Genomic DNA, 56,551 nt, shown 5'->3' on the forward strand with positions numbered 1-56,551 from the left:
TTTAAGTAGCGTGACTTAAAGCATCATGGAAGAAAGCAACCAAGATGAAAGATCTCCTAGTTCTTTTGCAATTCTGGAAGGCTCAAAAACCAAAATTCAAGTCACCGCTAGGCACAATACTGATCAATAACGGCCGTATGTGTTCCCAAAATCTTCATGTCTTTGGCACTGAAACTCACCATACCCTTCATGTGGGCTTGGAGCTGAATAATTGTCAGCAGGATACTGGTATCTGCTTGCAGAATCCATATGTAAACTAGGCCCGATGTACTGCAGATTCCTGGAAGATTGGTCATACTCAGCCAAAGATAGTTGGCTATACACGGTCTGTCGTGTTTGTGGCTGCCTTTGAAGAAATTCTTCCCACTGTTTCAAGTGCTCAGCCCTCATAGCCGCCAGCTTCTTCATGTAATCCTCTCTCAGCTGCCTTATGCACTGCATTTTCCAGACAGAAAAATACTGAGAAACTTCCATGAATACACACACACACACAGCTACCAGAAAACCAAGGATCTTTCATGTACATATGATAACTGCAAACACAAAAAGATTTCTTAATAGATGCACAGTTAATAAATAAGCTTAAATGATACCTCACGATGTTTGTAGTTCTCTTCATCCTCTTCTTGAGCTTGTATCCTTGACGACTCTATGACTTCTTCCTTAAATTCCTTCTCAAGCTCTTCCAAAGATAGAGGGTAATTGCGTAACTCATACTTGCACTCAGGAAGGGGATCTGTTCTCTGCCTCTCAAGATCCCAGTTATCTTCATGCAAACCAGTAAAATGATTGTGCCCATCATAAGATCTATATGCGTCCCGTGTAAAATCCGGACAAACAGGGGACTTTGAACGTGCTTGTTGGCGGTCTTTTCCTCCATCATTAGGATAAGCTTCAGGAAAAGAAGAACATGTAAGCAATTCCTGACTATAAATCCAGACTTGTAAGGTAGATTGATGCTTTATCTAGAGGGTAGAATATGATTGAAGAAGGATCAATGCCAGAAAGATACACAAATCTCAAAAGGGTAAACAAACCAGAATAGGTTCTGTGTCCTTTCAGTATACCTATTTTCACTCAATAAATCAGTCTGACCCAGAAGCATGGAGAAAATCACTTCATAATCGAACACATAAAGCTTGAACTTACCTCTTGCTGCAAAGGACAAGTACCAAATTACTTCATGATAAAACAGATAAGATAATCTCTTAAATGATCACTGGACCAAAAAGAAAACTATTACACCAAACAATATGTTTTCATGTACCAATAATTCTGACAGAAGATCAGTTTAAAGTCCTACCTCTTGGAGAACTCCTAGACATTTTATGTGGATCTTGACGTACATGTTCTTCAGCAGGCCTTTCCTGATTGAAGCTTCTGCTTGGGAAGCGTGATGTGCTTCTAGGGCTAGAATGAGACCTTTGAGATTCAGAACGTCTTAGACGTGTAGACTTGGGACTTCCATGAGGTGATCTGGACTCATTTCTGTTGGACCTACTTGGGCTTTTCTGTCTATCCCTGCCTTCTTGAATTATTTTATGAATAGCTTCTACACCTTTTGCTAAAATTAATCGGTCTTTCCCACTAACAAATAAAAACTTCTCGTCCATTTTAATCTTACAACCAACATCCATTTCAATTTGATTTATCACCTTCTCAGAGAAAAGGACTCTCACATTCTTGTCCCTAGCGGGAACTCTTTCAAAAAACTCTGCAGATTTACGGCTTGTTCCAAGTGTAGATGGGCATCCCTAAAGGGAAAAATGGTAATATAGAGGATTAGATCTTTTACAACATAAAAGGATATGAAAAATTAAGTGATATCTAGCTTCCTTAAATACAACAGCTCTTGTACATTGAATGGTTCCTCAACTAAATGTGATGCTTCTATGACAAAGTTAGATATGTTGGCAAAAATGTAGAAAAAATTACAAGGATAATGTCAAAAGAAAAGAAACTTAAAGGAAACCATAAAACCAAGTCTCCTCCACTCTCCTTCCACTATTGCTAATTCAGTGCTCTCCTCAAAAATTGATTTTTAGTGAGTTCACTTGCCAGCTACAAAGGGAAAGCATCACAGGGGGAAAATGAAGCCTATGACCATTGACACTAAGTGAGCGGACAATCAAATTAAGTTTGTGTTGTTTTTGAAGAACACATTTTCAAAATGCCATACCAGCTCTTTAGAAGTAAGCGAGTGTGTCAATGAATTATGTTTATGAAAAAAGATGAATGGACCATGTTCAGGTTATGAGCAAAAAGACAATCATAATTAAAATAAGGGCACATTTGTAACCAGCTTTGGTTCTGCACAAGGTGCTATAAAAGAGAGAGATATCATGGTAGCGACTCACTCATCTCCTACCCTGGCTTTTTTGCTTACCTCTTCAAAAAATATATAATTAAATATTATCAGTCAACATAAGCGCCCATTGAACTATTCCAGTTATCACAAAAACAGAAATATAATATAAACGTGTTTAATGTATACTAAAGAGATAGAACATTATCACAGGGTACTATGATAGGCAAGGTTCTTTGCAATTTTCTGTATAATAAGATAGGCAGTGATGCCCTATAAGAATTTGACAAACTCATGTGCAAGTTGGTTCCCTTGTAGCAATACCTTACATAAACCATACAACTTACCTGAGTAAAATGGCCTGACTCTCCACAAATCTTGCATATCATCTCTTCTTCTTTTCTTTTCTTCCAATTCCTTTCTGTTGCCTTGGCTTTAGCCTCCCAAACCTTAGCCTCTCTGCTTGTAAAATCAGTTGGCACAGCATTAGGATCACGAGGCTTATCTTCCTCATCAGAATGACTACCAGAAAGGACCCTCTTGTTTGCTTCTTCTTTCTGTGTGGTAATATCAGCTTTCGATTGTGCTGGACCAGTATATGCCTTCCCATAGATTTCATTAAAAAGCTCATCATCTATTTCAGGGCTTGGATGTCTGGCCATTTCAAGAAGCCAGCAAATAAAGTTTAAGTCTGCATCACAAATAAGTACAGTTATAATCTTCATTTGACATATTCTATTCATTCTTCAGAGAAAGAGAAATTGCTCATCTGACGACCATCTAATGACTATAATCGTCTATTAGATTATTTCCATCTCGTAACACCCAATGGAATTTTGCACAACAAAGCTACAATGATATGATAAAAGTGTTAACATGAAAACAATGACTAAAGAGGCATTCAATTTCTAATAGTTAATTGTAGCTATATTCATCATTTAACCAACTTTAGTAATACATAAACAGTACATTAAATTATTTGCTTAAAAGGTTGCAGGGAAAGGAAAACACAATGTTCAAAGCACAATGTTGAAGTACTCCACGTAGTGCAGATCTTTATCAAGATTGTAAGCAATGAACATCACTAGTTTTCCTTAGTCAAAGGCTAGAAAAAAGGATCGAATATTTACAATTTTTTTTTCAGTGTAGGGACATGAGGGCTTGTCAAAAAAGGATCTATTTTAGGGCACAAATACAGGAACACAACAAATATAAATACTAGTATCAAAACTAATTAATATTAATCTGTTATAGTTAAAATTAATCTATTAGAGATGTTAATAAGGGAAATTTAAAAGAAATTGGGATAATATGACTGAATTGGAGTGTTTAGGGGCTTTCAGGATTCTGACTTGGTTTATGTCCAATTTGAGAATTTTGTCCCAATATCTGGTTGGATCACATGTTTATCAAATTGAGTTTGCCTTAAACTCAAACGGGCATGAGTCAAATTCAAATTGAGCATTTTATAACTGAACTGATGGTGAACCAAAATTAACCAATCCAGTTCACATGGGAGAACGGATTTTAGGGGTTTCCCCCCTTTTTGCATGGCATTCCCCTGTGAACCCCATGAGTCTTGTGCAGTGCAACTCAATCACACTCCTCTCCTCATCACCTTTCAGTGTGAAAGCATCACATTGCCAGCCAGCAAGCCTCCTATGAGAACAACAAGCGACTTGTGATGCCCCTCGTCTTCCTCATCTAAGTCTGTCTCCTCTTCTTCAGTTCTTATTTTTCATTCTCTTGTTTCTTCTCTTCTTTTTTCCTTCCCCTCTAGCATGCTCAAGCTCTGCTTGAGGAAGAACAGTTTGGCTCACGCTCATATTTCATACCAGTAGATGAGTCGTGTCCTGTTGACACAAGTACCGGAAGGAGGAGAAATGAGTCCAAGCAATATAGGTCAAGGGAGCATTCAGCATCTTGAAATAGCCAATTAAAATATTTTCTATAGCAAAAGCTGCTGTCAATCACAAAACTAAGAGAACATTTTAGTAGATGGGCACCTTTTTATCTTTATTACCAAAAATCAAGATAGGAATTATATATTTATTTTTTTCCTTGGGCCTGGCATTTTCTTTGAATACAGTAAACAACCTCTAAAGGACAATACTAAAATTATTGAATTTTACAGACTGAACCTAGTGCTTCAACTGTGAGTACATAATTTGCCTGTTTGAAGCTTTATTAGGCTATTGAGACTGTGAAATGTGTATCTATTTGTAACAACTTTGTTCTCTTCAAACGATTCTTAAGCAAAGTTTTAAATAAACTTAATAACACTAGACCTACCAATAGAATACCGAGGGTAACATCTGATTAAACCTAAAAATAAGAATCTTCCAGGGTAAGTCTAAAATAAGATCACACAATAGTAAGAAAAACATAGGTTCTATACTCAAACTTCCTACGAGTGGATATTTAATGCGAGGTCAAGAATATACCTTTTTGTTGCATGTTTCAATAACCAAATTGTTTAATGTGCAGGATATTATTAAATACAATTAAAACAATCAAATAAAGACAAAATTTATTCTTCAGCATGAATCTAAATTATTGTTAATTTAGTATATTCAGAAAAGACAAATGATTAAGTTCGTTCATGATGAATAGTCATAGCTAGAAAATTGAGTCATTCTAAGAATAAACATTCCTGATACAGATCACAATTTCTACGATAAAGGATGTAGCAAAAAATAGGCTGTAAGCCAAGACCTCTGAAACAGCAGAAGCAAAAAACGCGAACTGAAAATTCATTTTAAAAAATGAAAGAGCAAAAGTGAAGGGGCACGATGGCAAATTCATACCTTCTAGTTAAAGCTCACAAATTTAAAACTTCTAGACTTAGAGCCTCAAATGCCACATGCTGCAATTATATGGCTGCTTGATATCCTTGATACAGAAGCGACGATGATACCATCGCAAGCGGACAACAGGTCAGCTGTGAAAGCAAGGAAGAGGCCAACTCGAAGCGCGATCGAGGAGTGGACTCTCACGTGGTAACCATGGAAGCGGGAGAGCCACGATTGAATGTGGCGGCTGCAACTTGGGTTGGGATCGAGTAGCCTACTGGAATTAGGGCAATAGCTGCTCACCGATTTGTGTGCGATTCTTCTAGATTACGGGTCGGGTTCCCATTTGATCCGATACGGCGAACCGAATCCAACATACACAGTTCGGAATTTCATAAAATTTCATTTTAACCCCTAAAATTTATTCACTTAAAATACCTCCCCCAATTTTATAATGATTGAAGATAAATTATTGATCGCTTTATCTTTAACCATAAAAACTCTTATTTGACGTGGCGCGCGTGCTAGCTATCCCGTTTTATTAGTTAATTTATTTTATCAATAACCAAAATTGAACCGACAAGAATTTCAAATTTTAAGCTATTTTAGGGATTTGAAACTTTGCTTGACATTTTAAAAAGTATAATAAAATAAATATAATATTTTATTTTATTTTCATCAAAGATCAAATCTATAGATAGAATCACAGAAACATAAACAAACTTAGACCCACTAAATATCTGAGGGATGCCCATAGATAAATAGCCCAAAATATTTAATTTTTAATGTTCAAAAGACAAAGGAGTTGATATTTCAACAGTCTTGTTCTCACAGGAAAAAAACAAAAAAGACACCTCTGCAACCTTTGAAATAGTCCAAGGAGTGTTGTAATATCCTTTACAATTTGTTGACCATCTATCCAAAAAAAAAATTGCTTTGATAACTTGCTTTGAAGGTGCTAAGACTTCTAGATGTTGAAATCATAGCATTGAACTCAAATCATCTGCTGTTAGAACCAGTTAATAGCAAAAGATTACAAGTGATAGATTGTTGAAAAACCAAAAAGTAATATAGCAAGCAATACCCTTTTTTTTTCTTTTGATTTGTCTAACAAGCAATACATGATTTAAAGCAAGCCTAATTACAACTGAAGTGAAAAGTAGCACACCATATCATGTTCAAGCAACCAAATCTAACACATGGTAGAAGACCTTATAACCAGTTCATTTAAAGCTGGAAGATGCCATCGTTTGCCATGATCAACTGAAAGGGATAGGGGAACTGCCATGGCATGAGGAGTGGGTCTGGAGCCGTTAGCACATCGATTGATATCCCGCTGATTTGCTCCATGCTTCGGATTGTCGAATTCAGAAGCTGCAACCTCTCTTTCAACCAGTTTAACTCGGTCCTCAAGATGACGTTGTTGGACTCCATGAACATGTTTTGCTGCGTCAGCAGATGGATCTGCAAGAGGAGCTGCTCGTTTTGGCTCTTGAGCTCTAATACTTGGTTTGTCTGATCATCCAGTTGCTGCTGCTTCTTCATCCTCGACCTCTTTGCGGACTCGCGGTTCGACAGCATTCGCTTCCGTTTCTTTTCATCACTGCAAGCTGCGGATCTCCTTCAGTGAACATGGTATTTTGGAGGATTTGTGAAATCATATATATGCAAACTGAATATAAATTTGGTTCTCCTTTGAAGACGCTGGAACAAGAATTTAGTTGTGCGACGTGTATGTCATTGGATGGAGTAGAACCAGTAGAGGAATGCAACTGAGTAGGATTGGAGGAAGCAGATATGGAACGTCATAAGGTCTATAAGATTGGTGTATCACTGAAGGACATTATGATGATGAACACAACCGTTAACTCAAGGAGAAGCCTCTTTTCCTGATGAATCAAAAGCTACAACTGCTAAGTAGTTAAGAACAGGAGTGTTTATACTAGAAAAAGAGAGAGAGAGAAAAAGGAGAAATTACTAAGCTTTATGTTGCTCTTCTGATTGAAGATCCTTGGAGCCCAACAAACACAGGGAGAGGATCTCAAGAACAGGTGTTAGGAACTTGGGATGAAGAATTCGCCTCAAGAAATTGAAGAGGGAAAAGAGGGAGGAATGGAATAGGATATACTTGGTCCGGGAAGGGAATGAGAGGTATATCAAGGAAAGAGTTTTGGCATTTTACAAATCAATATCTTAAGTGAAAGAAAAATTCATTGGTGAATGGGAAAGCCATGCAACAACATAGTGGATTTCTTCATCACCAACCTTTCGTCTCTGTTAAAAAATTGGAACATTAAAGCTATTGGACAAGAGGCAGATGGTGAATTGCAAAGATTGTTAGAATAGTTTAGGTTGGAGATGCGGTCAGCGATAAAACCAATACTCCTGCCTTCCTTCAAGTTGGAGGAAACGAGCTTGTTGCTGCCGGTGAAGTTTATGAATTCAAGAAACAAATGGAAGATTTTGACTGGATCAGGAAACTGATAAGAAAGTTGCTCCGGTTCAAGCAGTGGAATCTGATTTCAACAGTAAAAATTGGAGAGGAAGATTCCATCACTAGATGCCATCTGATTCATTGACAGTGACAAAAACTCCAAACTACAGATTTAGTTGGCAACTTGCAATAGGGCATGACCTACCAAGTGACGCAAGTTTTATCACTTGAAGTTTCTCGTTCCACCGGCAATCATAAAAAAAAACTCTCTCAACTCTAGTTTAAGTGATACACGATGTCTCACCACTCCACAGAGGATTTCATGCTTGTATACCTGTTTTTCTTTAAGGAAAAAAAAACCAATCTTGTATACCTTGATAAACCATTATAGAAAGGACAAGTCAAAGTCTACTTTGATTGTATTATTTTAAGAGGGCCAAAAATTAAACCTCTTGAACAAAAAGAATCATTCTTTTTTTGGGTTGATCTGTCAAATAGGTTGCTGGTCATTGTTTTATGTTATTCTTTTTTGCTTCTGCTTCGCTTTATCTCGACACAGGCTTAAAAGAAATTGATATCACATATGACTTTAGAAACATGATATTAGAAACTACATAAAAGAAACACTACGTTTTTTATCTTCCTTTATCCTTTCATAAGTTGGTCTTGGGAGGTAATCTCTGCACAGAGCCCAACATCCATACATGATACATGATTGATTTTGAAAGGATTCCATAATATTTGTAGCCTTTGCAAAGCCCTAAGGTGGAGTGATGCCGGTCTTGGTGTCGATTGTATTCTTCCAGGCAAAACTTGCCAAGATAAAACTTGGTACTTCTATAGATCAAACGAAGACCATATCAAATGGAGTTACTGGTCAAGCGCAACCCTCGATCTCTGACCTAAAAGAATAACGCAATAACAAATTAATCCTTGAAGTGTCATATTAACAACTTTCTTATGCAGCTTCTTTTGGGAAAAGATTGGATTGGCTTTTGAGCTGAACAGACTTGCTCTGCACCAGTATGCACGGAATCTGAATTCCATTGTAATGGAGGACAAATGATGGTTTCTAAATGGTGACAAGATTTTATTGTCTTGTTATTCAACACGCGTGCTTGGGGTTGATGAATGACAGTAACTCCTCAAGAGAGATCATGATTGCTATACGCCTTCTCAGACTGGGGCCTAATGGATGCTCTTTCAAGCTGCCAGCCAATTTCACATGCATATATACGTGGTTTATTTCCTTGCTCGCGATAGGAAATGGCAAGGACGAACTAATTAAGAGGATGGAAGGGAAGTCATTGATCGAGCAATAATTCATGTCCTCCTCCTCTGCAACTCTCACAGAGAAATAATGTCATTTCTTGCTGCAGCCAGAAAAGATAGTACACACTTAAAGACCAAAGTGACTCCGAAGGTAGAACACAAATAACAACACGATTGCAAGTGTAAATTTACCGATGCACAACAACAACTGCGAGGAGAATGGACGTGGAATAGGAAAACAGAGCCAAGGAAAAGGTTCTACACTACCTGGTCAAGAAGAAGAGTAGGGCAGGAAATGGAAGGACCAGTTCAATTCCAGACTACTCTCAAGTCAAGGATCTTGACATCGGTGGCTGCTCCTCTGACATGGATGCAGAAGTCACGTGCCACATCAACATCTTCGCAAAGTCTTCATTTGCCAGAGCAGTGTTTGGTGGCTACATTGTTGTGTGGAAATATGATCAACTAAGTTCAATTCCTCCAGCCCATATTCACTTTTAGATACGTCCTGGCCTCCGTTCCAACATGTTTAGAAATCGATCACTAGATTCGATGGACTGATCGACACTGTGAGCAAGCTGCATTGCCGTTGGGTATGACCTTCAGGAATATGTTTGTAGCCTTCCTTCTTATCCACGGTTGGATTGTAGTGAGAACAGTACACTTTTGCTTCTCTGCGCGTGTCAGCTTTTCCTTTTCATTGTTGCTGTTTATCTTTATCCTCTCTCTCACGAGGTCGTGAGAGTCTGAGAGGAGAGGGTGCTCATACTTTGCCAGCGAAGAGAGGGGAAAGAAATCGAAGCTTTCTGGGAAAGGAGAGGAAGAGATTGGCCACTGAACTGGGTTGCGTTAGTCTTTGTTGGAGGACACTGTGCTCATTTATGATTTTGCTGAGGAGAAAATTGGATGCTTGATTTGGCGACAATGGCGAGCTCCGAGAGCAAGAAGCATTGGTGGGTGAGCAACAGGAAGGTAATATATATCAGTCTGTGCTTCTCTTACGCTAGCTAAAAGACTGATCATCATGTTTTTACTCTGTTCTTTTCTTCTCACTGCGCAGCTCGTCGGCAAGTACCTCCGCGAAGCGCGAGTCCTGGTCGCGACGTGCGAGCACTCCAACGTCTCCACCGCCGTCGGCCTCCTCGACGCTGCCCTCGCGCTCTCGCAGCGCCACGAGGACGCGCTGGAGCTCAAGGCGCGCTCGCTTCTCTTCCTCCGCCGGTTCCGGGAGGTGGCAGACATGCTCCAAGATTGCATACCAAGTTGCGCCACGGTGGGGACTGGCGTGGGCGACTCCTCTACCTCCGTCGGCTCCGCCGCCTCTTTAAATGGAGCGCGATTCTCGCTGCTCCGCGAGGAATCCGTCGGCGCCTGCGCCTTCAGCTGCATCTCCATCGCCGACCTCAAGCGCAAGGTTTTAGCTGGACTCTCATGGAGACCCCGCGATGAAAGGCATTGGAGGTAATCCAACCGCGCGTCACACTGCACTCATTAATTGCATTTGGTTGCCATTTAATTTTAAAGCTCTGTTCTTTCAGTTTTCTGTTTGATTCTTTAGATTCTTCAGTCTTGAGCTCCTCCTCGAGCAGAGATTGTCGAAAATGGAGCAGGATAATTTTTTAACTTCAATTTTTTGAAATAGAATTCTTTTATGGTGCAATGAATGCTTCTACCTTCTCTATTTGGTACACCGGGTACCGTCATCTTCAGTTGAAACACCGCCGAATCAATTCGGTGTTCTCTGCTGCAGGTACCTAGTACTTGGCAATGCTTGCTGCCGCCTCGGCCTAATGGAGGACGCTCTGGTACTCCTCCAAACCGGTCGCCGTCTCGCGGCCGTCGCCTCTCGCCGCCGTTCTGTCTCTTTGTCCGGCGACAGATTCGAATCCTACTCCGCCTCTGTAGGTAGTAGCGGAGCGGCAACAGAGTCGGAGTCCGCTTCCCAACTCATTTCCCACATCAAGCTCCTCCTCTACCGTACCTCCGCCGCCACCGCGGCGCTGGAGGTTGGCGCCGCCTCCGAAGCCGTCCGCCACTTCTCCAAGGTACTCGACGGCCGACGAGTCATTCCGGCCTCGTTCGCCGCCGGTTGCTTCGTCGGCCGCGCCTCATCCTACCGTCTGGCGGGCCGCCTCGCCGAGGCCATCGCGGACTGCAACCGCGCCCTCGCGGTGGAACCATACTGCATAACCGCCCTCCGTGCCCGCGCCGACCTTTTCGAGTCCGTGGGCGCCCTCCCGGACTGCCTCCTCGACCTCGACCACTTGAAGCTCCTCTACGATTCCATACTCCGCGACGGCAAGCTTCCCGGCCCAGCATGGAGGCCTCGCCATGGCGTCCGGTACCGTGACGTCGCGGCGGAGCACCGGGCACTCGTGGCCCGAGTGCAACAGCTAAGGAGCCAAGTTGCTGCTGCTGCAGGGTTCGTCAACGTGGATTATTACGCCTTAATGGGAGTCCGCCGTGGGTGCACGAAGTCAGAGTTGGAGCGAGCGAACTTGCTGCTGATGCTGAGGCACAAGCCGGAGAAGGCGGCGGCGTTCGTGGAGAGGTTGGAGTTCTGCGACGACCACCGGGATCCCGACAGCGCCAGGGATCAGGCCAAGATGTCTGCGACAATATTGTATCGCATGCTGCAGAAAGGCTATTCGAGGATTATGGCGATGGTGGTGGAGGCAGCGGCGTCGGCGTCGGGCGGCGGAGAAGAAGCAAGTGATCAAGGGGAGAAGTTCTGCGCCGATACAAACTAATTTCCCATTGGAGGCGGCCTCGTCGCCGTCTGCGCCGGCGTTGTTCCAAGAGATGTTTTGCCGGAAGATAATGGCGGCGGGATGCGTACTTCCGCATGGTGCAATTCCGGTGAAATAGGAGGAATGCTTCGCCTTCTTAATGTATAGAATTTTGTTTAATTAAATTGTTGGTAGACTTTGAGATTGTGTGTGTGTATAAATTGTATATCAGATATGTTTTGTCTGCTTGTTCCTACTGCTCCTACTTCTACGTACAGTCTGAGCCTGAGTACGCAGGTTCATGAAGTTTTTTTTTAATCAAAATTTATTTGTGTATTTATAATTTTTTAGATTTTGGGTTTAAACTCAGGATCATGATTCACAGTTTACGCAAGCCCAGACTTGTTGATGGGATGCTTATTAGGGACTTCCACGTGTATTAAGAATGGAGGTTAAAGTCAAGGTCAACATGATCACTACCACTCGGCCTATCCGAGATAAGATGTTCCACCATTCATCTCGGTTAACTCAAGACGAGAAGCTCCTTCACTCAGGCTCGTGTAGGTCTCACCAACCTCTCTCACCAATCGGCTCAGCTCCACGCTACGCTTGATCGGCTTAGCTTCACCAACTCAACTGCCTTTGCCCGGTTGGCTAAGCTCTATCGACCTAACGTTCCTACTCAATCATCTCGGCCCTGCCTATCCGACTCATCTACTTAACATGTTGCACCCTTTAGCTCAATTATCTCAGTTGGTCAATGACACGTGAGATTACACATAGATTGTCAGGTTGCAGCTGGCGTTAATCGCAGCGTGGTCGGGTCCACTGCCACGTGTGTGGCAGTGGTGGTCGACCACTATATGGTGATCGACCATGTGGTCGACCACCACTCAGGTTTGGCGTTTGACGGATTAGCGTTAACATTAAAAAAAAAAAATTTTATGGCCCACCGATTAACGCGTTCAGAACTCTGAACGTGTTAAATACCTCACTCCTTCCTCGCTCTTCCCTCACTCCTCCACGTCTTTCCCTCGCTCTTCCACGTCCGCTGTTAACGCGCGAGTAACAGCGCGTTGTGGATGCTCTCATAGCACGTAGCATGATCTATATGACTCCACACGATCTTCTACCATACAAAAAGTGGACAATATGACCCGCTAATAAGGTAATGTGATACTTTCCTCACCAAGATATGACATCTCATTAATGAGGAGAGGGGAACTATTCCTTCTTTAGCGACGCTATAAAAGGAGCTCGCTTCGGCGAGCAAGGTACGTGCACACACACATAAAATTATTAACCACCGTATCTTCTCATTATTGTTCTTCTTCTACACCTCCTCTATCAGAGACTTGATTTGAGCATCAAAATAGCTGAGCTAGAGCACCCTTAGCCTTCACATTCTAACCTTCTCCTTCTCTATAGAGTTTTGCAGGCACTCCTATCAATTCGACTCTCTCGTGGTGTTCGATGACTTCGTCAACGTAGAAGATAGAAGCAAGCTATCAAGCAGCTTTGTCGACGATCTCAGAAAAGAATAAATTGACGTCGTCTATAGGAACATTGGGTTAAGACCTTGAACTTAGAGATTGAGATGGATGATACCAGAAAACTTGCTCTCCTCACCATGATGCAGGAGGATTTCAACAAGCTTGTTGCAACTACCATACAAGCGGTGTTGCAAAAGTAGTCGGTGACAAACCCTTCATTTCAAAAATACCCTCTATATAAGCTAAGGTGCCTCATGTTCCCAACCGGAGGCTGCCGCAATCGTCTGAAACACCTCTAGCTCCAATCTTGGCCTCCGTTGAAATGCCCATCTAGCATAAGCCCATCTACCAACGCTCCTACTTAGTCATCTCAACGTACCCCGCCGATCCGGCTTAATATGTCACACCCTCTGACTCAATTACCCCAATTGGTCAATGGCATGTGAGACAACGTATGAATTATTATAGTACATAGCATAGTATACATGACCTCACACGGTCTTCTACAGTACAGAAAGTGAGTGATATGACTCATTGTTGAGGCGATGTGAGACTCTTCTCATCGAGATATGGCATCCCATTAATGAGGAGAGGAGGATTATTCCTTCTTCATTAGCGGTATAAAAGGAGCCTGCTTCGACGAGCAAAGTTACGTGCATGCACACATAAACTTATTAATGATCGTATCTTCTCATTACTATTCTACTCCACATTATCTTCTGTTGGAAATTTGATTTAAACGTTGGAGTGGTTGAGCCATAGCATTTTGACCTCAATTCTAATTTTTTCCTTCTCTAAAAAGCTTTGTAGATGTTTCTGTCGGACCTGCTCTCCTGTGGTGTTCGGTGACTTTGTCAATATAGAAGATAGTTATCCAGTGGCTCATTCGTTGGCGATCTTAGGCAAGAACACTTGTGTTGGACAAGTTGGAGCTCTAATCCCTCTCCATCTATTGTACTCAGGATTCATCTAAGGCTCAATGTTATATTTTTCTTCATTGTGGATTTATTTAGCAGAAACCGCAATTTACTACTGAAGTTTAAATTACTGTTAGCATATCTTGAATCGAATCGAATTGCATCTTGTATTCCCACTGTCAAGTACCATCTACAATCTTGATAGGCCATTCATAGTAATGGAAGTCAACGGACCATTTGTTAATTATTGTATTACTCCAGCAAAAAAAATGAAATCTACCACACAATCAATCACGATTAATCTTACAAGCATACGTGAAAAAATAAATCGAAAAATTACAATTAACCACTCCGGAAGAATCAATTACTGTATTACAAGTCCCCCTAATGTGACTGCTAATGCGGAAGCAGTGGAGTACTCATTATTATATTGTGAATTATCATCGTGTTCACTGTATTCTTTTCTTCTTTTCTAAATTAGAGTGGAATTTTTAATATAATAAAAAAACCAATATTTCTAATATCAAACGAAAATGGTCATTTCAGTTAACTCCAATAAAAGCAAAGAAGAAAATTTAATTGAATCTTTAAATTATTGTTTATATAAAAAAAATATTACCTACGTGTGTTTACACCATTGACGTCCTGTCGCCGATGATGCAGAGGTATGCTCCACCAGCGCCACTCGGCTAGGTGCAGCTTGTCTCCTCTAAGCTGTACCACCGCCCCTTTTAAACATTTTCTTCAGCGTCTCTTCTTTAAGTAAAAAATAAAATTTATCACTACAATTTTACAATTATATGTGAAAAGATAAATTAAAAAATTATAATTGATCATTAAAATAAAAATATTACCTTGATTTCATCCAAATTTGATTCTATCCATTTCAACAAATCTATTTTATAATAACCAATTCAATCGTACTTCCAAAAGCTTCAATGTCTCTTCTATTTCATCCAACCATATCTTTCTCTCTACCTCCAACCTCCCAATCTATCGTACTACCATGGGGATCCGTCGGCGAGCCTCTTCCACTTCCTCTAGATCCAGCACCCCCAGCACAAAGTGGAGTCTTGAGGCCAGAGGTAGCAAAGCTGGAGAAAAGGAAAAGTTCCCCTTTTCTTCATCAATTTAAGGATGTTTCGTTTCAGTGGAGGATCTACTCCTTGTTCAAATCCAATTCAGTCTTCTTTGTAGGAATTTGCTAATGTAAAGTTTATGTGGAAGCACCTCTGCCAGAGCACCGCATGGTAGCCCTTCTCCTAGTCATGGCATTCCTTGACCCCCATGTCTTCTGTTTCATTGCGTTCGCCCTCGTTCTTCTCATAGCCACCCTGCCACAAGCTGCTACGCAGGCATATTTAACTTTGGAGACTCCCTCGCCGACACCAGAAATTTGGTGGTCGCCGACAGGTATTCAGTTAATGAAGCTGCTGCCCAGCATTCTCATATGGTTAGTGATCATCTCATCCTTCACCTTATTTTACGAAACAAAAAGGCATTAACTTCAAGGTAATTTGTTTAAGCACAAGCTATGTATTGCCATTTGTGCGGCCGTACCTTGCCGGAGGGAGAGAGGAGGAGCTCAGGCGGGGTGAACTTTGCAGCGGCAGAAGTCACTGCATTGAACAACTCCTTGGATGTTTCAGATTGAGTGGTCCAAGCAGCTGCTCCATTCCAAACCATCCATTTCATGTCAAGATCTATTAAGAATATATCTATTTTGTTCCTCTACGACGCATCGACTGCTCCATTCCAAACCATCCATTTCCCGTCAAGATCTATCAAGAATATATCTATTTTGTTCCTCTACGACGCATCGACATCAAACGCTAACCCGTGGATGAATGGTAGAGCCCGTCCGTCTGCAGCTGCTCCATTCCAAACCATCCATTTCATGTCAAGATCTATTAGGAATATATCTATTTTGTTTCTCTATGACGCATTGACATCAATCACGAGTTCTTCGAACTTTGATACTATTTGTTGGGATCGTTGATGTCGATAAATTAGGGATGAATAGCGATTCACTTCATTTGATAGTCTACAAAAAAATTAATATGCAACAGAAAACACAAATAACACACAAAAGAACAAGCACAAAAGACACCTCAATTTTACGTGGAGTAGGAACTGACAGTTTCGTAAAATCGAAATGTCTCTTATACTTGTTCTGTTTTGTATGTTATTTGTGTTTTCCTCTGTATTAACCTTTTGTAGCACACGATCGACGAATAAAAACAAAATGAATCGCTATTCTATCTCCTCTAGCAATGTCAACAGTCCGAACACAATTAAACTTGAGAGTTTTTCCAATGAATTTTTCTAAGTCATATTCATCCTAAAAGATTTGTCAAGTTTCTTCAAGAGTCACATTTGAGTCCATAAATATGAAAGGTCCGATGATGATTTATAATGCCATTAAATGGAACAAAAGGATTCTCATCGAATGTCTTCATACTCAGTACTCACCTTAGTCTCTTTCCTTCCTTTCCCAACAAGATTGGCAATCCTACATGACCTCAAGTTGCACCGTCCCTATTTCAGTTGGATCATACAGATGGAACTCCTTTTCCTCATCCATCCAAAGTACATGTCCTAATTTTAAACTTGCTACCGATCACCACCCACGTACATACGAACATGTAGATATGGATAAGGATGCTCACAGTTTCACGTACCTTTTACTGAAACTGGTGTGATTAACGTCGCGACATTTGTTGAAACAGAACAGCTCCAATGTGCCACGTTAGCCAAAACCACACATCTAACTGCTTAAGCACCATAAACGTCAGTGTTTATTAATGAATTAAGGTGGGTGATTGATCACGACAATTGAGATAGGAAACCTTGGTTGGTAGGGATTCATATCCATTCAGGTTCAAAACTAAAATAAGACAATCCGAACAAAAATTCTCACCCACAATATCAGCAGTTAGCATTGCGTTAGGTTAGACGGCTAAAAAGATCACTTCCTGGAAGTTTCTTGGAGAGTCGAAACCGCCGCGTGCCTGCCCACGAAGGTTCACAGAAATTAAACGACCCATGTCTCCGCGTTCATGACTTCTTGCATATTGTGGAACCCACTACTAGACGATCGCTCTTATCCAATAGCGCGGCGGTATAGAAAAGGCTATAAAATAAAATATAATAAAAAACAAGTAGTGGAGAGAGATTGCATTCACCTGGAGAGCGAAGAAGAAGCGCTATGGATGCCAACGTCGGTGACCAGATCCCGAGCCCCCGTGGCTACGCCCTCACCGGCAAGGTCATGCTCATCTCCACCGTCGTCCTCTTCGGGGCCGTCCTCCTCCTCCTCGGCCTCCACCTCTACCTTCGCTCGCGCTTCCTCCTCCTCCTCCGCCAGCGTCACCGCCGCATCAGGCGACGCCTCGTCCTCGCCCTCGACGGTGCCGGTGGAGCTGCGACCGGGCCCTCCTCCCGCGGACTCGATCCCTCCATCGTCAAGTCCCTCCCCTTGCTCATCTTCGCTGGCGGCGAGGAGGAAGAGGAGGACTGCGCGGTGTGCCTTAGCAACTTCGAGGAGGGCGAGAAGATGCGTGTTCTTCCGCGGTGCGCCCATCGCTTCCACATCGACTGCATCGACATGTGGTTCCATTCCCACTCCAGCTGCCCCCTATGCCGCTCCACCGTGGAGGCGTATCCCGTGATGCCGCCAGCGCCATCGCCTCCGGAGCCGGATAGGCCATCGTCGGCGGATCTGTGCCCCGGGAGCTGGAGAGGGGCGGGTATGGGGTCGCCTGGATCCGCTTCACGGGAGATCAGGATCGACGTGCCAGAGAGGGGATTGGAGGAGGACGAGCTAGGGTTAGGGTTGAAGTCGCCGGGTAGCCGGATGATGTTGCTGACGAAGCTTCTTAATAGGAATTCCAGGTTTTGCCGAAGCGGTGGCACGACGGAGGAATCGTCAGAACTAGAGAACGGAGAAGGGCCAGTGAGTCACCCACCGCCGCCGCCGCCTTCGTCGGCACAATAGCAGCCGGTTCCGGAGGAGGTGCGGCGGACTGGTTGCCGTATTATAAAAGGCTTTCCTTGACCTAAGAATTTTTTTTAGGAAGAAATATAAATCGGAAGGAGATATTCTATGCGGATAGTATAGATGATTTTTGTTTTTTTTTTATTATTCGTGTAAAGGTATAGTATTTTGTTAAACCCTTGTATGATTAAGGAAATACTCCATTGCGTCATATTTTGAATTGTGGATTTGTTATGGGTGGTGTAATTCAAGAATATTTATTTGATAATATATTTAATGAAGTTTGGTTATGTTTAATAGAGTGGTTTAAGTTGACTTAATCAAGTGAAAAGTTTAATCATATCAAAATTGATCATAAATTTAAGTCAAAATTGATTAGAAGATTAGTAAAAGAAACGTTTAAATCAAAATTAATCACATGACTACTAAGGAAAAAAATCTAATCAAGTCAAGTCAAAGTCAAGATTGATCAAATGACTAATAAGGAAAATTTTCAATTAAGTCAAAATTTATCGGATGATTAATAAAAAGAAATGTCTAAATATAACCTTATTGATTGAATGACTAATAAAGAAAATTTTCAATTAGGTCAAAATTTATCGGATGATTAATAAAAAGGAAAGTCTAAATATATCAAGGTTGATCGAATATTTAGTAAAAAAAATCTAGATATATTAAGGTTGATTAGATCGTTGACAAAAAGAGAAGTCCAAACAGATTAAGATTTATCGGATATTTGATAAAGGGGAAAGGATTGGATGTTTGATAAAGAAAAAAAATTCTAAAAGAATAAATCCTAAATAGTGAAAAGTCATACCATAAAATAGTATTTTGCATAAACTATTATGTTATTATGCTAATTCTATGTTGTAGGAAACATAATTTTCGATCGACCAAGTGGCTCTTTCAATCGATTGATTGTCCAGCCGATCAAATAAAAAAGTTTGATCGACTGGTTAAATTGGAGGATCAATCGGTATCTATCCTGACTAACATCGATCAAAAAAGTGGATCGAATCAAATCTGCAAGGAAAGCTTGGGTTCAATCGATCGATCTTGAGTATCAGTCGATCGATAAAGGCAGAAATCAAGCATTGATTAGGTAGGATCGGATTTGGATCAATCGATCGATAATGTTTATCGGTTGATCGATAAACTCTTATAAAAAAATCTCAAATGCAAAGACTCATATTATCGAAACTCAATACTACTCTCAATCTCTTTGTCATATGCTCGAAGAAAGTCTCAAATCTCGACGATTGAGAAAGTGTTAGGAGGAGCGCGTAACATTCAGAATTTTCAGACCGATCGATAAGTCTTGTTTGTATTTACTATAAACGTTCTTAATGTTATCTTATTTATTTATGATTGCTTTTACAACTCATAAGAAGTTTTTTCGTCTCATGAGTGCTTGTGCTCATAAGACATAGTCTTGAATACAGCAATTTTGAAGACCGTGAATCAAATAAATCCTCTTATTTCTCATCTCTCTTTTAGTTCCCCATCGAGCATACTAACTCTGATAGACAAGAAAAAATGACGAAAGCGCAGATAACATTCACCCCCCTTCTATCGTACCTTCTGATCTTATAGTTATTTCGTAATTTTTTAATCGTTTCATTTCAGAAAAAGATGAAATCTACTACAGCAGCAGTCTCACACAGTCAATCCCAAAAAAGATAAAGACTTGAATAGGTGCAACATCAGAACTTCCAGGGGGTCATCCATCCTAATACTGTTCTCGCCCAAGCACGCTTAACTTCAGAGTTTTAATGGGATCCAGAGTTCTAATGAGATCTGATCCATTAGTGCATCGAAGTACACAAAAGATACGAATGAAAATTTTTAAATTAAAATATTTTCTAGGAATGCAAATTAACAGAGTATTGTAAAATTTTATTAAATTGCTATTAAATGTATCATAAAACTAAAAGTAGATAAAATAAAAGTTTAGATCATAACTATTAACTCATTAAACATTTAAATCAGTTAAATCTAAAATTATGTGTAAAAATAAGGTCCTTGCCTAGTCTTATAAAAATTTATCATATAATTACTTTAAATATTTCCAATACTAACATTGGGGTGGTGGCGCAGTTGGCTAGCGCGTAGGTCTCATAGTTGGTCGAGAGTTTGAGTCTCTCTCACCCCATTCCTTCTCTTGGTGATGAAGATTAATGCGCTTTGGTGATGTTTAGGGTTCATCATAACCATCTGATTATCAAATGAGACTATAAGTGCTTCTGAGCCAAGATTTATTTTTGTCCATAATTTTTATTGACATTATACAAATCAGTCATTTTAATTAGATTCTCTCTCGGTAAGTTTCCATTTTGCCCCTATTTAAATAATATTCGTTAGTTTAATTTGCAAACAATCTGTAACTTTAAATTAAGTTACATGAAGTAAAAACATTTATTTTCTTTACTTTCAATAATAAACAATCATTTTAAAAATAATAGAGAACCTTTGAATATCTGTGCCAGTCTCGCCTTTAAAATGATCAGAAAATAGGAAAGAACAAGAAGCTGTGCCGATGCTGACAAGTGAAGGTAAAATTAAGCATGGTCTACATTTTCCTTTATACTTGCGGCATAAAATGATCTGCAACTCGAATCGCGCTCTCGCCGCTCTTTAACTTCTAAATCTAGACTTTAAAGCCAAAATAATTTTACCTTTTTTTTGCCAAGAAGATGCCATAAGGAGGGGAGATCATCCAAATTATATACTTATTGATTTATTTATTTATTTATTTATTTTACTTACAACTAAAAAGGGAGAAGGAAGGATCATTTGAATGCAAACTTAATTACGGCGATGGCTTCTACAATGACGTCAAAAGCATTATTCCTTGTTTCTTTCATTCTCACGTGCTTGTGGAAATCCAGCTTCGAGCAAGAAATCTTTAACCCTTTGGATTACGAGGCAGAAGGAGACGGCGTAACCGACGATAGTCAGGTATAATATAATTTAATTTGTCGATATATACGATCCATTTGTTTGATTCAGAAATATCCTTTAGATGTTTCGTTAATTAATTCATCATGTATATTTGATAATTCGATCATCTTTCTTCCGTTCAGGCGTTAGTAGACACATGGGACTCAGCGTGCGAGCACCATGCGCCGGCGATCTTCCTCATCCCGGAGAACACCACCTTCTTGTCCGGTCCGGCGAGCTTCCAAGGCCCCTGCCGCGTCACTCCCACGGTCCAAATCCGGGGCACGTTGAAGGCCGTCGATTCCATCAGCGCCTTCCACGACCCCGGCTGGATTGAGTTCAAGCACCTCGACGACCTCCACATCGACGGCGGCGGCACGTTGGACGGCCAGGGTGCCCGCTCTTGGCCCCACGCCTGCTCATACTGCAAGAAACTCCCCATGGTAGGTAATCAATGTATCAATTCGTTGAAAATTTTGGATTTTGTTTCATGTCTCATTTTCTCATCATATTTATATATATTTGCATGTAGTCACTGAGGCTTCTGAAGGTGAGCAATACGACGTTGAGCAACTTGACGTTCGTCGACAGCAAAGGGTTCCATATCAGCGTCCAGCAGAGCACCTCCATCAAGGTAACCCTCCTCAACATAACCGCCCCCGGCAACAGCCCCAACACCGACGGCATCCACATAAGCGAGACCACCGACATCAAGATCTCCGGCCTCCACATCAGCACCGGCGACGACTGCATATCAATCGGTCAGGGCGCCACCGACGTCCACATTGAGAATGTCACCTGTGGCCCCGGCCATGGAATTAGGTAGGTATCTAATATAATTCTTCTCATTCACAAATATATACGTATATATATATATTATCGACTGGCAATGCGATCGACAGTATTGGAAGTCTGGGGAAGTACCAAAACGAATCGGATGTTTCCGGTGTGCACGTGCGCAATTGCTCCCTTTCCGATACGACAAACGGAGTCAGGATCAAGACTTGGCAGGGTTCCTCTCCCAGCCAAGCATTCAACTTCACGTTCCAGGATATCGTCATGGACAACGTCTCCAACCCCATCATCATCGATCAAGAATACTGTCCAGATGCTACATGCGTTGCACCTGTACGATCGAACTAACCAACAAGTTAAATATGTCTTAGTGCAAACTGAAGCTCGTTAATTCTCTGGTTGAAATTAATTATTTTATGCATGCAGCCATCTAAAGTGAAGATCAGCAACGTGACGTACAACAGAATAAGGGGGACTTCGAACGAGCTGGTGGCAGTGTCGCTGGTTTGCAGCCAAAGCGTGCCTTGTGAGAACGTGATTCTGCAGGACATCGACCTGACCATGGCAAACAATGTTACGTCCAATGCCACCTTATCAACTTGCTCCAATGTTAATGTTACTGCAGTAGGAACTCAGAATCCTGATCCCTGTCTTACAAAGGTCTAGCTAGGATCTTGATTGTATATTTGTATGTGTTATTCAATGGATATATGAATATATGGATGACTTCCATTCAGTAAAGTTCCACTAAATGTTTACAAGGAACGGATATATAGAATTCTTTTACTTTCATTCCAGCGTTAATTAAATGAAAGAATCTAAAATCGAATTAGTCGTAACACATGAATGTCGCGAAAACTCGGAACAATTCAAAAAACAGATCATATATCACAACAAAAAAACTACGAATTAGCGATGGACTAATTCCGTCTCTAATCGAGATTAGCGACGGAAAAAAGCCGACGCGAAAAATTCGGTCGCTGACGTCACTTTAGCGACGGAATTTATATTTCCGTCGCTAATTAGAGACGGACTCTATAATTCCGTCTCAAAAAAATAGCAACGGAATTTAATTTCCGTCTCTAAATTTAGACGAATTATAGCGAGCGGGAGCAGCAAACCGATCGAGCACGCGGGGGAGAGCCGGAGCACGCGGGAAAAAGGATAGGGATTTAGGGTTTTGCGACGGGAAGAGAAAAAGGGTCGCCTCGGGGGCTTAAGTATTAGAGACGAATTAGAGACGGAAGTTTATTCCGTCTCTAATTAGAGACGGATAATTTACTTCCGTCGTTAATTAGAGACGGAAATAAATTATCCGTCTCTAACTAGAGACAGAATGAAATTATCTGTCTCTAATTAGAGACGGAAATTAATTTCCGTCGCTAAAGTCTTCTTTAGAGACAGAAATTAATAATTTCCGTCGCTAACCTTAGATTCCGTCTCTAGTTCCGTCTCTATTTTAAGGTTTTCTTGTAGTGTATATCATTGACTCAATGACTTGTAGCATTTTAGACGAAACGAATAACGGCGCCTGTAAGATTAAATCACTCGTATTGAGCTTAATTTTTAATAATAGTACCGTGTGTTGCAATCTTAACATATAATTAAGCTATATGTTATGGGTATTATAACCGAGCCGAAATACATTATCCGAGTCCTATCCACTCGGTCAAATTCATATTTTGACGTCAATCCACTCGGCCAAGCACTGCAAGGAGTCAGCCAAGCTAGTAAGGAGTCAGCCGCCTCAGGCAGATTCTTTAGGTAGAGTCCTAAGACCGAATCCTCAGACAGAGTCCTTCAGGTCGAATCCTCAGGCCGAGTCCTCAAGCAGACTCCTCAGTCAAAGTCCTCAGGCCGAGTCCTCAGACAAACTCCTCAAGCAGAGTCCTCAAGCCGAATCCTTAGGTCGAGTCCTCAAGCAAAGTTCTCAGGCCGAGTCCTAAAGCAGAATCCTCAGGCAGACTCCTCAGGCAGAGTCCTTCAGGCCGAATCCTCAGGCAGAGTCTTTCAGGCCGAATCCTCAGGCCGAGTCCTCAGGCAGACTCCTCAGTCAAAGTCCTCAGGCCGAATCCTCAGGTCGAGTTCTCAAACAGACTCCTCAAGTAAAATCCTCAAGCCGAATCCTTAGGTCGAGTCCTCAGGCAGAGTTCTCAGGCCGAGTCCTCAAGAAGAATCCTCAGGCAGAGTCCTTTAGGCCGAATCCTCAGGCCGAGTCCTCAGACAGACTCCTCAGGCAAAGTCCTCAGGCTGAATCCTCAGGTAGAGTCCTCAGGTCAAGTTCTTAAACAGACTCCTCAGGCAGAGTTCTTAGATCAACTCTTGACTCTGAGCCGACTTCTCTCCGTCAGTCAGATTCCACCGTCTCGGCTTAAACTCGACTCATACGAATCTCATCTCTCGATGCTCTACTTCATTAAATATGACTCTTTCCATCGTACAAAAAGGTCACCCTCATAACCACTCATCATTTCCCCTCAGGGCTAGTCTTCGATGATGTGTCCGAGAGGTGTCCGAGAGGCGATCTCAACCGGAACAGTGGAGATATGTAGATTCTCCCTCTTCCTTTCCGATCGGTCGCTCTCTCTCTGCTTCACTTCAATCTATGATCTACAAGTCGACAAGGACAGATTCCTGGCAGCACACTTGTGCGGATCTTACGAAGGAGCGCCCGGTGTCAAGATCATTATGTCTAGTTCAATTCAAGCATCGCGCTTGATTCGATTTCGTTTGCAGGAAGGTTTCTAGGCGCCGCCACTGACAGCGGACCAGCAACCCCAAGTTCCGATGTGGATTCCCGTCCTGTTTCAGCTGCCCACCCCGTCAGCTACAGCTCTTCTATAAGATTGGGCAAGAGGTCCAAAAGTTAGACCCTTCTCTTCTTCTGCGCATGCTTCTTTTTTCCCCATCTTCTTCGGTTCTTCGTCTTATTCATTCGATCGCAGGCGGTGCGGCTCCATGAAGAGGTTATTTGTCGGCGGACTATCTTGGTCGGAGCGAGAACAACTCCCACCAGGGATTCTTGGCCCATCCGAGAATAAGGTGAATTCCAACACAAATCACCCACTTGTAATAATGAACCAGAGAAGAATTAATGGCATAACCCAAAGAACCATCGTTTGCAATTGCAAGGCAAGCAATCTTGTTAGAAGATGGAGGTAATTCTGATGCTCCATTACTTTCGCAGTTAAACCTTTATTCGATGAACTCTTAAGTCTCGCCTAACTATGTAATCTTGGCGTTCTTTGTTTCTGAACGAACTGTTTGAAACAATTCCATATCCACGACTCGGTAAGACGATCGTGGAAGACGTACGGGCCTGCCTATATCGAAGGAGAAACTCTCAGTGTGATCCAACCAGTGTCTTACCAGAGCTCCAAAGGCACCATCTTGTTGAGGTCCTCTGTGGGCATTGGCAGGGTTTGCATGTCGGAGTCTGTCGCGTCCAACTGATCGAGCTGCCTCTGAGGGAATGGCTGTTTAATATGAAATTGTTGAAATACTCATCATAAAACTTTGATCAGCAGTGGTTTTGCCTGTAATTTTATTTCGATAGCTTTCAGATGTCATGTTATGCTCCCAACTTACGAGCCATAGTGCTGAATCGGATTGTCAATCTATCTCAGGTTCATCTGGTCCGATCAGCATGATAGCTGTTTTGATTTGCTGAACATTGACTATGAAACCCTGTTCATCATCAATTTTATTTGAATCTATCAAAGCATCCTTTATGATAACTAAATAAACTCACAACACAGGTTTCAGCAAGAAATTCTTTTTTCCAAATTAGCAACCATTTATTCAATCACAAATCAATGTTCCCAAGTTCCACTACAGACATACCATGAAATTAAATGATACACTTGAAGTTATTGGAGTTACTGTACAGTCTCGGATACTGCTGCTCCACAATACATTCCCAGTTGCTACAGGGAGAATACAAGTCCACAGAGGTTTAGACGAGTAAATTCAAGATCCGTGATGCAATATCAACAACATTGCAAATAGAGTTTCCGAATTACATGTATAGAAGGGCTCTTTTCTCGACAAATTCCGTTACATTACAAAATTGGATGCTCCTGTTGCCGGAGCATATGAAGAATCAAGTTGCTGCGTTGCCCTTTAAACTCTAGAATTATACCCCCACTGCAGTTGAGACGGGAAAACACTCAACTAAGGAACTCCAAGCAACTCCTCAGTTACAACATCATCAGGCTGGGAACAGGACTCACTTAATGTGCTTGTACTATCAGCATTAAAATTAACTGGAGCTGATACTGTGAGTTCGGCATTCTTATTTAGATGACGGGAAGATCTGTTTGTCAAATTACCAGACAGTGGTGTCCTTGTATCCCTGCCTCTCGGCTTTGTCCCAATAAACCCACATGCAAGAGCTTCTAAAGCCTTGGCGGTTGGAGGTCGGCTTCTGGTGCTTTGCCTTCGAGAAGTAGCAGAAAATTGTTGATCGACGGCAGCTCCAGCAAAGCTTTCCATGGCTCCAAAAATATCCTGCTGCTGTTTTGTCTCTGATGACTCTCTAGCTCCCTCTGTATTAAACTCGTGCACAATGCCACCTACTTCTGACTTATTAGGCACACCAGTCTCATATTCATTTGAAACATTTGGTAGTGTATTTAAGTCGATCAAACTTCTTGATTGTCGTGTTCCATCAAATGAAGCAGCACTACCACAACATACTTCCCTAGAAGAGCAATTGTCTATCTCATCTGGAGTGGTGTTATTTGAGAAGTTGGGATAGGCCTTCTCATAACAGGAGTTAGGCTCTGCCATCATATCATCATTTGCATGTTGTGAACTCAACTTGGATCGAACTCCCTCCATGGCATGGTTTTTTGAAATTGAGTATGATCGGCGACCAGATCTTTCATATTTACAGGCAGTTAACCTCCTGCGTTTTGCCATAGGAGCTAAATAAGAAAGTTGACCAGACTTTGCCCTGCGGCTGGATTCACTTTTTGAATTTTTTACTGGCAGCTTTTCGTTAAATTCCTCAACACATTCATTACTTGAGATATGCTCATTGTGCAGCACAGTTGTACTCAAAAAGGTAATTCCGCTCTCAGAAGGAGCAGAGTGAAGAGCCTTGCTGTTGATTCCCTTGCTCTTTAGCTTACGCACCTTGTTGTCAGATGAGTCTCGATCAGAATCTCCTTGATCATCGGATGAGCTATCATCTGAATCTTCTGAACTATCACTTGCTATTTCTCCTATATTGTCTAAAGGGTCATTGTTATTAAGAGCATCGACGGGCAGACTCCTCAATTCCATGAACTTGAAAGGTTCTTCACCTTGGGTCAAACTGGTGTCCACGATAGTGAACTTCATAAATTCAGTATTAGATGTTAGTACCTTAGGGCAAAGATAGGAGTTATCTCTACGCTCAAGATGGCCATAACGGTCAGATTTGGCATCCATGGGACAGTTAATTTCATCCTGAGTTGTACTGCTTCCTGTGCCTCCTTCAGTCTCCAATTCAAGAAGTCTGGGATCTGATGCCACTTTATTTAAGACATCGGCAACAGAATCAAAGTAGTGATTTCCTTTCACAAGCTTTTTTCTTGAGAATTTCTTAATGCCTGGGATAAGAAACACCAAAGCATGCTTTGCTGTAAGAATATCTTTCGGTTGCTCTGAGTGCCAACCCCTGGCTAATAGACGAGGCCAAACTGCTTCCCAGAAAATATCATTTGACTTTGCCTTGCTTAACCTGAAATCACCTGTCAGAAACTTGATAATGTCTCCAGATGTAAGAGAACAGCATGCTTTGCCAACAGGTATCTCAGGGCGCACAGATAATGTCTGATTCGATCTAACTGGATCCAATATGATGCCAGTGAGATCATGCTTTCCTGTACCAATTCCAATGGCTTCAACCAAAACCTGCATACCAACTGTTGCCTTTAAAGTGCAAACAAATTCCTCCAAGGAAAATTTGCCCTCATTAAATATGTTTATGGCCTGAAAAAATAAGTTGCAATTTTCAGTGAAAAATATCTTCTGGTGAACACGAAACCAATATGAAAATAGAACATGATGCTTAATCCTAGAAAAATCAGTCTTCACTCTGAGGTCCACTAATAAACTGGAAATGCTGAAAGGTAGCTCCAGAATCAAGAAACTGGGCATAGCAGTGTGGCTGTGAGAACACTTACAACTCGAGTAAGATGAGCAAACTGAATGAATTAAAAAATATTTAACAGACATACAATTACCAATCTTATGTCACAAATATGAAGTAATTTATAGAGTTGTTTCTTCAATTAAGAATGAGTCTTCATCATTTCCATTAAAAAATGTAATAAAGCAATATAGTTGAATTAAAACACCTATTACTCAGTTTGATAAAGCAATTTACAATCCCTACATGGGTTAATGTTTTTTTTTGTTTTTTTTTTGGTGTTTATAAATGCATTTGGCATAATAATGCTATAAAAACAAACATGCTGTCCCTTTCTCTCAACTTGTCATAGCCATTTTGACCTTCTTTCTTTTCCCCAACCCTCTTACGGCAACAAATATATTCAACTAATGAAGGGCATCTGAAAGAATTAACCAAACTAGTTGGACTGCAATTCAAAAAATCTAAATTCACTAGAGCGAAGAAACTGTGGCTTTGTCATAGATTCTTACTTCTTAAGATAGAGCACTGTCAACATAATGACTAAGAATTCAACTTCACATTTACAAACAGAAAGAAAGAGGTTTTGCAGCAATAGAAAAAACCATTTCTCGCTCGAAGTCCACAGCTAAGCCTAGGCAATAGGCAAAGTGTGACCTCAGTGGCCTAAACTCAATCATGATAGGCAATTTTAGCAGCAAATCACGCAAGCAACTAGCAGTCACTGTAGTGAGATGGGGCAGGTACTTCAACCAGGCTGCCTGCAAAGGTAAAACTGATTGCACCAACCATTTCAGCTAGGCAGCGCACAAAGGTAACAAAAAATTGAAGCATTTGGACTTGAACCCTGTCACTTAGGTAAGTGGTAACAGTCCCAGTCCTAGATGAAAAAAGGCTGAGAGATCAAATTAGCACTTGCTAGCCAGCATAAAATAGTGTCTGGCCCTTAAGTAGTGGTTCCTGAATATTGGGGCTTACACAGCTTGTAGTTAAGTAAAATCAATTATATCACAGGTAACAAAATGAAAACAGAAGAGCTCATCACATAAGAAATCACTCCTAATTTCTAAATTACAAAAAAAATTATCCCTTTAATAAGAATTCAATATTAGGGAACTTGTCATTTGTGGCATTGGAACATCAAAGGTGAAGTGAGGCCATCAATGACCATGTTGAATCAAGTGGTTTGTTCATTGGCCAGACTAGAGAGACAAGTGGTAGTAGCTGACAAAGAAAAGAAAACAAATTGAAGAATAACTCGAATGCAATTGAATTTTAAATTTAATTTTTATTGTTTGGTAAACTGTTGAATTATTTGGAAATTTAGGGTGGTCATATTTTCTCTTTTGGTAATTAATTAAAGGGATAAATATGTTCCCAATTATATATTAAGGTGTTTTCTGATTTAGGTATTTATTTCTGAATTCTCATTAGAATTGAATCTATAAAAGTGGTCTCTAGTTCAAGTAATTTTTTCCCTATGTCAATTAATAAGAATTTTTGCTTTCTTCTCTGAGTGAGAGTTTTCCTCTTTTTAGTGAGGTTAGTTCATTTTGTTTGTCCCTTATAGTACGCCAATTGGTATTAGAGTTGAACCTAGTTTGGACTCAATATAGCTCTTTCCTCTTCCTGTTTTCGTGAAGTTCTGATCTCAACCTTTCTTTGTAAGACATGGGGATTCGTGCATCCATGATTGGTCTCCCCATTCCCTTCAAAGGCATGTGTGTGTTCCCTCCTAGTGACCTGTTCACAGTTTACTGCCACTCTATTGATGTGGCAGCCACTTTTAGCAGCCATGCCCTACACTCTGACTTGCATTGCCCTAGCACCAATATTGTCCTCCCACGAGGTTGTTGCCTCATGCTAGCTCGTCTTCTTTGAAGTCCGCCTTGCATCTTTGCCAACACAATCATGTGCGACCTCCTCATGTCCAGGGTATAAGACAAACACTGAGCCAAGAAGTGCACTTAATTACATTTTTTAGAGAAATAATCAACATGACTAAGCAATGCCATTCGATATACGACAAAGAGTTTTATGCCATTGTTTAGTCTCTTAAACATTGCCGCTAATACTTAGTATCCCACGAGTTCATCCACCAATCTGACCATAAGACACTAACTTTTATTCAATCACAGAAAATGTTATTGTTAGATTGCATAGATTGCTCACATCAATAGTTTTAGATAAGGACATAAAATTTATTAGTTATTTTTGGAAAATCTTAGGAAAAGTTATTTGGAACCCAACTTAAGTTTTTAACTTCTAATTGCCATCCACTTAGGTTATCATAGTTTAGGGAACTTAAGTGTCCAATGGACAAAAAAATAGGTTTTTTTAGATTTAATTTTGTTACTTGCCGAATATACTTACAACAATGGAGTAAACCAATCTATTGGTCATATTCTATTCAAAATTATGTATAGATCAAAATGTTAACAATATATTAACCTAATTCCTTCACTTGCTACTTTCCATTCATCTAAGTCAGCTAAGAGATTTACTAAACATATGAGAGACATTCATATCCATGTCAAGAGAAAAATTATACTAACTAATGAAACTTATAAAATTCAAGTTGATGTTTATCATAAATTTAAGGAGTACTATGTAAAAGTCTATGTGCTAGTTTGCATTCGCCCAGAATAAAGGGAAGAGGGCAGCCTGGTACACGAAACTCCTGCCAATGCGGGGTCCTGAAGAAGAATATATTATACAGTCTTACCTTGTTTTGCAAGAGGTTGTTTCCGAGACTCGAACTCGTGACCTACGGATCATACGACAATAACTTTACCATTGCATCAAGACTCCCCTTTGCATTCGCCCATAATAGTTTCTCAAAAATTACTTCAAGAAGCTTCCTTTCCAAATTATAAGGAAGATTGAATCTAATTCATATATTATTGATTTGTTTGCTGATTTGGACATCTAATCTAATCTCAATGTTGAGGACTTACTATTATATTGAGACAAATTCAAGTCTTCCTCTTTATTTGTTGATTCGCCTACATGTCGCACTATGACGTTGTCACTTCTTGCATTTACATCCATGACATAATCCATTTCTCATGCACATTGAGACGGGTGCGGAGGATTTAACAAAATATACCAACAAATCATCATCCTCCCTCTGACGAGTCGGAATAAGTGAAGACCGAAAATAAAGTGTCTTCCATGAAGGTAACATCAATTGAAACAAGATATTTATTAATACTGGGACGATAACACCTATATCCTTTCTGAAAACGAGAATAACTAAGGAAAACATACTTCAAAAACTTGGGATCTAATTTAGTGATATGCGAACGAACATCTCGAACAAAACAAGTGCTACCAAAATCCTAGGGCTAATAGGAAATAATGACTTATTGGAAAAAAGTATTTTGAAAGAGATCTCACCATGAAGAACAAAAGATGACATGCAGTTAATGAGAAAACATACTGTAAAAACTGCAACAACCCAAAATGTTTTAGAAACATTCATTTGAAATAAAAGGGCCCGTGCAGTTTCAAGAAGATGTATGTTTTTACGTTCTGCCACACCATTTTGGGATGGAGTATCAACACAAGAGGTTCCATGAAGCATGTCATTCTTCTGACCCATATAAGATTGGAATAAACCGAGCATATATTCTTTAGCAGTATCACTTCGCAAAGTACAGATGAACACATCGAATTGAGTTTTAATCTCAGTGCAAATGCACAAAATAGAGAAAATAACTTAGAACGACTTTTTATTAAATATAACCAAGTTACACGAGAATAATCATTCATAAAAGTAACAAAATACCTAAAACCAGATTTAGACGAAATAGGACAAGGACCTTAAATATTAGAATGAACTAATTCGAAAGGAACAGTAGCACGTTTATTTACTCTAGGACTCAAACTAAAACTGTGATGTTTTGCAAACTGACACGACTCAATTTAATGAAGATGTCTTACTATATTGTGAACAAAGCTTCTTGAACAAAAGGAGAGATGGATGGCCCAACTTATAATGAGTCTCGAAAGGAGAAGCGACACCTGAACAAGCAAAAGATTTTGGGAGCAATGTGTCAAGAATGTAGAGATCTCCAGACTCATATCCTTTACCAATAATTTTCTTTGTCGAAAATCCTAAAATAAACAATGATTAGGAAAAAATATGATACAACAGTTAAGATTACAGGTTAGTTAACTGACAGAGAGCAAATTAAAGGATAAATTAGGTAAATATAAGATAGAAGACAGATGAAGCAAAGGAGTGGTATTAAAAGTGTTGGACCCACGATTACAAGATAGTGACTCATCAACTAAAGTAACAGTAGAAGTGTTGGCTTTGGATTGGAAAGTAGAAAAGAGACTAGAATTACTTGTCATATAATTCGTGACACCAGAATCAATTACTCATTTAGAGGATAAAAAAATAAGACATGCTTTGTGTTTATCTGAATCAGCAATAGCAGTGACAAAGAAAGATGAAGACTTGAGTGATTCTTGATATTCTAAAACTTGGCAAATTCATCTGCAGAGATAAGAATCGATTTATCAAAAGCATCATTGGTGGATGCAACATGGGCCAAGTGTTTTTGCTGATTTTTGTACTGAAACTTTCTAAACTCAAACTTTGTATGGTCTGACTTGCGACAGTAGTTGCACACAATACCACCAAAATTCGGCGTTCGAATTTGAAAGTCTTGTGAGCTTCCTCCTTTATTTCCACTATGACTAGTTGATCTTCCAAGTGTATAATTAGTATTGTGACTTACCAAAGCACCACTAAGTGAAATAAGTGTAGTACTTTCTGTACGGAGAATGCAACTAAATACATCTTGTAAAGAGGAGACCTCAGAACCAGTGAGAACTTGTGACTTAGCAGACTCAAATTCAGGAGATATGTCAATGAGGAAGCTCATAATAACCATCTTCTCTCATTGGCGTTGTTGAATCTTTGCATTAGGGCTAAAGGGCAATAGCATATTAAGCTCCTTATATGTCTTCTTGAACGCCATAAAATAATTGATCAGAAACTGATCTTGTTTTTCCACACGGTAAAAGGTTTTGCAAACATCATACATACGAGAAAGATTCCCTTTTTCAGAGTACAAAATTTTCAAATAATCCATCGGTTCTTTAACAAATTAACAATGATTGATCAAACCAATTATCTCACTATCAATACAATTCCAAATCTGAAGGAGCAAGCGAGCATCCTCTCTAAGTCACGTCTGCTTTGAATCATCTTTAGGAGGATCATCAATCAAATAATCATCTTTATCAATACTCCGAAGATAAAGACGAACAATCTTATTCTAGTCCAAATAGTTCGGGTGGAAAACGAGAGGGTAGCAGCGGCGGGGATGAAACCCTAATTTCAAATCACTAATGCTCTGATACCGTGATATTTGAGATGAAAAGAATAAAAGATGAGGCATATTTATATACAAGACTAGAAATCTATCTTACGAAACTATCTACAATTATGTTAGCTAATTAATAGCTAACATAATTGACAGCTAATAGATATATACTGCTAATGCTTGGATCATTGAGAACGAACTTCTACTTGAACACATTGAGTAGCAAATCTATAAAGGTGCGTCTACTTTTGCACATATGTGATGCATTCAAACTTGATTTGAACAGTCTTGTCACCCCACTCAACAAAGTTGAGTTCTTCATGGTGGACACAAATTGAAGAATAACTCGAGTCCAATTGAATTTTAAACTTGATTTTTATTGTTTGATAAATCATTGAGTTATTTGGCAAGTTAGGGTTGTCACCTTTTCATTTTTAGTAATTAACAGTTGTGTAAATTATATAGAGTTATTTGGTAATTTAGACTTATTACCTTATCTCTTTTGATAATTAATTAAAGATATAATTGTGTTACTAATTTTCATTATTTGAATCTGTAAAAATAGCCCTTCTATGTGGTTCCAAAAATACTATGTATTTTTTATCTTAATAAGAATTTATATTTGCTTCACCATGTGAGAGTTCCCTTCTATGTGGTGTTGATTCACTTTGTTTGTCTATTGCGCTACATCAATACCACATGTTTATTTTTGGAATATTGAAATATTTGGCATATAATGAATATGAGAAGATGAATATGATATTATATTATAATATAGAGTAGTTGATCTTCATATGTAATACATATTTAATGGACAAATATTTCACACTAATTCTTTTGGCTTTCTATATGTGATTTCCAATGAAACACATGTTCCATTGACACACTTAGTTCTTGAATGCGAGTGTTGGATGTGACACCATCTAAATCGTCTAGTTGTTTGGTTGCACTCCTATGTTAGAGTGGGAACTAGATTAGTGATGGGAGTGCATGGAAAAACTCAATTTGGTCACAATTGCTCTTGATTTATCTTATGGCATGGTTGTAGTTTGTAGGAGTGCAATTGGGATTGCTAACATTCATTCATCTGTAGTGTGATGGTGATACTCAAATCTTGTTCTGTAGACTATGCACAAATGTAAATTGGATGCATTATAGTTGATGCCATAGTGTGTATTTTTAGTGTTGGTATTTACACTGCAGGAAACATAATTTTGAGGAACATTACGGCCATCCAAAGTTGGCATTGTCATATTGTCACAAGTGGTTCAGGCTTTGATAACACTTTCAGTCAATATGAGGAAGCAAGTTCCAAGAAGCACCATGAAACCATACACCAACCAAGGCTCTAAATTGTAAATAATGTCATAGCAATAAGTAGAACTGGTTGGACAAGAATGGTACCAATGTTGACCAGCAAACCAGCCTGTGGTGCCTATCTTTCACCAAAAAGAAATATTTAACAGATAATTAATGTGAATGATGACAAGCATTAATCTATATAGTCTGATAATGAAGCCTAGTAGAAGCATATAACTCCATTTAATAGTTCCAAAAGGGTTCCAACTACAGTTGTCCATGGATTCTTTACGTTTCCTATACATTGACTTGTATTTCAAAATTTATTTGGAAATTTTGACTATTTATGCCGGGTCGTCTGTTAAATGGGGCATGGTCACAGCAGAAGCTTTAGATAACTCCTTTGTGAGTCATGTGTGAATCAGATTATGATTTGATTAAGCTGTGATTTCCAAGATCTTGATTATGACTTCCCTCATAACTTCTATGCTACAAAAAAAAAGCAAGGATTCTAGATAGGTGGTAGGTTAATAGAATTGGTAGAGAGAAAATGTATCAGGTAAAGAGGCTGCCGAAATGGCTTGGGGTTGAGGAGTGAAGTTATTGCAACAGACCCCTCTAGTTTTGGGAAATAGATTGTTTCTGTCTAATAGATAACCCAATCTGATTTTAGGAATAAAATTTAGATGAATCCAAATAAAATTAATCACTACCAATCTCAACAAGGCACAATTTGGAGTGTTCTAAGGGTTAAAATAGACGTAAAAGTTCTTTTGTGTTAAGCTTTTTTGAACAGGAAAATGACCCGACAAATCATACATGGAGTTGTACAAAGCCCAGGTTAAATTATCTGAACATGGTAATCAAGTATTTGTTAGAAATTAATTGAAATCAGCTATACTATGTCCGATTGGGTTTATCATGGAGGAAAGTGTATGTGTCTTACAAGTTTAGAGGCCAAAAGTTCACATTTTAATGTTGGCTCTTCAAAAAGAAGATGAACAACATAAATCCAACCTAACCCAAGCACAGATTTTGGTAAATAAAAAAATAAAATAAATAAAAGAATTTTAGTAAAGTTGCATCGGCCCAATGCATCATGTCCACCAATTGATTGGAAATTTTGCTATTCTTGATAATAAAACACAGTATTTTGTGACTTGCAATCAACAAACTAAAATTAAATGGGGATGGGGAAAAGGAGAGGGAAGATAACTAAGAAGGGGATTAACTTAGTGAATGTCAAACCTATTGAATGATATTTTCACCTTTTGTAATTACCATAAGTATCTTAAAATTATAGTTTGTAAGGTGTTAGGCTCCAATTTGGTTTTCCAACTCCCAGTCATTAGTTCCTCATCTTTTGGGGAGACATTGGTCTCCATCCAATACACCTTTCCAAAGAAAGGCAATGGCATTCAACTAAAAAGTCATTACTATTCTTGAACTTTTATTGCCGCACTTTGTTATTTCATGGTCCAAAGCCTACTTAAACTAATCTTTTTATTCCCGTTGCAAAACCTTTATTAATGATAACTGTTGACTCTTGGGACTTTGAGAATAAAATCATCAGTGATTGTTGTGATTGAGATTTTAAGCATTCTATTCCTAATTGGGGATTTGTGTAACTTGTCAAGTGCATTAATTCTCTAAAGCAAGCCTCCAAATTCATGGTATCAAAGCACTAACCTAGGGGATTATTTCCACCATTGCTAAACAGTTACATTACTCGGCCTTCGCTGCCAAACAACTTGTCTCTACCTTGATATGAATATTATAGTTCAGGATGTCAGATATCTTGGAGGTAACTCTGTGGCTAAGAAGGTCTGCAAAGAACCCTTTCTCTAATTATCTCGAAAACTAGAGATTCACCTTCTGGATAGGTCAAAAGAACTACTGTAATCAGCAAGACTCTTAAAGCCCATCCTTAAGGGGAAACAGCAAGTGATTAAAGTCTTGTGCTATATTTGTAGATGTGAGTGAGATACATCATTTTGGCAATGCGGAGATTGGGTGAAAGAGGCTATACTTAACATGTTTACATGTCGCCAGAATGAGATGATCTGAGATATATAAATCTCGTACAAGCAATATGAGGCCTGATACAGGTGGCACAAAGACTAATAGACGGGGTATAGATGTAACTGCAATACAAAATTCAAAGTATCAAAGATATAATTAACAATCATGCTAACATACATGCACGACAAACACAAAATAGAATTCTAGTAAAATTAATTTAGAAAGTGAATCTTCAATGGTCCAATAATGAATTGACATGTAAAATTGGAATAACGTTTAAGTTACAGAAATTACGAATAAGGACATGAATTAAATTCACATTTCCAATATTCAAATACTAGTTCCTTATAAACTGCAATTTTCATCATCATTAACATCAAACTATGTTAGTCCCATCTATTTAGGGAGACGCAACTATTATCCTTCCATTGAATTTTGCAAGGTCATATTACTAGTAAAATTCAGGCCCAAAATTGTTCGTAATAACAGTTAAACTTTCTTGGTCCCCCTCTAGATCTTCAACTTTAAATGACATATATTGAGAATATTTTTTGAAAAAAAAAAATGTTCAGATCAATATTTAAGGAAAATGAAGAGATCACATTATTAAGCTACAAAGAAAAAATAAACATAATTTTATTGGAAACAACACACTAAATTAAACTAGTATTATCTTTCATTTATAAAATGTTCAGACGCATTACTATTATCCTTCCATTGAATTTTGCAAGGTCATATTACTAGTAAAATTCAGGCCCAAAATTGTTCGTAATAACAGTTAAACTTTCTTGGTCCCCCTCTAGATCTTCAACTTTAAATGACATATATTGAGAAAATTTTTTGAAAAAAAAAATGTTCAGATCAATATTTAAGGAAAATGAAGAGATCACATCATTAAGCTACAAAGAAAAAATAAACATAATTTTATTGGAAACAACACACTAAATTAAACTAGTATTATCTTTCATTTATAAAGTGAATGCAGTTTCAACAAGAGAAATTTCAAGAAATCTAAGGTTTGAGATCTCTTATGGAAACCGAGTAGGATAAAAAACTATTATGTTTCCATAAGACAGACAATTGAATAGTACATATAAAGAGTATGAAATCATGAAAGTTAAATATTATAACCTTAATGGAGCAAATCATAGAGTGACAAATATCTTTTAAGATATTTGTGAGTGGTGGTAGATCAAGGAGTCAAGAAATCTAGAAACTAAAAATTCCTGCAAAATTATAGGACGTGGACAAATCTCAACTAATATTGTGTATCAATAGGAGTTGACACAAATACAATAATGTTCCAAGCTAGGATTGAACAAGCATCAAAAGTGATATTTTAAACTGTCACTTGATCACCTTGTTGGAGAAATGCTGAGTCACAATGATAAAAAAAAATGATTTGGTAGATGATGTACAAGTGTTGCCCAACAGTCCAAGATGACTCGATCATTTATGAGATGGAAATTAAGATCTGAAAAATACTAAGCAATGTAATCTCTCAATCACTAGTTACTACAATTTAATAACCAGTTTATGGCAAAGGAATGATCTATATATCAAAACTTAAAGTTCAGTACACTTCGAGATATTTGAGTGATTCTTCAAGAGAAAGAAAGATTGCATCTTCAAATTCTTGGCAAGATGGATGTTCAGTTTGATGAGGCCCTTGTGCAAGCTTCGGAATGGGAAAGTTGCTAACTTTAAATGAAACTTTCTCCATTGTCATGAGAGAAGAAAGTTGTAGATATATGATGTTCGAGACTCAACTTGTGATTTCAGCTATATTTTAAACTTAGGAACAGGATGGCATAAGGATTGGACAAAAGTCTTCTCTCGATAACTCATCAAAATCATCAAGTTGTAATGAACTTTGGTGTACTTACTGCAAGAAGTCTTATACTTGGGATATTTGCTTTCCATTTTATGAAAAAGGAGCAAGTGTTGAACTGAATTGAGAAACACAAAAGTCAAGAAAAAACTGTAGTCAAGGAAGAGACTTCTCATGGGTCCCCCGATCAAGATAGAGACTCGATGGGTTAGATGATGAGGGGATAGACAAATCAAAGAGATTCCACAAAACATTGTTCTCATTTCATGATATCTGGCTCAATTAGGTAAGATCTTACTTCAGTTAATGAAAACAAATAATGAACTTATCCCTTATGGTAGTTGATTCAGTATTGATTGATACATGCCTTAAAACAATCTCAATGATAATGGAAATCCATGGCGGTTTTTGGTTAAGGTAATATCCTTCATCACTTTCTCCTTCGCTTAATGCTATCCATGCACCTAATCTTATGACAAACATTTATTTTCATTCACCAAGGTCTAAATATCCTTATGAAGTTTGTATTCTTCAGGATAGAACTTCAACCAGATAGTTGGATATGCTATGAAAAGGAACAACCCCTACTACCTTGAGAACTCTAACAACTACAGTAACATTTGATTGGTTCTTGCTTGTTCTTCACTTAATTCCACTAGATGTCCTTCTACAAATAAGATATTGCTCGAGCATTAGACTTGATCATGCATTGTATCTTTGCTCCAGACTACATTTCCTTGATTGTTTAGGAATATTGATGTTATTGTTTTTTCATAGCTTAGTTTGTGAACTTGCTAGAACCACCTGGAGCCATTTCCTATAGTGATTTATCTACAACCAATTTATTTGGTTCATAATGAAATTTGGGGATCTTCCAATATTTCAAATGTGAATGTGATTTCTCACTTCCAAAAAAGATTGCACCAAGACTAAGCTTTATCCAGTGTAAGAAAAATCTGATGAATTTATCTTCATGCAGTTTGGAGTCTCCTACAAAAGAATTTAGATTCGATAATGCCAAAAATTATTTCAAACACTCTTTATGGGACAAAAGGGATCCTTTTGCATGGCGGGAGCTTCGTGCACCGGGCTGTAAGTCATTTTGTGTGGATGCCCTTTAAAAGAACAGGAATCATATACTTAATTCCTTTTTCTGAAAAAAGCAAGTTGTCACGAATCATCTTGTGTGATACCGCTTAGAAACAAGGTTCCTGTGAAAAAAATGGCATCTACATATCATCACTGGATTCTTCCGCATAGGAAGCAAAATTCTGACATCATTGGTTACAAAAGTCTGATCTAAACACTGCCTAATCACTTCCCTAGAATTGCATACCGTAGTCTTCCTATAAAGCACTTTTCTGGTTCACTTGAGTTGCCTTTACATGTTCACTTCTTCCCAAATACCACCTATTCTCCATCTTTCTACTAAGGTCACATCCCCAGAGGAAGAATAAAGAAGCCAGCTGAGCCTAGATAAACACAATCCTGAAAGTAGTTTCTTTATACTCTACTTCTGAGGATTTCCTTTGTACTATAAGCACAGAAAGATCCCTTCAGAAAGCAGTGATATAAAGAAACTAAGGAAATTTATATCTTGCTTTACGTAATATATTCCTTTACACACAAGTATAAACTAGCAGTGGCACTTAAAGTCCAGTGGCAATGATCCCAGAATGTACAACGGCTAATGAGAATAATCAATGATAAATCAGAAAAAAAAGGAAATGTATATTTTTCTTTGCATAATAGACACACAAGATTAAAATAGCAGTGGCACCCTAAAATCTATTAGCAACGTCACAGGATTAGCAATGAATAATTGGAATAGTTATAGAGTACCTCCAACAAGGTATCCTGAGCATCCTTTGATATTTTAGGCAGAACACGTGACACAAATTCTTGTTGCCTCCATCCAGTAAAGATCCGGTGGCCGAAAATGCACCTTCTACTTTTTAGCTTTCTGCATTCTAACCATCTGTTATATGCATCAGATCTGTAGAACTTTCCATAATAGTAGGATAGTATGTCTCCCATATTTTTGCATCCAATGAACTTCTTCACTTGGACAAGATTCTTTCCAAAGATATACAAGCCAAGGATAAAACTTTGTGCTTCATTGTAACTCCAATAGGAAGATATTGTACCAGGCAAGGGACTGTAAGAGTTATTATTGACACTATGTTGCAGCAGAGAAACATCATTGTCTGAAATAGTGCTTCCCTTAATTTTAGATCCATCCAGTTCCTCCATATTATTTCCAAAACCAGTATGTTCTTCTTTACATGTGAGGAGATATACACTGTGGCAATTTGACTTCTCTATTGGTACTTCACTTATTGCATAATCAACACAGTCGGCTTCAACTTTTCCAGTGCTTGGACACTTTGCTGACCCACCTTCAATGGCAATAATGTTGGAACAAGAAACTCCTTTTTGTTCATCTTTGATAGCATCACCCATTTGGTTAACCCACATAATGGGGATGGCTAATCCTAACCCAGCATGATAATCAAAAGCACCCATGTTGATACTAGTAAGGCATGATAGTGACTCTATTGCTAGCTTTGGAATGTCGACTTGGTACCCATCTCCTATGCGAGGGGATATCAATGGTTCATCATAAATACCGTTTCTGACAAAGGAATCTAATGAAGGTAACTGATCAGAAAACGTGTCAGCAATTTGCTCTTCTTCAACACAGTTCATTACATAAGGATCCATCTGGCAACAATTTGACTAGAAAATATCAGGCATTTGTGCATTGCCTTACAATATTAAAGAAGGAAGACCCAAATAACAATTAACTTGTCGATTTACAAGTAATACTCAGATTTTAATAAAGATGTAAATTTTATATGCACACATTTTCAAGGATTAGAATTTGTATACCAACCATATCTTCCTAGGCTATATGCAGTTTTTTCAATTTAGTTATCTCAAATGAATAGATTAAGACATCAAATAGGAAATATCAAGAATCTGTGAATTGCATTATCCATACATCAAAGAAAAGCCCAGATATGGATTTAAACTCAGTATGTCAGATACATATAAGAATATTTCTTCTATCATAACATTTCCAAGTGGCATGCATACACTTCAAGTAGCAGGAGCACAATTAGTGCCGGGAAAGAAAATAATTAATTTTACATTTTTTTTCAAAAAAATATCTATAAATTATTATCACACTGAATGACTGAAACCTAACAGAGAGATATAGTTCAACTCTCAGTAGAAAAGGTAAAACAAGAAAGATTAATCCCACCGCCCAATTTTGGGAATGGAGATATACGAACAAGAAACCAACCCTAACAGGCAGCATGAAGAGCATGCCGACGACCCCTGCCTACCGTCAAAACGACACGCCAATACATGAAACCCTCGCACGATAACATCAGCCCAGCTACAAGCTCGACCAATTAGCAACTTACCATAAGATCCCGCAATCATCACATATATCATTCTAGTCCTGAAGCGCTATGAACTAAACCATCGGCCTTACACACTGCTCGATCCGCATTCAAAGAAAGAACACTTTTTGATGAGGATTTCCAGTATGGTTTAACAAATTGTACAAATCCATACGTTAGCATAACAGCCCGAAAGCATGCCTCGGACACAGTCAAGAAAGCAGGCACCAAAAAGCTTACTAACAAGAAAGCACAGAAGAAAATAAAGGAAAACTATATCGAGATTGAAAACAAAGCTACAGGAAATGGCATACCGATCGCTAGGCAGAGGTTGGTTACGACGACTGCTTCGTCTCCAACAAACAAACCGATCCACGAGAGAGAAGCAGAGCGAGAGAGAGAGAGAGAGAAGAGGACGAGAGGAGAGGGTGAGGAGGCGGAGCCGCGGAGGCGAGAAAGAGACTTGGAAAATAATAATAAGGGGGAGTTCGTTCTCGTCTTCGGTAAGTTTTCCGAAATAAATAGGGGCCTTTTTACAAATTCCTTTTTTATTTGATAGATGACAATATTTTTTACTCCGGCGAGTGGTTAACCCAGTGGGCCCATTCGTTTCACTTCAATCATAAGGCAGGTAGCCATGGGTTTTTAAGGAATTAATGTAATGGATAAATCAATAATTATAAGAATGAAAGTTGACTATTTTTTCTCTGTAATAAATTGAGGAAAATTCAATTCAAAATGGCACACTCTGAATCCAAGAAGAGCATCTCTTGTACTCCTCTTTTACCCTTAGTTAAGCAATAATAATTATTTAATAAAATTCTAGTTTGGATTCAAATCATAAATTTTTTTGATTATTTTCTTTTAAACAAAAAAAACAGCAATCACATAGTTTGTTATATGATTGAGAAACATGGATTCGACTCGTTCCAATTTTAATTCTTTAAATCTGATTATTATAATTTTAATAAAGTTATAAACGAGTCAAATGAGTTAAAATTTATATTATTTAAATCTATTTAATAAGATAAGTGAGTTAAATAATATTAAATTTAAAATAAATTAAATCGTTGAAATAGTTATTTAAGTTTGATTTATCTTTTTTATTTAAGATGGGTTGGAATTTGATTTGACTTTAATTTATTTAGATGTTATCAAATTTATTTTAATTAAAACTTAGTTAGTTAATGAATTTAATATTATAATTTATTTTACTTGTTTTGAGGATTTTTTTTTATTTAATTATAAATTTGATAAGAGATTTATTATCATTCATAACAATTTTTTATTTTTATAATTTTTATATCTGAATATATTAAACAATTATAGAATCCATAATTTACTTCTATAAAATTTTAATATATAAACTTTATAAAACCACAAATCATTTCTACAAAACCTAAATTCAAAATATTACTCGGACTTATGAATTTACAATATATGATTGTAAATTGTAAATTTTACATTTATAAATCAGAATTTTTTGAAACAAAAAATAATAATAAATTTCATAAAATTTTACTGCATAAATATTGTAAAATTAGAAGAAAACCTTAAATATTCTATTATTTGATTCATAAATTAAAGAAAGAAGGACCAAAAACATACTCCTGTAAATGTACACGAGTTATGCTTCGATTAGGTGGTTTGGTGTTTGCTGTTTGCTGTTTGGATTCGAACAGCTGCCACCGCTTTGTCATATGCTACTGCCAATCCCGTGTGTGACATTGGACAGTCTGTTCTTCTCCGGTAAATCGCTTCGTGATTTAACTACGGGACGATTTATGTAGCTGCGCGTGTCAGAATTTTAGTTGTCGAGTTCGGTGTGCCCTGTACTGATAGTATATCACGCTGGATTATGAAAAACTATGGATAATTTATGTTTGCCCACAGAATTCTGTGATATTTAATAATTTTGAAGTACTATTTTCTCAGAAGTTCTGATATTAAAGCGAACCCATCAGAGTTTTGAAACTGACCCAAGAAAATCAACTTAAAGAGGTAAAATTCTTTTTTAATACTTAGAGTTTGAAAAAAAAAAAATTTATATATATATATATATATATATATATATATATATATTTATATATAAAATGAACATTTCAGGAGCCAAATAAACTCAAGCATGCCAATCTTAAATGAAAATATTATTATATCATTTTGTGACAATTAGACCTGTGTAAGATGTTCTCAGATCATTTTGTTATTAAGTTGCAAAAGTAACTTAAATAAATTGATTTTGAGAGAAAAAATGTAATAAATGGAATTTTTTAGGGATAATCTAGATTTCTAATTCTTTGAACAAATGAATCATGGATGAAGAAATGTAATAAATAAATTCATTTTCTTTTCTTTTCCCTTTTCAGTTAGATCTTAAAAAGCGATGAACGATCCGTTGGTCGTTTTTCAAGTGGCTGAAAAATATAATTTCTTCTTCCTCTTATTTTTTCATTATTAGTTTAGAGTATTTTTTTCAACAATAAGATCAGATTTCTCGACTTGCTTGATAGATGAAACAAGGTTTATATATATTCTTTGAAATCTTAAATTGAAGGAAAAAATATTTATGACTCCATTAATTTTGTAGACCATAACTCAACCAAAGAAGATAGAGTGAGTTTTTAGTTTGAATTTTTATTATTTTTACTATTTTATGATTATACTAAAAATTACATTAATCATAATATAATTAGCAAAAGTGTATGTGTGTATGCGATATTCTTTTGGATTATTTGTTGAATTCTTAGGTTAATCATGACTCCTAAGTGTATGTACGAGTCTCAAAAAAGATAAAACAAACTAAATATTGAAAAAATAATTCAAAGTCAAACTGAAGATATCAATAAATACTTTGTTCAAATAAAAAATAGTTGCAAAGGTTGGAAATGTAGTTGATAATTCAATTAATAGAGAACAAAATAATAAATTAGATGAGAATGAGATTGATACTGAAGAAGTCTTTGAATCTGTCAATGTGGATGAATTGAATGATAATGAGAAAGATGATGGATATGTTATAACATAAGAACTTAAATCAAGAGATTTGCTTTGACGATTCGGTGAAGTGGACAATATTGATAAAAAAAGTTAGAGACTTTTTAGTAAAAAGAGATCCGAAGAGAGATGTCCATATATAATATTTTTTTCCAAAGATAATGTTAACAGACATTTCAATGTGCATTATAAGAGAATTCTGTCAAACAGGGAAAGAAAGTGATAGAAGACAACTATTATATTTGTTCTTCTCATCACAAAGATTTATTATTTTTGTTGTTAAGTTATTCAAGAAGCAAGTAACCAAGATTAAATATGATCAATTAGCAAATGAAGGATATAATGATTGATATAATTTGAGTGTGTACTTGCAAATCATGAAGTGAGTAAGGAGCATATGGAGTATATGATGAATTGACTTGAATTGAAAAGAAGATTGAGAATAAATAAAGTGATTGATGTAAGTAAAGAAAGAGAACATCGGAAATAAGTGTTAGAGAGGATAATTGCAGTTGTTTAACCACTAGTGAAACATAAATTTGCATTTCGAGGAAGTTGTAAAAAGTTTTATGTTAAAAATAATGATTTGTTTCTATAAATGATTGAAATGATTACAGAGTTTGATCTAGTAATGAAAAAGTATCTTTGATGAATTAAAGAATATGATATTTATATTACATATCTTGATTGCATAATTCAAAATGAGTTGATATAGATGTTGACAAGTGAGGTAAGAAAAATAATATTTATAAAGGTTAGACAAGCAAAATATTTTAAATTTCATAAAAATAAAAAATATTAGGTGCAATTTTTAGAGGTTGACGATACTTTAGAATTTGGACTTTTTATACAACTTAAATAGTCAATCTTGAACTTGGTAATATTGATGATATTAAAGGTCAAGGATATAATAATAAATCTAATATGAAAGAGAAACATAAAAGTGTATAGAAAATGTTACTGAAAATGAAGTCCAGAGTTTTTTAATACTCCGTGTGGTTGTAAACACGCTAAGAAAGTTAAGCTATTGTCTAATATTAGGGTTTGACGGTTAAGTCATTGTCTAATATTAGCGTTTAACAGCTAAGTCAATGTCACATACTTGAAAAGTCATGTTAAGAGTATTAAGCATATATAAAGGAGCAAATTGCAGTACAAATAAGAGATGTTTTGTATGACAAATTATAAAATAAATAGTGAAACTGAGTCCTTAATATTATATCAACTTTAGAATTTTGAATTCTTGCTTTGTGTAGTAATTTGGTACAAGTTGATGCATATTATCAACATTGTGAGTAAATTTCTTTCTTCAATGATATATGGATATTGATTTGCTATCAAACTTTTATAAGGAATTATTTTATTTCTAGAAGAATTTAGAGAAGATGGTTATGATAAAGTTATGGTTGAAGCTAAAAAAATATAATGACATGTGAAATGGGCATTAAAGTTGTACATTGAGAAAAATATATTGTTCAAAGAAAGAAGCAATTTAATGAAAGTAATAATGAAGAAGTGGCACAACAGCTACAAATTTTTTTCAAATCAACTACTTTCTCTTTATCAAGCTTGTTCTTCTATGAAAACTAGATTTAAAAGGTTTCAAAAATATTAAAAAATATTTCATTTTTTGTTAAATCTATAGAGGTTACAAGGATGACACCTTCTTGAGATCTTGTAAGAACCTTAAAAATTCTCTAACTCATGGGGTTATTCTGATATTAATGAGGATGATTTATTTTTCAAGTTGACATTCTTGAAGTGTTCATTAACAAAAGAAGTAAAATAGGCAATGATGTAGTGAATTAGGTAAAGAAAATGGATGGATATTTCTCAAATACTTATACATTATTTATAAAATTTTATTAATTGCGATTATGTAAGTGCATAATGAAAATTTTCAAAGTTAAAACTTATTAAAAAATTTCTCCGATCAACCATATCAAAAAAAAGATTGAATGAATTGATTATCTTATCAATAATTAAGAAAGAAATTAGTGAACATCTTAATTATATATATTTCATTAGTATTTTTAGCTTAAAATGGTAAGACCAATTATTTTGTATATATTTATTTTATTATTTGATTGTAATATAAATATTTTGACTATCACATATTATGTAATTTTTTTATTATCTTTAATATATTAATTTAATTCAAAAAATTATTATGAAACTAACGAAAAGTGTCGCCGGCGGCGGAACAGCAACACCACAATCGCTGCTAGGTAGCTGTAGCGGAAGGGCTGAGACGGGAGAGCACAAGCTGAGCGCATCATCGGCCGTTGTGCCGTAATACTACTCTTCGGTAAAGTGGGTGGGCCATAGAGAATCACAGGGGCTTGCTCGCCGTCGGTGGCCCACCTCTCATGCACAATTCGTGGAAAATTAATCCAGTTACTAAAATATTGAATTCTGCTCGGTGAGCAACGCCGCCGTCGGCGCCTCCACGTTCAGTAGATTTGCAAGCTTTATCAGACCGAGCTCGCTGGATGCATGCCGAGGCCTCCACGTTCAAAGAATCTTCCGCCGAAACGACCGTGTCTCTGTCAATTTGAAGGAGGCGATCGATCGAAGGCGATGAAAGAAGAATGGATGGCCATAAGGCGCAGATTTGTTTCTCATACAACAAATCCGATTCCCCTGTTCTGGTTTTGACTAACTCTTGACGTCATTTTAGCGACGGAAATTTAAATTCCGTTGCTAATTAGCGACGGCGACGGAAATTTAAATTCCGTCGCAAAAGTTAGCGACGGAATTTAAAATTCCGTCGCTATTTTAGCGACGGAATTTAAATTCCGTCGCTATTTTGGTTTAAAAAATTTTAAAAAAGTATTTATTTTTATAGTTTATTGCCGACGGAATTTAGAATTCCGTCGCTAATTAGCGACGGAATTCTAAATTCCGTCGCTAAAGTAAAAAAAAATTAAAAAAAATTTTTTTGGTTATTAGCGACGGAATTATAAATTTCGTCGCTAATTATATAATTTTTTAATATATTTTTATTTGTTTTATGAATTTCCCTGTTTACACACAACAAAACATAACATAATATAACAAAAGTACACAAACAGGCCAATAATGATAAAACACAACACTAATATAACATCTGAATACAACACAACAAAATACTCCGATACAATATGAATACAATAACATAATTACAAATATCTAGATACAATGATACTATATCAAATGTCAGAATACAAGAACTGATCAAAACGAAGTCTAAACCAGCCAAGACAAAATAGAAGATCCTGCAAAAAACCAATAAGATAGATTAGTAATAGAACAACATATTTGAAAAATGCATGCTTACAAGTAATAACGTAAAAAAATTAAAAGTAATAGAAATGCTAACCTACCATGCAGACAGCTACTGATCAGGAGCATTAGGGTCCTGAGTCTCCGTATCAGGGTCCGCACCTCGCATCGCAGCTCGCAAAGTATCATAAGGAGGCAGCGATGGCGTCTGGCCGAAGGCCTCCATCCAGGCTGCCATCTGGCGCCCAAGCTGAGCTTGACTTTCTGCTTGCGCCTCTAATGCAGCGAGTCGATCTTGCTGCCCCGCGAGTCGATCCTTTAATTCTTGATTTTCTTTTTGTAGGGCTTCTATCGCTGAATCTGATCCGCTAGGACGACCCTTGGCTCTAGGAGCCATCACACGATCATATACGACTCGAGCCTGGGACCCTAGACCGTAGAGGGTGGAGCTCTTCTTCCTCCCACCGACCACATCATAGTATATCTCATTTAACTGGTCGGTTGAGAGCTCCTGCCTCTCTCCTCCCTCAACTACAGGCGCAGACGCCTGTGCAACTCTAGCTGAATATTCAGCCTGTTAAAAAAAATTATTATAAAATTTAAGATTAGAAAAAGTAATTATATGCCGGTAATGTAAATTAAATAAAAAAAATTATTTTCTTACGTCTAAGGCCTGCGAGCGAGCATCAATAAAAGTGTCATCCTTGGACTTGTGTGTCTTTGTAAAAATCTCCCAACAAGTAGGAGGACGCTGTAACTGGTGCTCCTGATAAATCAAAAAGACAATTAAATAAAAATAATGACATTAATAATTAATTAAAAATATATTAATTGTAAACTTACTAAGTCTAAGGTATGCTCCACAATGGAGCGGGATCCAGCTGTATGTTTTGTGGATCCGGTGCTAGGGCCAGCTATCTCGGTCTTTCTGTTGGACCGAGCTATCTCTGCATTTGCCTGCCATCTTTCTGCTTGCCATACTGCTTGCCATGCAGCCCAGATGTCCTCTGGGATCCAAGATGGTCTGGTGCCCTTACTTCTGCATTTATATAGCATATCTTTATATAATTTGCCAGCAGCAGCATTCCAGGCGTCTTGAAACTCCCGCTCATGTCCTGGCTCAAAAGTATATTTTTTCTGCAAGAAAAAAAATAATTAGTCTAAATAAAAAAAACTTCATTATAAGGTGGTTAAAATGACTAACCAAAAACTCGTCGTAGTAGAAGGTGCGCATGCCCTCATCGACATGCCTCCAAGTATGTCCTGAACGACATACTCGCTCACGGAACTTACTAGAAATATATGTGGAAACTTTATGACCCTCTGGTGTAAAACTGCATTAAAAACCATGTAAATGTTAGACATATGCTATAAACCAAATTATGAATTAAAAAGTACTAAATGTACCAATACTTACCACCCGGCAACAACTCTCAAAACTGTCCGGCCACCTGGTGCTGCTGCCTGATCAGACATATCTATATCTGCAAAATCAAAAATGAAGAAGAGGAAAAAAATACTACAATGAATAATTTTTTATCAAACAAGTGGGAACAAGGCATAGGCATGCTACCATTAGAAAGGAACTACAGAGGTACGGTTGAGATATACCTTGCATGAGAACAATTATGATTTTATTTCAAAAATTATAAAGTATTTTTAAAAAAATAGAAAGTGCAATGTATGCCTAGTTATCAACACACATAATAGACTTCTTTTGAGATATACCATTAGAAAGGAACTACAGAGGTTCTGTTGAGATATACCTTGCTAATAGCCTTGTTGCAGAGGAGGATTTTCAATAAAAATAGAATAAAAGAAAAACTGATAAAAAGGAAATAATAGACTCCAAGGTAGAAGCAAACCTCACAGAAGTGATGAGTAGACTTATCAAATTGTTCTGGAAACTCAATGCTTCTCTAAGGTATGAGCTGTGCATGCTTCAGAACTTATCAAATAGTTCTGGAAAAGCTCAGATGTAGCATTGAGTATTTGAAAAGGGAAATGCATGCATTGAGATTCCAACACGTTTAATTCAAAGTTGAAGGAATAAAAATCAACAATATGGAAGTAAAGCTTTATTTAATGTGGATATTCATTTTATTATCTAGAAGAAATGGCTTGAGTATGAAATGCATGCATTAATTCCAACATGTAATTCAAAGAGTAAAAATACCGAAGTAAATTAAATTCAAAGCAATTACAAAAAATAATCAATATATTCGATGTTACATTTCTAACTAAGACTAAGCAAGATTATGAAATCTAAATATTTAGAAACAGAAATGGATTTATATTCCAAGCAAGAATATCTATAGGTCCAATACATATAATAAAATCATGTTCAAGCATGCACCTATTACAACCTTACAGTGAAAAGTCCAGTTCAAAATGAAAGTTCTACAAGAACTTTAATATCTAAACACAGCATATTTTTGGATAAAACTGCCCACTGAATTTCTAAGGAATATGTTGCAGTAACTACTTTTTGCTTTACAGCGAACCAGTGATGGACAGATAAAAAGTAACCAATTGATCAAAGTTTAAAGAAAGGCAGAAGTAAGAATATGGTGCCAATATCTCCCAATGCAAAGGAAGTAAGAACAGAACCAGTGAACCATAACCATTAGCATTCCAATTGATCATGCTATAACATAAAATAGTAAAGCAGGAGCAGCAAATAAGTATCACGTGGTAACATAAAATACATAAAAGTTTACTGGCAGATATCAATCATCAACATTAACATTTTCTTGATCCTCCTCACTAGACTCAGTTAGCTCAACAACCTCCTCACTGCTCGAATTGGTTCCATCATCTATCTCCTGGTAAGCTACATTAGCATCTACAAGTAAAACAGATGAATTTTGAATTTGAGAATCTACTAAATGTGTCTCTACTTCTTCATTTTGAAATGCATCATGGTGTTGAGCTATGTTGGAGTTCGGTGTTTCTATGGTTGAACGGGCCTTCGTATGACAAACAGCTAACCATTCACTAACTCTTCTTGCCTTCGTCGGATATTCAAGATAGAAAACCTGACCCGCTTGGACCGCAAAAATGAAAGGTTCAAACTTGTTAAACCTTTTGTTTGCATTAACCTCAACTAAATTGTAGTTTGAGTGTATTCTGGTTCCTGTTCTGGGAGTCGGATCATACCAAAAATATTTGAATAACACACATCTTTTTATGGGTAAGGCAGGATATTCAATCTCAATAATTTCTTCGAGTCTTCCGTAATAATCAAATTCTGAGTTATTGTTGTTGAGAGATCCTTTTACGTAAACACCAGCATTAAAAGTCAATCTTTGTGATTCCCGTTGTGTCACGTGGAATTTGAAACCGTTAACGTAGTAACCAGAATATACTTGTATCTTACGGAGGGGTCCAGATGCAAGATTTATTATCCTTCCATCTTCCACATTTGATAATCTACGATCGCTCACCTATAATAATATATTTACTAGCAGATATCAATCATCAACATTAATATTTTCTTGATCCTCCTCACTAGACTCAGTTAGCTCAACAACCTCCTCACTGCTCGAATTGGTTCCATCATCTATCTCCTGGTAAGCTACATTAGCATCTACAAGTAAAACAGATGAATTTTGAATTTGAGAATCTACTAAATGTGTCTCTACTTCTTCATTTTGAAATGCATCATGGTGTTGAGCTATGTTGGAGTTCGGTGTTTCTATGGTTGAACGGGCCTTCGTATGACAAACAGCTAACCATTCACTAACTCTTCTTGCCTTCGTCGGATATTCAAGATAGAAAACCTGACCCGCTTGGACCGCAAAAATGAAAGGTTCAAACTTGTTAAACCTTTTGTTTGCATTAACCTCAACTAAATTGTAGTTTGAGTGTATTCTGGTTCCTGTTCTGGGAGTCGGATCATACCAAAAACATTTGAATAACACACATCTTTTTATGGGTAAGGCAGGATATTCAATCTCAATAATTTCTTCGAGTCTCCCGTAATAATCAAATTCCGTGTTAGTGTTGTTGATTGATCCTTTTACATAAACACCAGCATTAAAGGTCAATCTTTGTGATTCACGTTGTGCCACGTGGAATTTGAAACCGTTAACGTAGTAACCAGAATATACTTGTATCTTACGGAGGGGTCCAGATGCAAGATTTATTATCCTTCCATCTTCCACATTTGATAATCTACGATCACTCACCTATAAAAATATATATGATATAAATTAGAGAAAACTTTAATATTCCGTTAGGAAAAAAAATTTTCTTTAACTTACATAGATTTGAAACCACAGTGCAAATTCTGTCTCTAACTTTTCCTCGACTTCACTTTGATTGATAGATGGATTTTCATAACGAAGTTGTTGTTCGTAAAGGCTGAAATGGATTAAAAGTTAAATAAAAATTAATCAAATTCAAGATTAACTAAATAGAGAATACTACTTGATTATATCAATCACCTCACCTTATGTATGGTTTGACCTCCTCACAATTCAGGAGTATATATGTTCTTGCAGCATGATATTCTTGTTGATTTAACCATCTTGAATTAGAAGCACCAAATGGTTTGCCAGGAAACTTGAAAATAGAAAGCAATGAAGGATCAATTATTAATTCCGTCGCTAAATTTAGCGACGGAATATTAATTCCGTCGCTATTTAGCGACGGAATTAATATTCCGTCGCTAAATAGCGACGGAATTAATATTCCGTCGCTAAATCCGTCGGTAAATCAGGAACCTTTTGTAGTGACAATCAGTTGCAAAATCTTTTCAAATCAACTATGTTCTTTTTATAATTGATCAAGTTTGTTCTTCTATTAAAACTAGATTTAAACAGTTTAAAAAATATAAAAAAAATATTTGATTTTTTGTTAAATCTATAGAAGTTACAATGTGGAGGATGAAACCTTGTTGAGGTGTTGCAAGGACCTTAAAAATTCTCTGACTCATGGGGTTATTCTGATATTAACGAGGATGATTTATTTTTCAAGTTGACATTCTTCATTCATTAACAAAAGAAGTAAAATAGGCAATTATGTAAAGAAAATGAATGGATATTTCTCAAATGCTTGCATTATTTATAAAATTTTATTGACTATTCTAGTTACAATGGTAAGTGCATAACGAACTTTCTCAAAGTTAAAGCTTGTCAAAAATTTTCTCCGATCAACCATATCAATTGAATGAATTAATTATGTTATCAATAATAAAGAAAGAAATTAGTGAACGACTTAATTATATAGATTTGATTAGTATTTTTAGCTTAAAATGGTAAGACGAATTCTTCTTTTGATTATTATTTTGTATATATTTATTATGAAATTAACGAAAAGTGTCATCGGCGGCGGAATATGTACAGCAACACCACAATCGCTGCTAGGTAGCTGTAGCCGAAGGGCTGAGACGGGAGAGCACAAGCTGAGCGCATCATCGGGCGTTGAGCCGTAATACTCCTCTTCGGTAAAGTGGGTGGGCCATAGAGAATCATAGAGGCTTGCTCGCCGTCGGTGGCCCACCTCTCATGCACAGTTCGTGGAAAATTAATCCAGTTACTAAAATATTGAATTCTGCAGCTCGGTGAGCAACGCCGCCGTCGGCGCTTCCACGTTCAATAGATTTGCAAGCTTTATCAGACCGAGCTCGCTGGATGCATGCCGAGGCCTCCGCGTTCAAAGAATCTTCCGCCGAAACGACCGTGTCTCTGTCAATTTGAAGGAGGCGATCGAATTAGGCGATGAAAGAAGAATGGATAAGGCGCAGATTTGTTTCTTATACAACAAATCCGATTCCCCAGTTCTGTTTTTTTGACAAACGACGCTTGTATTCCTCCATTTTGATGGGCCCCATTTTTTATTTGTATATTTTTTACCCTGAAATAGATAAATTAGTTAAGATTACAATACCGGACCGAATAGCGATTTTCGGTAAGATAGTTCAAATAGAAAATTTTCAGAGAATATACAAAAAAAATCATCAAACTCAAAAAATTCTTCTTTAAAATTAATTGGATCATTTTTAACATCAATTAAATAAATATTTAAATAATAAAAAAACTCTAATAATGTAAACGATGGAAATAATCTTATTAAAAAAGATTAAAATTTTTTAGAACCTCCCAAAAAAAACTTTAAACAATATTTGTTAAACTAAAACTAGGTCATTATGGGTTACATACGATAATAAATATAGATATCTGAACCAGTTTTGATTTGATATATTATAAATCTCGTGATTCAATTTAACCCAAAAGTTATGATCTCTCAAAGTTTACGATTAAAACAGTTACAAAAGATCCGTGTCATCGATCCTCTACATCAAATAGGGTGGCAGTTATTAAATTTACCAATAAATAAACAATCGATGAATGTGTAATTAAAATATAGAAAAATTATCCTCACACCCATGGTGAAACACTAATGCTCTATTTAGATGGGGTGAGAAAATGTTAAGGGAAACGAAAGTTAAATATATAAAATAAAAATGTCCTCACTTTTAAAAAAAGATAAAGCATGTAGAGGTGTGTTATGGTCGTGAGGAACAGGTCCCGCGGAATCAAATTCGGGTGTGAAGTGTTGGGTGTGGGACTTGGAACTCGGCATCCTACCGAACTCGAACCCTACCTTCGTGTTGGCCCTTAACAGCCAATTCGACGGCTAGCTTGAGTCCGTCTTTGGTTAGCGGGCCCGACCCCTAAACGCCCTACATCACCGAACTCGACTTGACTCGGAAGTCCCGAGCCGACTCCTCATGGAAATCGACTCCTAGGCTCGAGCCGAATCCTCATGAAGACCAACTCCTAGGTGTGAGCCGACTCCTCGAAACTGACTCATGATGACCCGATTACTCTCAGTCAGCTCGGTTGCACCAACCCCCGCGGACTCGGATCAGACAACCTTCAGCTCCTAGTGCCCTACCCAATTAAATGCTCCTCCTCCCAACGTATAGAAGGGCCATCCTCATGACTAGCCATCCTTTCCTCTGACATGCCCTTGCCACCAATCCTGGTCTCTACTCTGACAAACACACGTGTGAAATGACCTTTTAACTGCATGTCAACGATGAGACTTCCACTCTGACAACTCCATTCCTTCTGACAACATAATCGTTGGTGATGGAACATTCTTCTTAATTACAATGGGATGTGACGTCCCTCTCACATATAAAAGGAGGATCTCCCTCCATGGTCAGGTTTGCGCGCACACACACACACACAAGTCACTCCTGTTCTTCTTCTTTGTTTTCTTCTTCACCTACTAACTTAAGCATCGGAGTGGTCGCGCCAGGGCATCCTTGGCCTTCCTTCTCACGATTGCGGTATTTGCAGGCTGATTAAGCTTCGCGGTCCCTCCCTCACTCGATCTCATCCCATCTCGATGTTGAGAAGCTGGTGACACGTCCAGAAGCTGATTTCAAAGGGAACAGAATGGATGAGAAATTATAAAATTTTATTAGTATTACACGTAGAAGATGGGATATGAAAGATCTTAAAATAGATAATGCATGCTTTTTTGATAAGTCCCTGTCCTTGGAAGAGAATAAGAAGAAAAAGATTAAGATTACCTGTCTCTATCCTTTTGAGTCTTGTCCTCAAAAAGATTTGTGACAAGGGATGGCGCCGACGTTGTGGAGTACGAGCGGTTGGATACTGAGCGATAATGGAGCTCGTTGTGTGAGGAGCGACGGTACAAAGACGAGATATATAAACAAATGAGTTAATTTATGAATTAATATTTTAAAATAGAGATAAAATTGAAATAAAATATTTTTGAGTTCCCTTCTATTTCCTTACATTCAAAAGCGGAGTATAAGAAATTATAGTTATTCATGAGCATAAGGGTAAGTTTTACCCTTCTCTATTCTCCTTAATTCACTATATCCCAAATAAGAGTCAAATTCTCCTTCTTCTTATTTACCTTTCCCTCACCTTCTTCCAAACAAATAAGAAAAACATTAAGAGCATAAAATTCAAATTTCAAATGGAATGAATATTTTATAGATTGATTTTTAAATATGTATAAATTATGTTTTGAATTTCTCGGATAAGAGAAATAAGGAAAAAAATCAAAAATAGGCAAAGTTTGACCATCTAATTTATTAAAAAGTTTATATATATATATATATATATATATATATGCTGCGCGCGACGGTTTCCTACGCGCGCGTCCGCGACACCGTGATCGTGAAAATCTGACTGTCCAAAATTAGGAATGCACAGTATTTTCTTCCGCCGACCCGCCGCTGTTGCGTCGCCATTCGGCCACCGTCGGCCGCCGGATTGGGCCCGATCGACGACCAACTTACCAGCCGGCGGTCCTTCTTCGACCGCGATTTGGCCAGATATCGGCCGCGATTTGGCCCACAGTGGCCGCGTGCCACCGGCGGCGATTTCCAACCGAATTCGGCCGGATTCCGGCCACAATCCAGCCGGTGCGCCAGTGAGTTGGCCGTCGATCTGGTCCGGTCCGGCGGCCGGCGGTGGCCGGACGACGATGCGGCGGCGGGAACAGTGACTGGGGGTCGGAGTGTCGCGTACGGGTCGCGTAGGAAACCGTCACACAGCATAGAAAATTCGTGTGTATATATA

General features: G+C 37.8%; 5 protein-coding genes, 1 non-coding gene and 1 pseudogene across 6 annotated transcripts in view; 4 read left to right on the forward strand and 3 right to left on the reverse strand.

Annotated features, from left to right (window-relative positions):
- LOC141843176 (uncharacterized) overlaps positions 1–5,349 on the reverse strand; it is a 5,718-nt gene extending 369 nt beyond the window's left edge. The window contains exons 1-5 of the mRNA XM_074731216.1: positions 5,113–5,349; positions 2,653–2,996; positions 1,304–1,754; positions 594–892; positions 1–435 (exon numbers count right to left, since the gene is read on the reverse strand). The exon at positions 1–435 is cut by the window's left edge and continues 369 nt beyond it. Of these exons, the coding sequence (XP_074587317.1) occupies positions 124–435; positions 594–892; positions 1,304–1,754; positions 2,653–2,967 (1,377 nt within the window). The 5' untranslated portion in view covers positions 2,968–2,996; positions 5,113–5,349 and the 3' untranslated portion in view covers positions 1–123. The remainder of the gene's footprint in view (positions 436–593; positions 893–1,303; positions 1,755–2,652; positions 2,997–5,112) is intronic.
- Positions 5,350–6,324: 975 nt separating this feature from the next.
- On the reverse strand, positions 6,325–6,678 carry LOC141843438 (bZIP transcription factor 53-like). The gene has a single exon (XM_074731500.1). The coding sequence runs from the start codon at positions 6,676–6,678 to the stop codon at positions 6,325–6,327; it is 354 nt and encodes a 117-aa protein (XP_074587601.1).
- A 3,049-nt stretch (positions 6,679–9,727) lies between these two features.
- LOC141843575 (uncharacterized) lies at positions 9,728–11,671 on the forward strand (annotated as a pseudogene).
- A 5,428-nt stretch (positions 11,672–17,099) lies between these two features.
- Positions 17,100–18,150, forward strand: LOC141843576 (RING-H2 finger protein ATL2-like). The gene has a single exon (XM_074731633.1). The coding sequence runs from the start codon at positions 17,151–17,153 to the stop codon at positions 17,937–17,939; it is 789 nt and encodes a 262-aa protein (XP_074587734.1). The 5' UTR covers positions 17,100–17,150; the 3' UTR covers positions 17,940–18,150.
- Positions 18,151–20,101: 1,951 nt separating this feature from the next.
- Positions 20,102–20,190, forward strand: LOC141843715 (small nucleolar RNA snoR114). Its single transcript, XR_012603053.1, has one exon. It is a non-coding gene; the product is annotated as a small nucleolar RNA snoR114 (small nucleolar RNA).
- Positions 20,191–20,756: 566 nt separating this feature from the next.
- Positions 20,757–22,340, forward strand: LOC141843439 (exopolygalacturonase-like). Its single transcript, XM_074731501.1, has 5 exons — positions 20,757–20,897; positions 21,023–21,322; positions 21,412–21,701; positions 21,782–22,007; positions 22,101–22,340. Exons 1-5 carry the CDS (start codon positions 20,757–20,759, stop codon positions 22,338–22,340), a joined length of 1,197 nt encoding a protein of 398 aa, XP_074587602.1.
- A 3,035-nt stretch (positions 22,341–25,375) lies between these two features.
- On the reverse strand, positions 25,376–42,139 carry LOC141843096 (uncharacterized). The gene is made up of 3 exons (XM_074731126.1): positions 42,035–42,139; positions 40,150–41,031; positions 25,376–27,653 (listed from the first exon to the last, which is right to left on the reverse strand). Exons 2-3 carry the CDS (start codon positions 41,029–41,031, stop codon positions 25,848–25,850), a joined length of 2,688 nt encoding a protein of 895 aa, XP_074587227.1. The 5' UTR covers positions 42,035–42,139; the 3' UTR covers positions 25,376–25,847.
- Between the last annotated feature and the right edge of the window lie 14,412 nt (positions 42,140–56,551).

Source organism: Curcuma longa, chromosome 12 (assembly GCF_044706935.1).
Source record: "Curcuma longa cultivar G26 ecotype Majalengka, Jawa Barat chromosome 12, ITB_CL_G26_1.1, whole genome shotgun sequence".
NCBI classification, from domain to species: domain Eukaryota; kingdom Viridiplantae; phylum Streptophyta; class Magnoliopsida; order Zingiberales; family Zingiberaceae; genus Curcuma; species Curcuma longa.

Bases quoted from the DNA above. Each gene is read 5' to 3' on its own strand.
- LOC141843438 (XM_074731500.1), bottom strand. From the start codon at position 6,678: ATGCTGTCGAACCGCGAGTCCGCAAAGAGGTCGAGGATGAAGAAGCAG.
- LOC141843576 (XM_074731633.1), top strand. From the start codon at position 17,151: ATGGATGCCAACGTCGGTGACCAGATCCCGAGCCCCCGTGGCTACGCC.
- LOC141843439 (XM_074731501.1), top strand. From the start codon at position 20,757: ATGGCTTCTACAATGACGTCAAAAGCATTATTCCTTGTTTCTTTCATT. The intron at 21,323-21,411 runs GTAGGTAATCAA...ATTTGCATGTAG, and splicing joins ACTGCAAGAAACTCCCCATG to TCACTGAGGCTTCTGAAGGT. The intron at 22,008-22,100 runs GTACGATCGAAC...TTATGCATGCAG, and splicing joins ATGCTACATGCGTTGCACCT to CCATCTAAAGTGAAGATCAG.
- LOC141843096 (XM_074731126.1), bottom strand. From the start codon at position 41,031: ATGGATCCTTATGTAATGAACTGTGTTGAAGAAGAGCAAATTGCTGAC. The intron at 27,654-40,149 runs GTACTCTATAAC...TTATTTTTTCAG, and splicing joins CTCAGGATACCTTGTTGGAG to GCCATAAACATATTTAATGA.